This window comes from Dipodomys ordii, unplaced genomic scaffold, assembly GCF_000151885.1.
Source record: "Dipodomys ordii isolate 6190 unplaced genomic scaffold, Dord_2.0 Scaffold24, whole genome shotgun sequence".
NCBI lineage: Eukaryota > Metazoa > Chordata > Mammalia > Rodentia > Heteromyidae > Dipodomys > Dipodomys ordii.
Genome location: NW_012267240.1, coordinates 15,856,174 through 15,907,932, shown reverse-complemented (window position 1 = coordinate 15,907,932; position 51,759 = coordinate 15,856,174). Strand labels below are relative to the sequence as shown.

Genomic DNA, 51,759 nt, shown 5'->3' with positions numbered 1-51,759 from the left:
AGGCTGCAATGCTTGGTAAGAAATGTACGCATTATCCTGCCCATGTAATTGTAACCCCTCTGTACAGTATGTTCACAAATAAAATTAAATTAAATTAAAAAAAATAAACTCATGGCCTTAAATCCTCACTCAGCTTGCCTGCTCAAGGTTGGTGTTCTACTACTAGAGCCATGCCCAGCTTTTTGCTGGTTAGAGATGACATCTCCAGGACTTTTCTGATCAAAGCTGCTTCAAAGCATGGCTCTCTGGATCTCAGCCTCCTGAGTAGTTAGGATTACAGGTGTGAGCCAGCAGCAGGTAAATTTATCTGCTCAGATTACTGCTGTCAGGAAGAAACAATGAAAGCAATATATATTTTCAGTTAGAAAATCAAAGCGGATAAGAAACAATACCATACAAACATCTAAAACAAACAAACAAACAACAACTCATAGATTCTGAAATCTTCCATGAAGCTGTTTAAAGCTCACATTTTAGTGCTAGTGTAGACTCTTTCATCTTTCAGCAGCAAGCTTGCAGAAAAATACAGAGCTAACAGCTTTAGATTAAAAATATATACATTGATATGCACCTATATATTTAGATAAGCTAGAATTACCTCATAGTATAAGAGGTTCAAGATGAGAGAGAAAGAGAGAGAGAAAAAACCTCTGTAAAGATAATTTGCTCCGAAGATGGGTTGAGATAGGGCACCACAGTTGGTGATTTAGGATGGTTTAGGTGTTTGTTCTAGTAAAAAGCAGTTCAGCATAGGTAGGCTAGAAAAATCTCTCTCTCACACACACACACACACACAAAAGAAGGAAACCCAGGATATCAAGGATGCAGGAATGAAGTCCTGAAGAAGGTGAAGAGAAATTTGCCACGAGAGAGAAGACAAAGGGCATGAGTCAAGAACAACCAAGTTAGTAGATTGCTGTCCATCGGTTGATTCTAGCTCAGTGGTAATGCCAGGATGGACGGGAGGATAAGAGGGTCCTACCAAGGGGGAGTGGGAATGTGACTCAAGAAGGACTAAAATCAAGTACCACTGAGAGTCAAGGTGGTCCTCTTGCTGTCACTGCCATTTCCTCCACTGGAGTCAAGGTCAATGGCTGTTAATGCTGACCCAAGAGGAGGTTCTAGAGGTTCCAAGGAGAGGCAGAGCACATGAACTGGTCCTCCCTGAGCACAAAAGCGCTAAGCGACTGGGAAAATGAGGTAGGACTTCCAGGGGTACTCCTCAGGTTGACAGTCATGCTGTTGATGAGGTCAGTCCTTGTGGCTGTGAGCATTCCTTTGGCCAGGTTCACCTGCTCAGGTGCAGGACAGAGCAGGGGAGAGGTGGATTCCACCAGTGTGCCAGGAGATTCCAGGGATGACATGTAAGAGGTTGAGAATACATACAGAGCAGTGCTGATTGTCATGCATAGTGAGCAGAGAAGTAAGTATGTGCTGGGGTGGGGTGGGAATTTTAAATAAAACAAAAAAGTCATCTTCATCTAAAAACTTGAATATGACTAGACTACTAATCATCACAAAGGTACTTAGTGGTATTTGTTTTTAGTCCTTCTTGAATCACACACCCCCTCCCCCTTGGTAGGACCCTCTTACCCTCCCATCCATCCAGGCATTACCACTGAGCTAGAATCAACCGATGGACAGCAACACGTTCACAGGCAAAGCTTAAGAGCTATGTTTTAATCAGGTATTTCTTTCCCATGAATGAAGATTTTCAGACTCAAAACTCTGAGGGGAAAAATGTTGAACCCTCAGCAGGTAGTAAACAACAAAACTGGAGTGAAATGCATAACACATATTAATGCGCTTTTGGAATGAATGAAAATACAAAGGTGACAGTGCCAAAAAGGAAAAAAAAAAAAAGAGACGCACCTTGATGAATTCTGATGGAATATACGTGGCGGGAATATCCACGTGTCCTTAGAGATGCAAAGTAAACTTGAACTTGAACTAGTATTCTCTCATTAGCTGTGCAATGAAAATTCTGAGACAAGGAAGCTAACTTGCACATTCTTCTCTTCCTGCATCAGCTGGCTAGGGGATCCAACATTAGAGGAAAGGTAGAAGAAAGAGGAAGCCCATGAGTTGGTGTATATATGGAAGTACACACATCCAACCCCCTCCCCCGCCCCCCCCCCACATACACACATCCTCTGAGTCAATTCTAAAACTGCATTTGACAGAGAAGGCTCCATGAATGGTGCAATTGAATGAAAAAAAAAAAGGTTTGTGCTTCTGTTTCCTCTGGGACATGGACTCCAGCCATTTTCCACAGGAAATAACTCCTTATGATCAAAGAGTGAGGAAACCTATTCTCTGGACTTCTCCATGCAGAAGACAAGGGCCTCATGGGAAGGAGGTGCCACATACCAATGTGAACACAAGGAAGAGTGTGTGCACCAGAAGACCCTGACCCATGTCAGAGTATTTGGTAGGGATACTGTACACGACTGGATCCAGCCAGCCAAAGGCTCAAGCGAATCAGGGAAGGGGACTTAAAGGAATCTGGTCTTCTCGAAAGAATAGAAAAAAATGGAACATGGGTTATATATATGGTGGTGGTGGTGGTACAGGTTTGAGTGTGTGTGTGTGTGTGTGCTTTTTGTTCTTGTTCTGCTTTTCATGGGAGCAAAGGGGAGACACAGAAAAGGAAGGAAGACGGATGAACAAATGCAATCATGATACTCAGCATACACTATGTGAAAATGAACTATGCAACTTATGAACAGGGATAGAAGGGGGAAACAAGGAAAGCAAAGCAAGGAGTTGCATTGTCCTAAAGAGAAATGTACACATTACCTGAATTGTGAAATGGTAACCCTTCTGTACAACACCATAATAATAATAATAAAATTATATTAAAAATGAATAGAATCGGAAGTGGCACTGTGGCCCAAGTGGTAGAGTACTAGCATTGGGCACAAAGAGGCTCAGGGACAGTACCCCAATCCTGAGTTCAACCCCATGGCTGGCAAAAAATATATAGAAGAAATGGAAATTATTACATGAATGCAAGAATCCATCATGTCAATGTATTATGCCAGAGGAGAATAAAATAAGGCTAAAATGAGCTATACAACAATGTAAGTATTGTTATCCTTGCTTAATGAAACCACCAGTAATAGTTGCTGTCTTCATTTTACTTACCTGGGCTTTCTGGGGGGGGGTCCAGTTGTGGGGCCTGAACTCTGGGCCTGGGCGCTGTCCCTCAGCTCTTCAGCTCAAGGCTAGCGCTCTACCACTTGAGCTATAGCGCCACTTCTGGCTTTTTTCTTTTTGCTTATGTGGTGCTGAGGAATCGAACCCAGGGCCTCAGGCATGCAAGGCAAGCGCTCTACCACTGAGCCACCTTCCCAGCCCCTTACCTGGGCTTTCTAACCATAACAACTATGATTTCTTTTTGAAAATGGAGGATGAGGAACACACACCAGGAAGTGGAACCTGGTCTTTCAATGTCTCCATGCTCTGCGGAGCACTAGCTCATTGAGTCCTCTCTCACTTCTCTGAGATTACCAGCAGTTTGCAAATAAAGAAACTGAGGCCCCAGATCGACGTGATTGTGCAGTGGGCTGTAATTGTGACAAGTGAATTAATGTGTTAAGAGAGTTCCCTCTTGCATGCTTCCCTCCCTGAAGTTATGTCTCAATCTCTAGCTGAAGGTTTCTGTTTGACTATAACGGCTACATGACTGGAAAATAGCAGGATCCTTTATTCTGATACCAGGATATATAACCAACCTAGCAAGGAACAGCAGAGTGACCTGCACTTTCCCTGCTGTGGCCTTTCTTAGAAGAGAGGATGCTAGAAGACATTATTAACTCATGTGCCCAAGATTGCACAGCTAGCAAATGGCATGGCTGTTGCATAAATCTGACATTCTGACTCTATACTTAACTGGGAGTTAACACCCCCCGCCCCAGTATAACAGTCGAAGATTCATTCAAAACTATGTGAGTGCGGAACTCTCAGTGGAACAGAAATGGAGTGAATCTCTTACCTCCTGACCTACACTGGCTCAGGTGAGTCAGAGGCACAGAGCAGAAAATAACACCACCAGTGGGTCAGAGATTACATCTGAAAGAATTGATCAAATACATTGAGGATGGTAAGGGCCAGCTTTCTCATTGTGGAAGAAAAGAGATAAAATTGTGAAGAAGGGCAGGCTACAAAAATGTATGCTGATGATGGAGTATAATTAGCAGCTTTACTATGAATGCAGTTTTCAAAATATGTAGATAAGACACATCAATAAGATGTGCATGTATGCATATGTGGGTATATAACTCTGCCCACTGAGAGAACCTGGAATCAATGATACAGGTGTGACATGGGGCACTGTGAATGCCTAGATCTTGTTCTGTAAGTACCATTTCCAGCTAAAACCTGGGAGATATGGTTAAGTCCAGTGCTGGTGCAAGAGGCATCTCTAATTAGGAGTTTTTCTACGAATGACAGCCATAGTCAAAAGTCATTCCACTTCAAAAGGCTCTCACTGACCAAATAGGGCTCATTTGAGCACCAAAGCAAATAATACACACACTAGATTATAGTTTATAATATCACAACCTAGGAATCCATACTCATTTCAATAAATGAGAAAGGAAAGCTGTATTTTAGGCAGAATGCCTACTGATCATTGTAGAAGGAATTATAGCATTATATAATTATTCATAAATCATCTTAATAGTTGGTTCAGGTAAAAAAAAAAAGCATCTGTAGATGCCCAAACTAATACATGAAAGTTTAACAGGAAAACAGATATTTATTGTCTCAAAGTCCTCCCCACAAAATGCTTATTAACATACACAAAATACTTATTAACATTTTAATAGCTAGTTTGTGATAGTTACCAATGCTTATTAAAAGCTCTTCACAAAGTACTACTAGTGCAACTAATAAATGGAAAAGCCTGACCGTAACCACAGTAACCAAATGATAAAAGTCATCATCACCAGAAGAAGCTTAAGTCAACACGATGTGCCTTTGATAATGTCATTTCTGTAGTATTCCTGTAACACACTTGCCTCTAACCATGGAAAAATTGAAGTTCTTCCAAGTAACCGGCTTGTCCTTCAAAAAAATACCAAGCTTCTAAAAATGCAAGGCAACTAAATAACCATTCCAGATTGAAAAATGCTAACTACATGCAATGCCTGATCCTCAACTGGACCTTATACCTACAGAGGGCATTTGTGCTCATTGGCTTTGTGTTGATATAGCAAAATACCTGAAACAATTAACTTATACAGAGGAAAGATATGTTGGGGGTTTGGCTTGGACCTGCTGCGTTGAGTTCGCATGGGGTGACACATCAGCAAGCACATGGTGAAGTAAACTGCTCACTTCATTGCCAGGTAGCAAGAGTGGGCAGGAAGACAGGTGTTTCAAATCCACCTCCACTCCCCATGGCACATTCTCAATAACCTAAAAACCTCCCCTGACCTAAGAACCTCCTACCTAGGCCTACCTCCGAAGGCTCTACCACTTCTATATATCAGGCCCTTCAAACATGAACCTTTCGGACAGCCACAGTCTACATCATAGCATCTTGACTGAGCTACTTGGTGAGATCTACATGGGGACTGAAAATACAATATCAATACCAATTTCCGATGTTGAAAGGTGTCTGAAAGATGTGTAGGAAACATATACACGAAGGAATTTAGGAGCTAATCATCATGCCTGTATTAGTTACTCTTGCATTGCTGAGACAAACTACCTGACTCAACAATTTAAGAGAGGAAAGATTTCTTTTTGGCTCCTAGTTTCAGAGGGTTGAGTCCATGATCACTTGGTTCAATGTTTCTGGGCCTGCAGTGAAGCAAAACGTCATGGTAGCAGGAGAGTGTGGCAGAAGTTATTCACCTAGTGTTGAATGTACAGCTGAGAAAATAAGTACTTGCATGGTAAGTTTGGTGCCAATAAGCAAATCCATAAAGCCCTGTCAACATGGCCTAAAATTTCCCATTCACCCATGTTGCACCACTGCAGCTATTAAAGGTGGCTTCTTGCCTTATTTCTTTCTAGCAATAAACTTGAGATTCTGTTTGATTCCTTTATTGTCAGTAAGTGATTTGGACTCCGGGCTTTGTACTTACTCAGCTTGCTTGTTTAGCTGATGCTCTACCACTCAAGCTATCTCTCTGGTCCCGCTTTTGGTGGTTATTTTAGAGTCGGAATCTAGAGGACTTGTCTGCTGAGGTTCTATTCGAACCAACATCCTCCACTGACACCTGACTTTATTTGATTTTGATTTCTGAAGTCCGTTGGGATTTACTAAGGAGTAAGTGTTGGAACTTTTTTTTCCTTTTTCTGGGGTTCTGCATCTTGGGCTTTATGGCTGCATTAGTTCCTTTTGCATTGCTGAGACAATTTAAATGAGAAGAGATCAATAGTTTGCATGCACAGGTAAAATTATTCAAACTTATTCAGAATCAGCAAAGACAGATTGTGGATTGTGGATTGCTAACGAGCAGTTCTTCTTGGCATCCCTACAGGGTGTGATATGTATGTGGCATATAGTTGACATATTGGAAATGACATCATTATGCATGGATGTCATATTTTGCACTAGAAGTTAGGGGTAGAAGGGACTATCCATGAGAGAACTTAAGCATTTCAAGCCAGGTTCAGCTGTAGCAAAGGTACAAAGAGGTATCGTCACCCTGTCCATGTCGAAGGTAGCTCTGAATGACAACAGGAGCAGAAGTCCACAAGGACAAGCATGTAAAGTCTCAGCTGTTTATCCTGCAAAACTGACAATCATGGAGAATGACTGGCAAGTCAAGTCACCCTTTACAGGCACAAACAGAAAGAAAGGGCGTGTGTGTGTGTGTGTGTGTGTGTGTGTGTGTGTGTGTGTGTGTGCATGTTTATAAAGGCTTTTGATTTTGTGTGCTGAACTCATTGATGCTAAGATGTCCTGGAGTCCTTTCTGAATGTTCTCATTTCCAACAAGAATGATCTTGTTCCACTGAAGCCACAGATCTTGTTCCACTGAAGCCAAACATAAGGATCATGTGAGAAATATAAAATCATTCATTCATTCATCATTTTTGTAACTGGGGAACCGATACCATGGGAGTGACCTGCAGTGATTAGTGAAACCACTCAAGTAGCCATGTATCTTCTCATATAATATTTACTCAGGAAGGCTTCGGTGCAAATGAATGTGGTAGAAGGCATTCATCCAAGTTCATCCATAAGTGTCACATTGGCTTTCGAAGTCCTGTAACACCCAGTAGAGGTTAGATGGAAACACTGATTAGAATAAGGAAAACAGGAAAAGAAAGCCAAACCTCACATTTTCAAACAATTTAAACCAATGAAAAGGAACACTTTAGTGTAGAAGATACAATAATGTTCTAATATATTACTTTTTTGCTTTATAGGAAAAGCAAGAGAAATAGGATAAACTAGTTCCAATCAAGTGCAATGTTTCCATTTTAGACTACTGACCAAGATTTTTAATAGACATTCCCAACACAAGTGCTAATGGTGACTCCCTTTCCCAGGTTTTTCCAGAAAAGTGGCCTGTGGGTCTGCAATAAAAAGAACCATAAACATATTTATTGCTCTCCACAGTGTTGTACAGTCGGCCTACATTCTCCTGCACGATCCCTGATGCAATAACTTCAAGGAGCAGTGCAGAACTAAAGGATGCTCAAGGAACACTGAGTCACCCCAAAATAAAACGAGACATTCCACCATCATTATAGCCACCACATTCCAATCCCCATGTGCCACTTTTATTTGACTCTTTCTTCCAATAGCCTTAAGAACTTAAAGGGAAGAAATGCAAATGAATCTGTTTCCCAAAGATCATCATCCTGTCAACCTAAATTTCTCAATCTAAAAGTTACATCCAATCTATCTTATATCTGAGGATCGTGGTTCAAATCCAGCCCCAGTAGGAAAGTCCATGAGACTCTTATCTCCAATTAACTACCAAAAAACAGGAGTGGTGCTGTGGCTCAAGTGGTAGAGTGCTAGCCTTGAGCTGAAGAGCTCAGAAATAGTGTCCAGGCCAAGAGTTCAAGCCTCATAACTGACAAAAAATTAAAAATTAAAAAAATAGGCCAGTGCTTGTTATGTTTTCATGTAGAATTGTGTAAGGGTAAATTGAAAAAGAAAAGCACCATTCCAATTCAATGAACATAGGAGTCTGTTGTATTTGAAGTACCTTATGTATTCAACTTCTATTTTTTCAATAATCAGCTACATTCAGAAGCTCAAACATCCATGGCCCAAAAGGTGAATTTCTTTTTCTCTGATAGCAGAGGCAAATCTGGCATTCTAATATCAATACAGCCCTCTTTGCTTCTGAACATTCTTTTTTTTTATTGTGAAAATACTGTACAGAGGGGTTACAATTACATGGGCAAGATAATGAGTACATTTCTTATCAAGCATTGTAGCCTCCTCCTTTGTTTCCCCTTCCCATCCCTTCCCAGCCTCCCCCCACAACCCTCCCCCCCAAAGTTGTAAAGTTCATTTTCGACATGACAACTGTACTTCTCATTGTTGCAACGGGTCCACCTGTATCCTTATTTAGACGACTTGTTTTTTCCCTTCCCCTCCACAAATTATACCGACATCAAATACAGTGAAAGCAGGGGTTATACTGTAGGGGAGGGAGCTTCTGAACATTCTTACCAATATCTTTGTGTATCCAGGAGTATCCTATAGTAGTATTTTTTTTTCAATTGGATAAAACTTTTGGGAATTTCTAGCAAAACTGAATCAGAGAAAAAAGATCACAAAAGTGCTGTTCGAAGTCTAAGTTTGCAACAGGTTTTGGAATCATTCCTACCCCCAGGTCATGGTGTGTTGTGACCCTTCCAACTTACTGCAGAAGGCAAAGTACACACAGAGAAATATAACCTGGAAATGAGAAACCTCTAGATCCTCTTCTGAAACAAACAAGGAACTCACCCTTAATTTAATCTTTGAAGAAGGCAAGCACTATATAAGGAAATATCAAGCTGGCCAGGAAGACTTGCAGAAGTGAGGAGACATTTGAATGCCTGAGGTGTACACTCACACAGTTGCAGATAATATCTATCAGCTAGGCACGTTTACTACCTGCTAGAAATTGCACAGCTGAGATCCTTCAGAATGTATTTATAGCTGCTCCGTCACTAAGAAGCCAACATTTGATCTGTTCTTTCCAAAATAGGGGTTTTAAAAATGCAAAAGGAAAGAAAGGGCAAGAGCCCTGTAAACAGCAGCTTCCACAGATGACGTAAACACTGCTACCAGAAAGAATATATCAGGTCGGTTGTAAAGTCTTAACAGAGTAGACCTGTGGTTTAGTAAAAGAGACATCTGGTGGGAGTGGGGGGGATGGGAAGGGGGGTCCCAGGGGAGGGACAGCGGCTCCCTGGCTCTCACAACCTGCAAATATAAACCTCAGCTGACCTACCTGCTGGAGGAAGGAAGGCAACTCAGTGAGTGCATTTCCTCTGTGGCTACTTCATGCTTCCCAGGCTCCAACAAAAGCAATTGACTAAAAGGATAATGCTAGGATCCCTGAATTCTGGTTTTCTAAGGTCCCTAGGTGCTTTTCAACTTCTCTAAACCTATGGAAGATTCAAAGAAGAGACAATCCTAAGAATATCCAATGTCTTCATTAATGGTTGTTAATATTGAGACAAAAGTCACTACAACATTACAATCTCCCATCCAAGATCCTCAAATTCAAAGTGCTCTTGAAAATCATAAGTGTTTTGTTCAGGAAATTTGTTTGACAGCAAAACTTGATCTGACCTAGATTTCTTCTGGTGACAATAACCTAACCCAGATTTATAGGAGGGTGTTTTAGGCTACTTACTGGGATGGGGGAATTACACAATATCTGGTAGCAATGGGATGTGGCTCAGAGGTAGAGCACTTGCTTTTAATAAGAGGTTTAAGCCCACTGATAGGGCCTTTGGATCACAAAATGTTCTAGAGTGTTTTAGGAATCTGTCAATTAAATACTTTCTTGTCCTATAGGCCAACTGAATTTGATCTAAATTTAAAACTTTTTAGTGGGATATGGATTACAGATTATGCCTACTTAAATGAGAAACTACAACTTTGAAGTTGTGCTCAGTTTTATCTGATCTCTCAGGTTTATTTAAGGACCTTGTAAAAGGACCTTCTGGCTGGGCGCTGGTGGCTTACACCTGTAATCCCAGCTACTCAGGAAGCTGAAATCTGAAGACTGCAGTTCAAAGCCAGACTGGGCAAAAAAGTTCCCATGAGACTCAACCCCACTTAACCACTCAAAAACTGGAATTAGAGCTGTAACTCAAAGTGGTCAAGTGCTACCCTTGAGCAAAAAGTTCAGGACCTAAGTTCAAGCCCCACAACTGACAACAACAACAACAAAAAAGATCTTCCATTTGGAACTGTTGATACACACAAGAGATGAGAAATCGATGGCGATTCCACACTATTACTATTTATATGGTTTTTTTGTCAAAAGAACCTTTATTCCTTTTATTAACAGCCTCTAAAGCTTTCTTGACAATGCTTGAGGAACAGGTGCCTTCTGGGCTGGAGTTTTCAGACCCTTCTGAGCTTTTGGAAGCTGTGCTGCTTTCTGGCCAGCGGCTTTCTGGGAAGTATTCTTCTGGGCTGGAGGCTTCTTGCCCCCATCAGTGGCCTTTTTGGCTGGACCTTTACCTTTAGTAGATGCCACTGTAGCAGCCACAACTGCAGTGGCGGCCTTGTCAACAGGTGCTTTTTGAGGGGGAGAACTCTGTCACTTTTATCATAACATCTGAGTCCTAAAACTCCTGTGTCTGCGGACTTGGGGTAAGAACACAAGAAAAAATGCATACATAAACACGTGTACAATATGAGAAGAAGAGATTTTAAATAAAAATAAAATAGAAAAGCATCGCTACTTCTCATCAAAAAAACAAACAAAAAAGGACAACAAGGAGTGGGGAAAGGGAGAGGGAAGAAGAAGGAAAGGAAGAGGAAGAGAGAAGTAGAAGTAGGGAGGGGAGAAGACATTACGGCCTACTGCATAAAAGATACAAAGAACCAGGAGAAGGCAGGGGAAAGGGTTCTTTAGAGGCTGTTCTTAGGGGCTGGGAAGGTGGCTCAGAGGTAGAGCGCTTGCCTTGCATGCATGAGGCCCTGAGTTCCATTCCTCAGCACCACATAAGAAAAAAGAAAAAAGTTGGATGTGGCACTGTGGCTCAAGTGGTAGAGTGCTAGCCTTGAGCTGAAGAGCTGAAAGACAGCGCCCAGGCCCAGAGTTCAGGCCCCACAACCGGACCCCCCCAAAAATTTAGAGGCTGTTCCTACCTCTAAAGAAGAAAGGCAGGGATTTGAGCCTGAGATTCTTAGACAAGGAAAACTGCACTGTATGGCAGGGTTTGTTTGTGGCCTCAAAACTAGTTCCCCTTCTTCAATTAAAAAAAATCCAGTTTTAGTTGGACAGCAAATGTTTTCGACCATAAGTTGTTATTTCCTTGCAGGGAAGTTGGCCTGTGGTTAAGTGGTGGTGGGTCAGGTGGGCTGGTGGAGAGCCTAGGACTGGGAGGGAGTGGACGGAGCACAGAGGACACAATGGCAGACCTGCGGTGTTTTCTCCCTTCTGGAAGAAGGACTTTCAGTCGCCACCTTGATTTATGGGATCAGAATGAAACCTGCCACTAAGATGTGAAGGGAGGGCTGGGAAGGTGGCTCAGTGGCATGAGGCCCTGGGTTCGATTCCTCAGCACCACATAAGTAGAAAAAACCGGAAGTGGCACCGTGGTTCAAGTAGTAGAGCGCTAGCCTTGAGCTAGCGCTGAGAGACAACACCCAGGCCTAAAGTTCAGGCCTCACAACCGACAAAAAACAAAAACAGAAACCAAAACAAAACAAAACAAAAGATGTGAAGGGAAAGGTTGGAGCTGGGTCCGTGATCACTTCATGGCACTGCCAGATTTACTCTGGACTGCTTATTTATGAACTTCTCCTATATGAAAGAACAAAATTGTTCGTAGCAGGGCTTAGACTCAGGACCTCGAGCTCCCTCAACTTGCTCTTTTGCTGTCACTCTATCACTTGAGTCACACCTTCAGCCTGGCACTTTGCTGTTTATTTTGGAGACGGTCTCAATGACTTTTCTGCCCATACTTTCAGAACATGATCTTCCAGCTCTCAGCCTTTGGAGTAGCTAGTAGTATAGGAAAAAAAAACTGGCTAAGAACACACTCTTGTGTTTCTTCATTTTGTTGTTATATTCATCTCTGCCAAATCTTAACTGCCTAAGACTGGCACAGGGAAAAAATTATACATATGACCATATAAGATGACACTAAGCGAAATGAACTCCAAGGTGTGAGCACAAGAAGTTTTTCTTTGTTGTTGTTGTGTTTAATGTACTATGTGATTTGTTTTGTTTCTGTTATGTGCTCTTCCCCCTATGGTATATCATCTCTTGTCACTGTATTTGATTTTGGTATCCTGGTATTGTATATATGTTTATTTGAATTAGGGAAGGGAAAGGGAACAACAGAATAGAGAGACAAAGGACAAGGGGGAAACCAAATCAATAGCAATATACACAAGACAATATGTTGGAGATGATATGTACAACTTGTGGGGGGTAAAGGGTCGGGGTGGAAGGGAGGGAAAGTAGGAGAAAAATGAGGGAAGGGGTAACAAGGTTGACAAGTTACCTTACTTATGTAACTGTAACCCCTTTGTACATCACCTTGACAATAATAATAATAATAATCAACTATGTCAGTCACAGGATGCATGGCCTAGGCTTTTGTTAGAAATGCAGATGCTCAGAGCTGGGAATATAGTTCAGTGGTAGGACACTTATGTGTATAAGGCCCTGGGATTGGTCCTCAGCACTGCCAGAAAATAAATGGAAACACAAAACCCATCAACTTAGAAACATAGACACTGAGGTCCTGCCCCAGACTCCCGTAATCAGAACCTGTAATGTAATACTCCTTCCTCATTCATCCCCTGGATTTGTGTGCCCAGCTTGTGAAGCTGCAGAAGACTGATAGAAACTCTTTTATGAAAGATCAGAATAAACATCATTGATTTGGACAACTGCTGAGGCATACTCCTATTACCTAGATTGACAACCTGAAAAAAAATGACATAGAAATAGGATCCAATTTTGAGATCTGTCAGCAAACATTGTTTCAAATGGTAAATTTCATGATGGTAAGTTCAAAGTACCAATGTAAAAACAAGTAGAGGGTTTATTTTTTAATTTAAACTGAGCTTTTTAAAAATATGATTCAATCTGAGCACCAGTAGTTCACACTTGTAATTCTAAGCTATTCAAGGAACTGAGATCAGAAAATCAAAGTTTGAAGCCAATCTGGGCAAAAAAAAAATATTTTTTGGGGGGGAGGAGGGGTCTGGTCGTGAGGCCTGAACTCTGGGCCTGGGCGCTGTCCCTCAGCTCTTCAGCTCAAGGCTAGTGCTCTACCACTTGAGCCACAGCGCCACTTCTGGCTTTTTTCTTTTTGCTTATGTGGTACTGAGGAATCGAACCCAGGGCCTCATGCATGCAAGGCAAGCGCTCTACCACTGAGCCACCTTCCCAGCCCACCTTTGAGACTCTTATATCCAATAACCAGCAAAAAAACATAAATAGTGCTGGTGGCTCTCAACTGTAATCCTAGCTACTCAAGAGGCTGAGATCTGAGAATCAAAGTTTGAAGCCAATCTGGGCAAAAAAAAAATATATATATATATATATGGTTATTTCTCAGATAGATAGGGTCTTACTTTTTGTCTGAGCCAGCCAGGACTGTCATCCTCCTATTAATATCTTCCCCATGTAGCTGAGGTGTCAGGTACCTATCACCACATCAGCTTTTTCTGTTGAGATAGGGTAATACAAACTTTTTGGTCAGGCTAGCTTTGAACAAGTATCCTATCTCCCCACGTTCCTAAAATTACAGGCTCAAGCTACTATGCTTGGGTTAAATATGAATCTTTAAACAAAGAAGATATTTTGACTCAACTAATTTTCGGTAATTTCCAGTCGTTTTCACAGCAGTTTTCAGATATAACTTATATACAATCAGAGGTCCAGGTCTTACTAGATGAGTGTGCTTGTCACATTCATTAGCACCCCAATCTAGATATAAGCCACACTATCATCCGGAAAGTTCCAAGAAAATATAGCTCTTGAGTGCCTCCATCCACGAGGCTTCCTACTTCTCTGTGGCCAGAAAATGGAGAAGCATATGCAATGTCCTGAGTTCCATCCCACCACCACACACCCACATAAAAGATAAAAAGTGTAAAGCAGGAGGAGTCTACAATGCTTGATAAGAAATGTACTCATTATCTTGCCCATGTAATTGTAACCCCTCTGTATAGTATTTTCACAATAAAAAAAAGTGTAAAGCAATGATAACACTGAAAAACCACAAATCTCCATGTTGTCTGCATGTTTTTGAGACATTTTAATCCTCTAACACTTGCCAATGCAAGTATGGTTACAAACACTGGCTAGCCTTGAACGGGTGCTTGATCTGGTTTCTCTAAGTAGATTCAAGCAGGTTTTCTTGAGGAGGAAAACAGTAACTTCCATTGACCCTGCCCTACTATTCTGAGAGCAAAGAAACCCAGAATAGATCTTTTTACAGTCAAAAATGAAAAAGGAAAGAATAAGTTGATTATGTTAGGTCATTATTAGGGTTAAAGTTGTATGTCAGACAAGCTGTTGTTTCTTTTCTCCTAGTTCAATGTATTTGATTTTAAACTCGTATACCAAAACACCCCATGTGGGCACACTCTTTGCTCTTAAAATCAGCTTATCTCATCAGTATTCAACAGTTCTGTTTTCCCAGTTTTAGAAGATCAGCAAGGAGCATCAGGTGAAAGGCACTTGCAGGCTTTGGCTCACTACAAATGTGAGATGCCAGTAAAATTCCCAAGTTTAGTCATAAGCCAGAGACAAAATTCTGAGATAATACTTATAGAGACAAAAAGGTCTGACACCCAACACAATGCAGTTTCAGGATACCCTGGAACTGGTCCACAGGCTTGAGCATCATTTTCTCCCCAATTTAAGCCACAGTGTGCTGGTGTCCATGGTTAGAGCTCTGTTTGGGGATACGCCACTTGGTATTTGGAGGCCAGTTCTTTGATGAGATTCACGTAGTCGGCTTTTTCTGCACAGGCCCTGCACTCTTCACCCCAGCCATGCAGAATCCGCTTCAGCTCTGCTACTCTCATCTTCCACAGATCCACAGACGCCAAGTCCAAAGTCTTTTCTAAGTGCCAAAAAAAAAAAATAAAAGCACTGTTACAATAACAACACAAAACCAAACCAAGAAACCTTGTGAAACACTTAGAAAGGCACATGGTGCTGACTCCCATAAAAATCCAATATGGAAACAGTGCCAGCTTTCATAGGATCCGAGGCAAGGAAAACATACCCCCTATCTGTGGGTTCTATATTCTCAAAGGCAACCAGCCATGGACCAAATCATGGAGTCTGAATTGAACCGGATTCGTCTTGTTCTTGTCATTATTGCCTAGACAACACAGTATAATAACTGCTTGCATTCCATGTTGGATGAGGTATTTTAAGTAGTCTGGAGATGACTTAAACGATCTGGTAGGATGTGTGTAAGTTCTATGCAAATAAAATGCCATTTTGCCTAGCAAGTTGGTTGAGTATCTGGAACTTTGGGATCTGCAGGAGGTCCTGGAACCAAATTCTCTCCCTTCCAGTATGCCAAGGAAAACTGTATAGAGTTATGATGATGATTTGGGTTTCTCTCTTAAGAGAATACCTTGCTTCAAAACAAGGGTCTTCAGGGCTCTCATATTAGCACCCCTAAACAAATAGCACTGTATCCTAACTACTGCTCCTAAGGTTGAAAAGACAGTAATTCATTAGAAGCAGTATTTTTAGGATGACCTCCCTAGTGACTAACTGAAAGCCATAGGTCATAATTAGCCAGCAGGTAATATTTTATTTTTTTATATATAAATTTTATCTTATGTGTGGTTTGGGAGAGACAGGGGAGAATATTGGAAGGGATGATGCTGATCAAGATGCATTGTACTCATAAACTAACATATTAAATGGAAATTTTTGTAAAACCACTCAAAACTAATAATAATAATATTGATCCTCATTAAGACAGATGAGCTCAGTAGTCTTCTGTAAAAATGGGAGGAAAAGCTAGTAGCTCACGCCTGTAATTCTAGCTGCTTAGGAGACTGAGATCTGAAGATCACAGTTCCAAGCCAGTCCAGGCAGGAAAGTGCCTGAGACTTTTATCTCAAAGTAAGCACCAGAAAAAGCTGGAAATCGAGCTGTGGACTCAAGTGGTAGAGGATCAGACTTGAGCAAAAAAAAGCTGAAGGATAGCACTCAGGCCCTGAGTTCAAGCCCAAAACCAGTACACAAAAAAAAAAAGAAGAGGAAAGCCAAGCCTATGAATAAAATCAGGAACATGGTCACCGATCCTCAATTGTGTGGGATTGCTGGGTGAACTCTCCTAATGTCCCATCTGACAGACTCCTGAGTTATCCCAGCTTTGATGTTGCTTCTTAATGCCAGTGATTCAGTTCCAGCCAACCTGACCCCAAATCCCTGCCTTAATACTTGTCACCAACATCCACCTGCCTAGCAAGAACACTCTTTCTCTGCTTACACATTATCTGCAGAGAATATCAAGAATCAGCTATTTCTCTATTGCTACATCCTAAAACAGGAAATCAAAAAGTAAGCTTATCTACAATATGATCATTACTTCTCTAGCAGAAAGATGTGATTTTCCTCCTTTGAAGCATTCTCCTTTGCCCCGCTTTCATTACCAAGTCTACCTGTAACCATGTATCCCATACAATGTTCAAGTTCACTTCTTAAGCCATTAGTGCCAGCCAGGACTTTTCTGGCTGGACCTCCATTTAAAAGTGCTTGCCTTTTTTTTTTCCTTTGCAAAGCAGAACACAACATTTTAAAACATTAAAAATTGAATCGTTAAGTGAGTTGTCAAAAATAAATTCCAGTACGTGTGCTCTAATTTAAAAGCTAAATTTGGAAGATTTTTTTTTAACTTGGAGGGCCAATGAAATGAAACTCTGTGTTCCAGAGAATTCTTACATTTTTATAATGATCTTGAGAACCGAGTGAGAAAACTAATCTTTGGGGTCAATGCCTTCCTCCTCATTGGAATATTAACCAATGCCACTCTTACCTTGCATGTGAATTTGGGGGTTAATTTTACAGACTATCTTTCAAAACAGGAAATTTTATACTAAAAAATCAACATCCCCAGCATACAGGCCTCGTTCAATCTTCTGCCAACAGTAAGCCGAGATGCATTTAAAACTATTGATCTAGTCAAGAAAAGTAGTTGAAGAGGAAAAAATACTCTCTTGCAAATACCAGCAGTTTCTTTGATTTTTTTTCTAGCAAATGTAGTTTCACAATTAAACTTTAAAAAGACAGCATCCCTATGATATCCTAAAACTACAAGAAAATGGTCACAAAAAAAAATATATATATATATGTTCATGGCTCCCCAAGGGCCTCTAGTGGCCAGTGTTGTCACAAAAAATATGAGTAAGCATTCATTTTTCTCAATAATATCTGCTTCCTTTGACCCTTCTTTCAGGAGCCTGGTAAGATCCTTTTTATACATTGATTTTCGAATAAACTTATCAAATAAAAGAACCAGCACAGGTGTGTCACTTTTGTAAATATTGTTTCTATAAATGTGGGGTCGGTGATTCCTGCTTCTACTTCATTTCTTTGACGCCAATAAAAAGAGACTCTTACCCATAATAACCACCCTGGGTGTTAGGGCCTGGCGTGGCATATGTGGAGAAATAGGTTGTCTTTAGTAACTTAAACCTATTTCAAGTTTGCCACGTGTAATAGGATGTATACATATATTACACAGCCACGTTGGAAAATATGACTAACTAAGGAAGTCAGGATTGGCTGGATGTTCATTACTTGGGTAGTTTATAGTAGTATGCTGGGTATGTAACATAAAGCAATGACTTAAGCAAAAGAAGCAAGTCTCTGTTGATGGAAGTTCCATTGTTGGGACACTGAGGGGAAAAAAAAAACCTGGCCTTTTATCATATCTGTTCTATCTACTCAGAGGACTGGCCCAGATACAAATTCTCAGTGTAAGAATAGATCAATTTGGACTTTATAAGGCCAAGGATGATGTTTTAAATAGGGCATCTCTTGCCTTGCCATTTATTTTAGGTACCTTTGACAAGCTGGTTTATCAGACAAAACCTTATTTGATATGACTAACCTATTTCCTAAAATTTATAGCAGGCAGAATGTCAACCAGACCTAGGAAGAAAAAAAGCAGTCATATTTATAACCTCCAAGTCCTACTAACCTCTTTGAATAGATGCCACTTTTTTTCATAGGTTACCAGGAGCTAAGTCATCATTTGTGGATGCTGTCTTTATATTCTGGAAATTTCCTGGGCATATATAGCTGATATTGCCGTGGTGAATTAGCTTAAACTTTGCTGTCTAAGTTGGCAGTTTAAGCTACTGTTGATTATGCATTAGGTTGTTTATTATTAGGCTGTTTATTTCCCTTCCTTAAAAAAAACTCAAGTGGCACTAGGTACAGAAGCCATTCCCAGAGTGGAAGAGAATTCCTTTCCTTCTAACCCTGACCTTCTAGAGAACAATGCGGCATGTTTTGAAGTGTGACAATATATTAGATGTATTGGAAAAAAAGATCCTTGGCTCTGTTATACCATATTTCAGCTCACAGATCTGGCTGTCCATCTTCTTCAGCTTCTCACAAATTTTCCCTGCTGGCATGTGCACACTCATGGGACGTGTGACTTCGCTTAGGATCTTGGTGGCTGCATCCTTTGTGGCCCCTAGATAATAACACTGAGGGAGAATGAAGAGAATTTAGTGTTCTGGACAATTAAAAAAAAAGCATGAAATGAACTGGCTGCTGGTGGCTCAGGCCTGTAATTCCAGCTACTCAGGAGGCTGAGATCTGAGGACTGAAGTTCAAAGCCAGCCTGGGCAGGAAAGTCTGTGAGAGTCCAAGTAACTAGCAAAAGTCAAAAGGTGTAAACTCAAGTGGTAAAGTGCCAGTCTTGAGTGAAAAAAACAAACAAAAGTGAGAGAGGGAGAGAAGAAAATAAAGAAAGAAGGAAGGGCGGGAGGGAGGAAGGAAGGAAGAGAAATATAGATAAATAATTGGAGAAAAGGGAGAAGAGAGGTTAGCCTAGTTTTCATGGTCCAGTTACTTAATTTTAAACCCTACTGATTAAGAAACCAGAAGGCAATGAGTCTATCCTCATATCTATTCTAATTAGAAGTTCCCTACATGTAGTTCACAGAAGGGTGAGAAGAGCTCACACTTAGGAAGCGTTTTCTCTGTGGCCAGGTTGCTCCTATTGCTTGGAAAGCCTTAGCTGATGTATTTATCACAGCAGTTCTGTGAAGCAAATGATCTACAAGTTGTACTCAAGATGACTAAAGGTCACCCAGCCAGGAAGAAGAGGCAGAATGATAAAAATCCTAAAGTTTTTGCTCTCTGATGGACCTTTTCCATCATGCAATATTGCCTTTCAAGCTGCCTGACTTCTGCATTTTACATATGAAAATATCAAACACCTTAACTCAAGATAAATTACAAGTGTTTTGCCACGTGTCAGTGGGAAACAGTCAATAATGCAAATTTAACTGCCAAATTCAACATGACCTTTTTGGTCCTGTTACATTGCACATAGCAAACTTTCAGCTTGGGGAAGAAGAGGAGGAATGGGAGAGGAAGTCTGAAATGTCTTTAGCAATATAAAACACTTTGTTAAAGCAAAGCATCTTTTTTTTCTGGTCCTGGGGCTTGAACTCTGGGCCTGGGCTCTGTCCCTGAGTTGCTTTTGCTCAAGGCTATTTCTCTATCACTTGAGCCATAGCACCACTTCCTGCTTTTTCTGGGTAGTTTATTGGAGATAAGAGTCTCACAGACTTCCCTGCCTGGGCTAGCTTTAAACTGATCCTCAGATCTCAACCTCCTGAGTAGCTAGGATTACTGGCATGAACCACCAATGATGCCTGGCTCCAGACCATCTTTTAAGCTAAGGAAACACCATCTAAATGTCATTACAAGAAAATACAAGCAAATCACTGTGGCTCATGGCTGTAATATTACTCAGGAATCTGAGATGAGGGATATTAAGATTCTGGTCCAGCTCAGGCACAAAAGTTCAGACGACTTTGTCTTAATGGAAGAAACTAGGTGTGATTCTGTGTGCTGTCATGGCAGCTACAGCAGGAAGCATAAAATAGGAAGATCACAGTCCATACACATACCTGGGCAAAACATGAGACCCTATCTCAAAATAATAACCTGTGCAAAACAAACTAGAAGAGGGGCTCAAGTAAAAGAGCACCTGCCTAGCAAGCATGAGATGCTAAATTCAAACTGCAGTACCACACACACACGCGCGCACACACACACACACACACACACACTATATATATATATATGAAACTTAACATGTAATATAATTTATATATACTTCATATATCTATAGTATATGAACTATATATTATAAGTGATAATACCGTGTTTTGATAACTAATTGTCTTGGTAAGAAATGAAACATCTACCCACTTTTAATTCAAGACAGTAAATCCTTATTACCAATTCAGTATTACAGTCTCACATTTAATTGGTTGTTTACTCAGGAAGCAAAATGAAAATGAATTATGAAAGTATAACAACTACATTTCCCTGGATGACTGACTTCTTATTGTCTTCCAGAAACGTGCTTGAGCCAGTGACACATGCCTGTAATCCTAGGTATTACTTGGGAGGCTGAGAATAAGAAGACTATGGTTCCAAGATGACAGAAAAGTCCATGGGACTCCACGTTGAAGAAGTGACAGTGAATGTGATGATACCTGTCTCTCATCCCAGAAGCAATGAGGAACATAAAATAAACAACTCAGGTTACTAGCCTGTTCAGGCCGAAAGCAAGACCCTATTGCAAAACTAACAGGGCCACACATGTGGCTGAAGTGGTAGAGTGCCTGCCCAACAAGCATAAGTCACTGAGTTCAAAACCCCATACTGCAACACAGAAAAGAAAAAGATAAGAAACACACATAAGGGCTGGGAAGGTGGCTCAGTGGTAGAGCACTTGCCTTGCATGCATGAGGCCCTGGGTTTGATTCCTCAGCACCACATAAGCAAAAAGAAAAACGCTGGAAGTGGTGCTATGGCTTAAGTGGTAGAGCCTTGAGCTGAAGAGCTGAGGGACAGCGCCCAGGCCTAGAGTTCAGGCCCCACAACCAGACCCTCCCCCCCAAACACACACACACACACACACACACACATATAAAGCAAGCACATAAGTAGAAGGGTGTCAAGTACACCATAAGACATTAAATTATTAGTGGTTTTCTTTAAACACAGAGGAAAAATAAATGATAGAATTGGACCATACCAGACGATTTTCTTTTCCTTTGGCATCCAAGCAAAAGCTGATCAATTCTTTTTCTATGGTGTCTGGTGTAAAGTTAACTTCACTGATAATTAAGGAGTTGTAGAACCGGTTTAAGAATTCTTTACATACTAGAAGGAATAAAGAAATACATTTGGGAGGCTGAGAAGTGATGTGAAGGGTAAACAAAGGAGGAGGCTGCAATGCTTGGTAAGAAATGTTCGCATTATCCTGCCCATGCAATTGTAACCCCTCTGTACAGTATGTTCACAAATAAAATAAAATTAAATTAAAAAAAAGAAATACATTTGCAGGTATAACCCTCTATCCACCTCTGTATATAACCCAAAGAGCAAGTTTAAAAAAAAATAGGTAGGTTTTAATCATTGAGACAATAGACTCAAATGCTATGATCTGGAGCCTGTTACTAAAGCCATGGACACTTTGCATGAGCTTATTGAGTCAATCAATCTTTGGGACCAAGCTCCACCTAAAAGGAGAGCTTTTCTACAAACTCTACACATCATCCCAGCTATTGGATATCATAAATAGGAGGATCATAGTCCAGTTGGCCCAGGAAAAAACACTAAATTCTATTGGAAAAATAAGTAAAAAGGATGGGACCAGGAGGAATTAGGTCAAATAGTAGAATACCAGCTTAGCAAGTGTGAAATCTGGAGCCCAAAACCTGGTACCACAAAAAGAAGTTGCAAATGAATATGAACAGTGTAAAATTTATATAGATTCAAGGTCACAAAACAGATCCTTTAATTTATGTTTTTATGTACACAATAATAGTACAAGTTCTTTAAAAAAATGTAAAAGGGCCAGGTGCCAGTGGCTCATGCCTATAATCCTAGCTACTCAGAAGGCTAAGATCTGAGCATCAACGTTCAAAGCCAGCCTGGACAGGAAAGTCCATGAGACTCTTATCTCGAATTCATCACCAAAAAGCTAAAAGTGAAGCTGTTGCTAAAGTAGTAGAATTCTACTCTTGTGTACAAATGCTCAGGCCCTGAGTCGAAACCCCAGGACCTCCCCACCCCCCGGCCCCCTACACACACACACACAATTCATGAGAAGTACACATTTAACTTTTGGTTTGTTACTTCCTCTGAAAATAATAGTTGGGTCAAGGAAAAAGAATTACCTACATCTAATATTTTATTTTTTGAAGACAGAGGGACTGATAACAGATATAGAACCATATTAACATTCAATCTAGATGAGAGGTATATATTACTTAATTTTTTCTGTGTTTGGAATATTTCCTAATTTATTGTTTAAAAAGAACTCATCATATCTTTATTATAAAAACTCCCAATATGCTTCAAAAATATTTGCTAATATTAATAAATGGAATTGAAAGTTTTTAAGTGAAATCATAGATTCATTAGAAAATATTTTAAAATATAATAATGTCACCTTCAGGAGGAAAGTTCCAGTTTTGTCAGGTGAATTATGACACAATGATTAAGCTCAGGTTCATGGAATTATTAAAATTGCCAGTTGGCTATGAACATTATTTTCAACAGTTCTATCCACACCTCCTAGAACAAAGGCTCACCTCTGTAATCTCAGCTACTCAAGAGGTTGAGATCTGAGGATCATGTTTCAAAAGCCAGCCTGGGCAGGAAAGTCTGTGGACTCTTATCTCCAATAAACCACCCAGAAAACCAGAAGTGCTTCTGTGGCTCAAGTGGTAGAGCTCTAGCCTTGAGCTGAAGGGCTGAGGGACAGCTCCCAGGCCCAGAGTTCAAACTCTATGACTGACCAAAAAAAAAAAAAAGCTATCCCCATCATCTTCTCCAGTTTAATTTTCAGAGAAGGAAGGAAAAACAAAAAGAAGCCTCACTAAACCAATCTTGGAGGTAGTGGGTGGGACTCGATTAGAATGAGGTAGGACTTTAAGAAGACTTAGAACCTCTTGAATCATTTGGACAACTCTTTGATCCAATTTTATTTGTAATGTTTCCCTAAACCACACTATTCATAATTACTGCTCTCTGATTCACTGTTCAACCCCTCAACATTCAGAGTCTAAAGCTTAGCTTTACTTTTTGTTGTTGCCTTGTGGTGCTAAGAAATGAACTCAAGGCCCTGTACAAGATTTACTAGGCAAGCACTCCACCAAGAGTGGCATTTATACTCTGGGACTTTGAGCCTTCCCTTGTTGCTGTTAAAATTCATGTGTAGCTCAATCTAATAACTCTTTTGAAGGAATTTTCTCTTTTTTCCCCTCTGCTTTTAAGATGACCTTTCTCTTTTGATGTGTGATTTTCTTATGATGTGATAGTGGAATATTTTTAATACTCTTTGAAAGACACTGAATTTGTATAACTTCTCTTCTATCCTGAAAAGTCGATAAACAAGTTAGAACTTCTCTCTATTCTATTGTACCTTTTACCCTTCTTTCCTGTTTTTATCTTTTTATCTCTCAGTGATTCCTTCTTGATAATTACTTTATTCTTAATTCATTTTCTCATCTGTAGCTAAATGCTATTAATCCTATCAATTTCATCCGTAGAGCTTTACTTGGTTCTTTTCCACACGAGTAGACATTTTTTGTATCCTCTTGACATTTTTTCCCATATTTTCAGCTCCTTTCTATCTTGTTTTATTTGTGATCCTGGGAATTGAACCAAGAACTTCACTCATACTAGAACAAACACTCTGCCTGCTGAGCTATCCACTGGTCCCCATTCTTTATTTTTTTAGCAGAAAAAAAATCTTATATCCAATGCCTAATAAGCATTTTGATACCTGAAACCTTTTTACATATGCTTCTTCTGTTTCTGGTCTCACCTCGCCATCACTTACAGTGTTCTTTCCCATAGATCTGTGACGTTTCTCAGGGAAAGCTCCATGCAGGAAAGTCAGCTACTACTAGCTGCCATTCACATGATCGTGAGTGTACCCCGTGTGTTTACACCCACAGTGTGCTGTTAATAAACTATGACGCTTCCTAGGTTTGGTAGAATAAATGCAGTTTTGATTTGGGGGTCATTTCAATTTATAATGGAGTTAACGGGAAATAATTCCATTTTAAGGTGAAGACCGACTACCCCCCCACATCCTACTGGTTCTGAATCTCTGGAGAATCTTAATATTTTATCCAGTTGGAAACAATGAGAGCAAACAAACATACAGTCAAGCATCACTTAATAATAGGATACATCCCAGGACAGTATCATTAGGTATTCTCCTATGGAAACAACATAGAGGGCACATATGCTAACTTAGATGGCTGAGCCTGCCTTTACCTAGGCTAGATAAAGCTTACAGAGCCTAGGATCCTGTACAGTACATGACTGTTTTGAATGCTGTAGGCAAGGGTAACATAACAGTATTTGTGTAAATGTATCTAACCATAGAAAAGGCACTGTAAAGATACAGTGTAAGAGACAAAAAATAAAATGGTTCACCTATGTATAATCCTGACCATGAATAGAGCTGGCAGGACTAGAAGGTGCTCTGGGTGACTGAGTGAGTGGATGGTAATCTGGGTTTCCAAAAACAGTCAGAAATCCAAATTTCAAAATGTAGCTAATTAAACTTTTTATTTTTATTTTTTTGGTCCGGTTGTGGGCTACTTCCAGCTTTTTTTTTCCTTTTTGCTTATGTGGTGCTGAGGAATCGAACCCAGGACCTCATGCATGCAAGACAAGCGCTCTACCACTGAGCCACCTTCCCAGCCCCGCTAATTAAATTTTTAAAAAAATGTTTTCAAAAGACTGTGAACTTAACAAAATGCATCAGCAGGTACAAGGTAGCTTGTAAATGGCTTCCTTTGCTTAAAGTATGCATACAGGGTATTTTATTTTATTTTTTATTTTTTTATTGTGAGAATACCATACAGAGGAGTTACAATTACATGGGCAAGATAATGAGTGCATTTCTTATCAAGCATTGTTGCCTCCTCGTTGTTTCCCCTTCCCATCCCTTCCCATACTCCTCCCCTCACCCCACCCGATCCTCCTCCCACCCCCCCACCAAAGTTGTTAAGTTCATTTTTTCGACATAACGACTTGTACATCTCATTGTTGCAATGGGTCCACCTGTATCCCTAGTTAAACAATTTGGTTTTTTTCCCTTCCTCTCCACAAATTATACCAACATCAAATACAGTGAAAGTACGGGTTATACTATGGGGGAGGGACACACAAAGCAACAAAGAAATCATAAATACGATAGAAACAATTGCATGAAAGGAAAAAAAACAAAAAAACATTTGAATACTTATCTTGGGGTTCATTCCCCTAACATCAACTTATCTGACCTTTTCTGCTTGACTCAGACATATACTAGTTATTGCAAATAAGGGAAACCATGGGACCTATGTTTCTTTGGGCCTAGCTTACTTCACTTAATAGAATTTTTTCCAAGTCTTTCCATTTCCTAACAAATGAGGCAATGTCATTCTTTCTGATGGAGGCATAGAATTCCATTGTGTATATATACCACATTTTCTTGATCCATTCATCTACTGAGGGGTATCTGGGTTGGTTCCATATCTTAGCTATGGTAAATAAGGCTGCAATTAACATAGTTGTGCTGGTAGCTTTAGTGTGGTCTTGTTTGTGATCATTTGGGTAAATGCCCAAAAGTGGGATTGCTGTGTCATAGGGGAGCTCTTTTGAGGAACCTCCATACTGCTTTCTAAAGTGGTTGAATACGTTTACACTCCCACCAACAATGCAGTAGGGTTCCCTTTTCACCACATCCCCTTCCATCTGTTGTTATTAGAGTTCTTGATTATAGCCATTCTAACTGGGGTGAGGTGGTATCTCAATGTTGTTTTGATTTACATTTCTTTTATGGCTAGAGAAGTTGAGCATTTCTTCATGTGTCTATTGGTATTTTAATCTTATAACATTAAGGTAAAATTAAGCAACTTATTTAAAAATCTCACAAGCAGTAATACAGCTGTATCTCAGACCTAATTCTTGTTCCACATACCTCCTTCCACTGCCTCTTTGCCTAACAATGAAATTTATACACAGGTTAGTAATTAATCCCAACAGCTGTAGTAAATTTTTGAAAGATACATATGCTTAGAACACAAGTGATATTGTGAAGCAAAGTGATAGCTGAGAAAACAAATATCTTTCATCTCCAGCAAAGTTTGAAAAAAATATAAGGCAGATATTTTAGATTTCTGGAGAAAAATTGAATGATTGCTTATAGAAGAAAGCTGGACTCCATGTATTAAGATTTTATTTAGTTAGAATACATCCTATTCCGTCGCTGTATTGAGACAGCTTACAGTTCAAGCTCAGAGGAATCCAGGAGGGCTAGCCAAAGCCAATTCCCTTCTTTCTGCTCTAATCTGTAAAGAATGCTGATTTGGGGGCGGGGGTAAACTAAGGGTGAAGCCAGGTACAGCAGTCTCAAAGCTGGAGGGTTAGATGGGACTAGATTCAGAGGCTCTAACTACAAGTCCACTACAACTTAAAAACCGAACAATATATAAGCCATTCTTTTCTATCTTGCTCTTCTCAAGTAGTTACAGCGCTTTGTAACGCAATTCTAACTAAGCAATAGTAGCTATGTCCTCTGATCACACATCCCCACTCATTGTCGAGTTTTTATTTCCCTGTGGGGACTCACAAACTAGTTTGAACTTGAAAAACGTCTTCTATGCCAAGAGAGCCAACAGAATTGGTTTGGTGCCAAGTGCACCCGAATCTAGCAGCGTTGGCACAAAATCAGATCTAAATTCCAATACGATGGCAATGTAATACTCAACAGGCCAATCAGGTTTGCCTCAAGGCGTCAAGGTTTGCCTAGGCTTAGGAGAGGCGATCTGAAATGAGGGCCAAGGCCCAGCATTTCTTGGATGAGATGCTATTTACAGCCGGGAGAAACCAAAGCCCCACGACAGCTGCGGTGCCACCGCCAAGCAAGCAGGTCACACACCGCTCACCTTCACAGTCGGACCCCGGGCTTCCCCCGGTCTCCTGGCCCGGCACCAGCGCCAGGTTAAAGACCCAAAGCCCGGTGCAAAAGGCCACGATGGCAGCTGAGCTTGCACACCGCATGTTGAGCCAGAAGGTGCAAAACACCACCGCTCCCGGGGACGTCCACCACCACCAAGAGGTTGGGCTGAAAAAAAAAAAATCTGACACTGCGTTGCTAGGACAAATGAGGCAACTCAAGGGAGAGTTCCCATTGGCTGAGACAAAAACAGGCGGAGCGAGGAGGAGGAGGAGCAAGGAGCCTCTTCCGGTCCCCTTTCCGGACGGAGTGTGCGCACTACCGCTTGCGCGGGGCGGCGCACCACAGCTATTCGCTGACTGCTCGTGAGAAAAGGCGGGACCTTCGCTCTGATTGGCCGCCATTCGGAAAAGCCGGCGCGGCGGACCGGATGCAGTGGGCGGGCGGGAACGTGAAGTCTCCGCGGTGCCTGCTGGGGCTGCTCTGTGGCGTGTAGCTGTTGCTGCCGGGGACCCCTCGCTCACAGCCGCCGCGGTCCCGCCGCCTCATGGCGGCCATCGGAGTGCACCTGGGCTGCACGTCAGCCTGTGTGGCCGTGTACAAGGTAAGGGACCCGGAGAACCGCGCTGCAGCTCTCATGGCGGCCGAGGGCCGTCGCGCAAGAGTGGCGTTGCCGCTGGACGCTTCGAGGCGAAGGGCCGGGGCCAGCTCGGCTTCGGCTCTCGGAGTTCTTCCGGGAAAGCCCGCCGCGCCCTCGCCGTGGCACGTGGTGACGCGGGCGCGCGGGGTCCCGGGGAGACAGGGCGCCTCGAGGGACCCCTGCGGCTGGGCGCCCCGAGGAGTCCCAGGATATCCAGGCCGCTCCATAGAGTCCGAGGGCGTCCAGGCCACCCCGAAGAGGCCCCGAGCGTCCGGGTCCCCCCCCCCAGGACTCTCATCATCACGTTCTGGCCACCGTGAAGAGCCCCAGAATGTCCGGGCCACCCCAGGAGTCCCAGGACACCTGGTCCGCAGGATGACCAGAGGGGTCGCTGGGGTGCCCACAGGGGCCCCAGGAATATCGTGGCTGCAGGGATTGCTGGAGAAGTCCGAAGAGAAGGACCAGAGGATGTCCGGATGAGTCTCCAGATCTCCCAAGACCCCTGGGCTGGGGGTCAGGGAGGGACACCATTCTCGTAAGGACGCCTAGGGGCGTCCCGGGAACTCCTGGACCGCAGGATTCCTTGAGGGGTTCCTGGATGTTGGGGCCAAGTCTGTGCAGCAGATACCGGGAGGCTTCTCCATTGAGGCCACTTCCTGAGGTGGGCGGGCCCCAACTTCTTGGATCCTAGAACCTGGACCTGTCTTGAATGACTGGGATCCACTGGATTTGGGGGAGGGATGGAGGGGGGAGAAGGAGGCTGGCTCTGATCTGGAGCTTGAGCCATCTCTGAGTGCTGTGAATGACAGGCTTTCTCTAACCTCAAGGTTGAGGAAGGAGAAACTTCCCCTGCTCCTAGGTCCTATGTTTTAAATGTCAATTGATTTGTATGAAACATGCAAAGAGATTTGCTACTTAGTTTATTGAAGGTTTTTTTTTTAAGGTATATTTCTGGGAAGAAGGATCAGAGGTAGAATGATGCTTGTTATTGTTAAAGTTGTTTATGTTTGGTCCAGCTCACTGATCGGAGCAGACTGAAAAATGTGAGTGAGTTCTATAAAATCCAGAAAAATAATAGTAACAAAACCCACAAGTTTAAAATATCAGTAGAATAATCCAAATCTGTCTAATGAGACTGTGTATTTCATTTTAAAAGGACTAACTCAAAGTTGTATGCTTTTCTCTAGGATGGCCGTGCAGATGTGGTTGCAAATGATGCAGGAGATAGAGTTACCCCTGCTGTTGTAGCTTACTCCGAGAATGAAGAGGTACTACTACTGTTCTCTCTTTTTTTTCAGTCCATGGAAATAAGTACAAGTTACATGCATTGTGATATGTTACTCTTTTCTTTTTTCAGGTGGTTGGACTGGCTGCAAAACAAAGTAGAATAAGAAATATTTCAAATACAGTAGTGAAAGTAAAGCAGATCCTGGGAAGAAGGTATGGAGTAAAATACTTCAAAGTGCTGTAACAGAAATGTGTTTTTTTAAGTTCTGAGCATAGTGTAAAGTGATACTACAAACACCATTATTTTGTTGTCTTTCTTGACTGCATTGTTTCCAAGAGGGTACCCCAGTAGAGTGCTTTTTTTGTTATTCTTGTTAGGTATTCTGGAGAGTAGGATTTACAGATAATTGATTCTTGTTCACAAGTCTGTTAGCATTCATAAATGTCAACATTTGTTTACTTTTGATGATTTATCATTCAGAGGTGCTAGTTTGGACTTTTCACACTTTTCTATTTTTTTATCTGAAGGAATTTGAGTGATTTGTGAGAATTTGAAGACTTTTTTGTGTATAGATTGGATTTTGCAAAATATTAAAATTAATCATACTTGATATAGCTGCTATTGATTTTCTTTCTTAAGGCCTTTTGTGACACTTGGCTGGGAACTGACTTTTCTAGTTGGCTTACAAATTTAATCATTCGAGAAACAACTTAATGTCTTGTTGTAGGAATCAGGTTAATCATCTGCTGTAACTTTGATTAGAAGATTAAAGAGGCTTGCCTGTCAAGACTTCTGTCTCCTCAAATTATAGATTACCATCATAATTAGGATGTTTTATTTATACTAGTACTTGATGGTGTATCTAAATTTGCACAGTGCTTTCATGTCTATTATATTACTTAATCCTCTCAACATCCTTTAAAAACAGAGGGCAGGTACTATCCTTCCTTGTTTATAAATGAGACAACCAAGGCACAGAGAACCTTCAGTATTTCTAAGTCAGTTAAAAGACCGAACTAGATAACCTGCCCTCCATGTCTCCTAACCTCACTCCAGTCTGTCCTTTCTGTTCCATTTAATGAGAATTTAAGTAGATATTTCCTTAAGTTGATTACATTTAATATTAATTAGTTGTGTATAGCCTCTTCAGTTAAATTAAACTTGATACAGAATTTTTGGAAAAAATTTAAATCTTTGTGATGAATGTATTCCAATAATCCTGTTTCCTATTGGAAAATTTTAGTACTAAGCCTATTAATAAATTGGTATCAAATATTTTCAAATAATAAAATCTAAACAAAAGCAGGAAATTGTAATGGATCTTGAAGCCTGAATCATGGAGGGGGTCAGCAATTTGTTTTAAGTAACCCTTTTGTTTTGAGGTAATTGTAGTTTCACATACAGTTATAAAAAAACAAAACAGGCATCCAGTATATTTATTTATTAGATTTAGTACTTCTTCCCAGTGCCAGCATCATGCAAAGCTGTGGTTTAATATCACAGTCCAGAAACACAGTTATAGAATCAAGAAACAACATTCCCATAGATACATTCCCTTTCAGCCAACTTCATTTGTTTCCTTTATACTGCTATTTGATAGATGGTTAGAAAAAAAGAAATGGCTGTCTTCTGCCTTATTCATAGAGCTTCATATTAGCCAAACAACTTTCCTGTCCCTTCTAGCAAGGAGTGCAATAGTAATAGATGGCTAAAAGCCACAACATAGTATCTAGGCTAAGGTTAGTAAAGGTTAAGTACTCCTCAGACATACTGCTGTATGACCATCCTCCTCATACTAGTTCTCTAGAGTTAGTTGCCTCATGAGCGAGGTTCTTTTCCTCTTCCGCTTGACTACTTACCAGACAATGGTGATTTTTACAGATACATGGTTGTACCAGGTCTCAGCCTTGGAAGCATTCCGCCCTTTGTGGAGGAGCCAATTCTTTTGTTATGAAGCCATTAAGCCCTGGTCCAGTACCTACTCTGGGTGAACTCCCAAAGTTGTGCTTTCTGAATCTGGGCCTCATGCCTATTTATGACCTACGCACAGGCAGCACTACTTGCTGCCTAAAAATCCTTACACCCTCCCTGTGTTACTCCATTCCCCTGTGGCCTTCCATCCAGAAGTGTGGTCCTTGGACCTGACTTCTCAGCAAATACCCTGAGAGGGAAGAATGGACTGGCTCCTGGAAATACACTGAGAGCACACAGAGCTTCCCCACATCTTCAGATTTGTGCACCTGTGGCCCAGGAGCTTGCTGCAGTACCCCTCCTTTCCAGCTCACTATGGCCACCACCAGTAGCAGTGCGGGCATCCGGTGGTCCAGACAGGAGACACGAACTCTTCTCTCCATACTAGGCGAGGCAGAGTATATTCAACGCCTCCAGACTGTACATCATAATGCAGATGTCTATCAGGCTGTGTCCAAGCGAATGCAGCAGGAAGGCTTCCGCCGCACCGAACGCCAGTGCCGCTCCAAGTTTAAAGTTCTGAAGGCATTATACTTAAAGGCCTATGTTGCCCACGCCACCAGCATGGGGGATCCACCGCACTGTCCATTTTATGATACGCTGGATCAGCTTCTTCGAAATCAGGTAGTGACTGACCCAGACAACCTAATGGAGGCTGCTTCTTGGGCCAAGCACTGTGATCAGAACTTGGTGGCCTCTGACACCCCAAGGGAAAAGAGAACTTCCATTGTGAAAGCAGAAAGGACTCAGGTGACTGATCATCAGCCTTTCTTGAAAAGAGTTAAGGAATCAGATGAAGATTGTCAGCTGAGAATCAGTGACCGGATTCGAGAAGCCAGTGACCTTGAGGACTCCTGGGATGAATCCTCGGGTGCAGGTAACTCCCAAGCATGTGAAGGATGGGGTCTCAGAGGCACTTGCTTCTAAGAGCGGTGGATATTTGGACCATGCCCTCTCCAGAACAGCCCCTTATTTTTTTCAAACCTAATAAATACACAAAGGGCACCAGGGTTTAAAAAGCTACCACCCTAAGTAAATATGATACTAGAACTTGAAACCTGCAAGACATGCTCTTTAGAGCCAAACTAGTCTTAGCCTTGTATGTAATGGGTAGTTAGGAACTTATAGGAAAAGAGTGGGCTAGATCGCTCTATGGAAAGGATAAATTTAGCAAGGCAAGGGTTTGTGTTATGGGCCCAAATGGCCAGATTAAAGAATGATTATTCCAGTCCCTTGTGGAAAGAGGCCTTCCTCAGAATTACCCTAGTTTACTGTATCTCAGCTGTGCTGCTGGCTCCAACATTCCCTTAGCAAGAGTGTCCTCTTTGCAACATTGTTGCTTTGTTTTTCAGGGTGCTCTCAAGGGACCCCCAACTACAGCAGCTCCCACAACCTTTTCAGAGGTGCAGCTGTTCCCTGTCAGAGCAGTCCCATGACCAGACTGGGTGTGTCAGGTGAGCCCATTCCCAGCACCAGCCGAAACCCTCCTGGGGCAGCCTCCACTTCACAGCCTCCAGGTTCCTCTTCCACAGTTGGTTTGGTCTCTGGAGGAGATAGACCTTTGGCCAGTGAGCCCCCTCCAAGGTGGGCAAGGCGAAGAAGGAGGTCAGTGGCCAGGACTATTGCAGCTGAGTTGGCAGAAAACAGGAGGTTGGCACGAGAACTTTCAAAGCGAGAGGAAGAAAAACTGGATAGGTTGATTGCTATTGGTGAAGAGGCCAGTGCCCAACAAGATGCTGCCAATGAGCTGCGCAGGGATGCTGTCATCGCGGTCAGACGCTTGGCAACAGCAGTGGAAGAAGCTACTGGTGCTTTTCAGCTAGGACTCGAAAAATTGCTTCAAAAGTTGATTTCAAATGCCAAAAGCTAGGAACTGACTGTGAAAGAATAACTTCATAAACAGAAGTCTCCTCACACCTGCCTTCTGATACCATAGCACCTTTTTTTGTCCTCAGAAAAGTGTAGTGAATCGTTGATATGCAGAGGAACAGGAGTATACTTGTGAGTTCTTTTTATCAAGATTCTCCACTAAGTGAAAGACCATTTAGAAATGAGAGGTGCCTAGTAGAAACCATGGAATCAAGTCCAAGAGAGCTAGTTTGTCTTGGCTTTCTCTGTGATTGGAGGCAATTTCCTTTACCTCTCTACAATAGCTTCCTCATCTGTGAAATGAGGGATAGCTACAAATTCCTGCCCTGCCTACCTCACAGGGCTGTTGTGAGGATCAGGTAGCTAATAGATGTGAAAGGGTTTAAAAGTTTATAAGCACTATATAAATGTATGTTATTAATGTGTATGGCCTTGGCTGGAGCAAGGCTAGGGAGAGCATATTACTTTACAGGATATAAAAGTGTGGTTGTATACCTTGACCTGTTGCTTAAATCTGGTAGTTTAATTTGACTGCTTCATGGAGTTTGAGGTCTTAGATTTTAAAATCCTATGGTTCATTAGACTAAAGTAGGCACAATGTGTATTTTTCCCTTTGTTTCATTCTTCATTGCTGTGTCTCTGACTTTTCTACTAGTCAGCACAGTTGGTAATAATCCAACCTGTCAAACCTTCCTTTTACTACTTCTTGGTCTCCTATCAAGGATATAACAGAACTAATGAGAGTCACAGTAGTGTTAATGCTTCTTATCGACCATCTGTGATAGGTGGATATTGGCTGTTTTATAGAACAGTAAGTGTAAGTAAATTCTTTATATTTCATATTATTTGGGTCCCTTTCTATGCATAAGTTACATCTTTAAATTTTAGTTGCCCTTTGAACCTTAGAGAAGCAATTTGAATTGTAGCAGTTTGAGATCTGCTTTTAGTTAATTTCATTTTTTTCTATTAGCTTGTTGTTGTTAGGGGTTTTTGTTTGTTTGTTTGTTGTTTTTGCCTACTATGTTTTAAAGGCCCTAGAAAGCTTTCCCTCTGGGGAACTTGCCAAAGTTACTTTTTGCCTGATGACCTAGGTAAAAGTTGATCTGGTCAATGGCAGATGGTGAAATAGACCAGTTTCATTTTCCCTTTAGTTTTGAGAACACTGGAGGTGGTGTAGATAGACTCCTTTTAAACACAGTCCTCATCCAACACATATCACCTTTGGGAGAGGTGATGGTGGTGGTAGGCAACATTCCCAGTTTTTCCTCACTCAATCCTTTTAGTAGTTCACATAATACTTTCAGAGAACACACATCATCTAGGATTTAAAAAGCTTTCCTGTAGTCTAGCTGGGAAAGAAATAAGAGGGCGTGTTGGAAAAGGCTTTGTTTTATATATAAACCGGTGCTTATCTAACTACTGACAATGCAAATGGGACCCACCTGGCGCCATGTGTATGTGGCAAGTAAAGTGGTGGGTATGTGAAGGAGCCAGTGTAGTAGAATACACTGGTATATAGTTAAAACTCCTGGACCCCAGTCCTGTCGCAGTGGTTTCATTGGGCAAAATCACTTGCCCCTATCGTGCCTCAAGCTCTTTATCTCTAAATCAATATATTTGTTGTAGGTTGGTTTTTTCCTAGTACCTTTGAGTTCTAAAAAATAGTATAAGGCAAAATACAGGCTCAAGGAGTGGCTCAAGGTGTAGAGTATATGCCTGCCTGCCATGTACAAAACCTGGGTTTATACCCCAGTACTACCAAAAAAATGAGTGTGATGCTCCCATTTTCAGTTACAGTGGCATACTAATGCATGTTTGAAGTACTGGTAACAATTGTATTTTAACAATTACATTCTGGGTGTTGATGTTTGTTGATAGCCCTGGAACATCTAAGCACCACACTAGTACAGAGTGCTTACTTTCAGAAAGCATGTATTAAGGCATTGAGATAGATACATAAATTTATGTTGTGTTACTCGTTTTAGCCGTTCTATGGAAGGATATGTGTCCCTTACACCATTGTAACACTAGTACAGATGAGTACATAAGTAGATTTTCTGGGAAAACAGGAAAGTATACTCTACTAACGGTAGCAAAATACTTAGGCAGGAATTTCTTTTGAGTAAGAGAAGTACAAAAGAGTAGCAGTGGAGTTAAGCTTACAGATAGTATTGTAAAAATCTGATGGGCGTAGTAACCATAATGTAGATATGATAGGAAAAGGTCCTGAAGAAGTAAACAAAACACAGAAGCTGCAGACTGTCAATGCAGGGAAGTTGCTGTAAAGAGAGCCCAAGTTCCAGAAAGCAAGCTAGGAATCCTGCCTAAGCTCTAATCATTATACTGCCTAGACATACTCAGACAAGGCTTTCACCATTCCATAACTCAGGTTCCTCATCTAAAGTGGAAACTGTTGTCCTCCCTACCTCACAGGGATGTTGTGAGGATCCAGTGGACAGATGAATGAATGTAAAGTGCTGTTAAACTCATAGGCACAATGATACAACAGGAGTTGGGAAGGTACTCCAGTGCTGGTATTGCCAAGCCAGGGAGCTTGATGGCTAAGAGATAGTGAAGGAGGAAGAGGAAATGGCCTCCCTTTTAAAGTTTGTGCCTACTGGTAGAGTTGACACTGCATCCTGATGACCATGATGTGAACAAGGTGCTTACTGTATACCAGCCTCCCACCAGCTTTGTTTTTCTGTTAAACAATTTATTCCTAGTGTGGACAAATAAAGTTTTTACTTGTGTGTAGTTGTTGGTCAAGTCTGCTATTTTCTGTGATCCTTGTGATCTTTTGTTACTTCATTCTCTGCTTCCTTACATACCTGCTTTGCAGTCTCCAGTGTTCTGCTTGTGTCATGTGCGGCCCTCAGAACTACTGTACTTTCTGTACTTAGATGAAAGAGTCTGTCTTTACATGGCAGTTGAGAAATTCTCTTCATTTCTAAAAGTTAATAGACATGCCATAAAATATTCTTCCTTGAAAATTACCCTGAGTAAATAGCCTGCACATAATGGGGTTAAATTATAAGAAAACAGCCTGTAAATGTCTTGTTGAAATTCTAGTACTGATCTAGAGTCCCACTATGGACATAATTGTTTCATCCCTACTTGTCTGGTGTACAATCCAGGTAGTGGGTTAGTGAAAGGGAGGAGTGGGAGAGTTATGGAAAAAAAATGTTAAACTTTATATTGAAGGTCTGGTTGCTGGACAATTAAGCCATTAAGGAACTTTGTCACTTTGGGCAAGCACCTGTCCTCCCATTAATTTTGTCAGTGGTAGGGGAAGTAAGGAACCTGCCAAGTATTTAAGAATTCTAAGCCAGGTTAGTCCAGGTTAAGGGCCTCCAAGTTCTGTAACCCTTCTGCAGTTAGTTAGCCACTATTAATCATCAGCTCTTAATAAACATTTAAGGCGGGTTTCTGAACAGAATAGCCACAGCTCCTTCAAAGACTATTAAGAAGGATACTAGTCTGATTCTTAAGTTCTACATGAAGTTAAACAAAGGGTGAGAGATCCTGTCCCTCCTGAAGGGGTCATTTGATAGTATTAATGGAGCCTGTCTACTGAAGTGTAAACATGAGTAGCTGGTGGTCACATCTTGGCTCCCTGTCCATATTACTCTGTAGTAAGCTCACTGCCCCTCTGTAAAACATACCTAACAACCCACTTAGATGTTATAGACATTAAAAAAGTATTAAGTGGAAATCTGTACTTTGCATAAATTGGTATTACTATCCTGAGCAACATAAATGCACATTTAGCGCTTGCTTTGTATGGATCTGTCCATGCTGTGTTTACATGTATGAGTCTACACTTCGATATACACCATTCATACTTCTTACTCTTTTGGTTTTGGGTGTTTATGTTTAGGATCCAATAAAGATGGTGTTGGATTTTTGCTCTTAAGTATCCACTCCTTTTTGCCCTTTTCAGTGGCTGGATCATCAGGATCACAGATGTGAAAATGTTCAAATGAATAAAATCCATATCAGGAAATGTCACTCTGAAATGTATAGTGAGGTCAGAACAAGGGAGAATTATTTTCAGATGTGAAGATGAACATTTTAGCTGAATTACTATAATCACTGAGTATAAATACTCCACTTATTTATAACTCATTATTTGAAACTTGTTGAACAGTTTAACATTATTTATATTTTAATGCTTATGATATGGTCTTTAGGCCTTTTTTTATCTATAATACCAATTTTGATCCTGAGATATCTTTATATCTTTCTTTATGGACAGCTCCGACGATCCACAAGCTCAGAAATACATCTCGGAAAGTAAATGTTTAGTGAGTATGCTTCCATTATTGCTTCCCTGCTATACAAAGTAATTGCCAAATGTCATGCCATAATGTTGACTTGAAACTTAACATTTTTATTTGAATTACTCTGTATTGAGAATTATAATTTCTTTTGTAGGTTGTTGAAAAAAATGGGAAATTGCGATATGAAATAGATACAGGAGAAGAAACTAAATTTGTTAACCCAGAAGATGTTGCCAGACTCATATTTAGTAAAATGAAAGGTACTGAAAAATTTCAGTTAACTTTAAATGACATTTTAAAATAAATGATATTTTAAAAGCTAACCTTAAAAGGCTAGAGGTAACTGGGCACCAGTGGTTCACACTTATAATCCTAGCTACTCAAGAGGCTGAGATATGGGGATTGCAGTTCAAAACCAGCATGGACAGGAAAGTCTGTGAGACTTATCTCTAATTAGGCACCATAATGGAGCTATGTCAAGTGATAGAATGCTAGCTTTGAGCAAAAAATGCTCAAGCACAGTGTCTAGGCCCTGAGTTCAAGCTCCAGGACTGACACAGACCCTCCCCTTCCTCTCCCCCTCTTCCCCCCCACCGGCCACACAAACACAAAAAAGCTACAAGTAATTTGGGATTTAGGGAGAAGTGAAATGAATAGATCAGAAGTAAGAAGACCTAAACTGTAGGCCTGGTTTCACTACCAAATGTCTGTGTGACCTTAGTTAAATAAATGACGTACCTTCCACAACTTTTGATTTTTCTTTGTAAGGACAGACCAAGTATCCCTTACCTGATGTGCTTGGGACCAGAAGTATTTCAGATTTTGTGGTTTTCAGACTTGGGAATAGTTGCATAGATCATACCAGTTGACAGTAGCCCTAATCCAAAAATCTAAAACACTCTTCAAAATTCAAAGCCTTTATCAATTGATTTGGAGCATTTCAGATTTCAGGTTTTCAGATGAGGCATATTCAAATACAATATAAGTGGATCGGGCCATGTTAGCACTTTCAAAACTTACTAGTAACAGTGAGCCAAAAATCCAGTAGTGAATGTTTTATTTTTCTTCAAGATTGACAGAGTAGCCAGGCTCATACCAATAATCCTAGCTACTCAGGAGGTTGAGAAACAGGATTTCACTTCCAAGCCATCTGCAGCAGGAAAGTCCATGAGAGTCTTATCTGTAGCTAGCCAGCAAAAAGCTGGTAGTGGAACTGTGGCTCAAGTGGTGGAGTACCACCCTGACTAATAAAAATAATAATGATCAGAGATTGACAGTATATTTTCCACTTTTTGGCAGATTTGAGTAGATCTGTTTTTTTCACCACTCCAGGTTAAGTCTCAGTGTGTTTCAGCAGTGGAATAATTTGAGCAATTCTGGAGTAGATTGTGAGGCTCATATCCACCCTGGAATTATGTTATGACCTGGTGGGATGGAATGACCCTTATAATATGTTCAATTAAGATGATGTTGTAGCTTTACATTGGTGCATTTATAGTTCATCTCTCATGCATTTGTAGCTCTCTGTGAAACCAGTGTAATTTGGAAGATAGCTGAAATTCTGAGACCAAAGAGCCAGACTCTGGAAAGTGCTTTGGTTAATTGATTTAGTATGTCCCAAAGCCATTACTTTACCAAAACTAGAAGTACTGCCCGATTCAAGAGCAAAAGAAAAGACATCCAAGTAAAGGCATCCAAGTAAATTGGAATGTATTTAGTGAATTCTTTGACATGAATTTAGGAACCTCAAACAAGCATTATCTAGCTTTATTCTGTCATTAGAATTTATTTTTGTTTTTTAATGTACAGAGACGGCACATTCTGTCTTGGGCTCAGATGCAAATGATGTAGTTATTACTGTTCCATTTGATTTTGGAGAAAAGCAGAAAAATGCTCTTGGGTAAGTATACAATGGAAGTTATCTTATTTGCTCAGTTAAAAACATTTTATAGTTATCATTATATAATAAAAAGTAATTGTAAATACCTTCCTATGGTAAAAGTAATTCATATTTCCTTTTATAATATAAGGGTATATAAAATTAGATATGGTATATATCTTTTGGCTGTTTTGATTGGAAGTGTTCTTAATTTCCAGGTTAAAAAGATGTTTATGAACTAGTTTATACAATTTAGGTTTACATAAAAATATGCAAATGTAGGAAGCAGTAGTGATTCTTTCCTTGTCTTAGCGCTTAATATCTAAACCAAAATAAGTATGAACCTTTGTTTTTTGTTGTTCATTCAACCTGTATTTATTGATTACTTTTGCTGTTTAGGCTATACTATATTCAGGGTTAAGTACAGAGAGACAGGGGAGGCCTAGTTCTGACCTCACAGAATTAGCAGGGTGATATTGAAACCATGGTAAGAATGGGAGGTTCTGAATGGCATGGTAGCAGGATTTCTCCCAGTGTCTGAAAACCCCAAAAGATGCCACAGAAAAGGTGAACTTTTTAAAGCATAGACATTTTTGAGAGCTGTAGTTTGTTTTTTTTTTGGGGGGGGTGTCCAGTCGTGGGGCCTGAACTCTGGGCCTGGGCGCTGTCCCTCAGCTCTTCAGCTCAAGGCTAGTGCTCTACCACTTGAGCCATAGCGCCACTTCCAGCTTTTTTTTTTCTTATGTGGTGCTGAGGAATCGAACCCAGGGCCTCAGGCATGCAAGGCAAGCGCTCTACCACTGAGCCACCTTCCCAGCCCCTGAGAGCTGTAGTTTTATGTTTAGTATAGGCACATTATTTTCTCTGTTAAGAAAGTGGACTCTTGAAGTCCCTTCCATTTCATGTGCTCTACCTTCTTACTGTCATTGCACTCTGTGTCTCCTTGTGCAATTGTATTTGCTATCACATAGATTTTTTTAAGAGCATTTCTTAAAGTGTAGAATTGACATATTGTAACATTGAATTCACTGAAAGCAAATTGTTCACAGAGAAGCAGCAGGAGCTGCTGGATTTAATGTTTTACGACTAATCCATGAGCCATCTGCAGCTCTTCTTGCTTATGGAATTGGACAAGATTCTCCTGCCGGAAAAAGGTAAAAACCATCCTGACAGTTTTCTTTTTTCAATGCAGAAACATTTTAGACTATAACAGTTTTGTCCAAAAGGATTGTTATATAATGCTTTATGAATGAATAACATTGACTCACCTAGAGGTTTTCAAATAGTTAAAAAAGAAGCACTAGGAAAGTAGCGAAAGGTGTTTGTTTATGGCACTGGCATTTAATTCAGAGCTTTGTACTTGAGCCACACGCCTAGCCTTGTTTTGCTTTATTTTTCAAATAGTGCCTTTTTTTACTCTGGGGCCAGTCCTAGACTGTGAGCTTTCTTCTTACAGCCTCCTGAGTATTGAAGATGCCAAGCTAACTGTTGAGATGGGTTTCTCACTTTTTCCTGGACTAGGCTCAGACATCAGTCCTCCCAATCTCTGCCTCCAATGCCTAGCCTTAAGAATTTTTTTGGTGAGAACTAGTAAGATGTATTTACTTCTAATTGATGTTTCTCACAATTAAAGCAGCTATATGAACCACTGGGAAATTATTTTAAGTAAATAAATATAGGAATACTAGAAATGATGGGTTTTCATATTCTAGAAATAGGAAGTTAGCTTCTAGTTTTGCATATTGTTTCTGTCTCTAGAACATAGGAAAATAGTAACTTGCATGATATTGAGATTGAATTTTTCATATTCAATTCTCTTAAAACTTAGTATGATCTTTCTTTTATTTACTTTGGAAAAAGAGTATTTTGAACCATAGTGACTCCAAAGAATAGTTTTGCAAACATGACTAAATAGAGAGAGCTTAGATGTGAATTTAGAAGGTATAGGCTTGAGGCTGGATTCATCCTCAACTAATTATAGATGACTTCTTACTCATCTGAGATTTTCAGCTTCCTACTTTGTAGTATAAAGAGATTAAATGAAATGGATTCTGAAGTCCAGTCTGGCTTTATTTAACATGCTCTGATGCTTTAATAAGTTACTTGCTTTATCTTTCTCTTGAAGCAATGTTTTGGTATTTAAGCTTGGAGGCACATCCTTATCTCTCAGCATTATGGAAGTTAATAGTGGAATGTATCGGGTTCTGTCAACAAACACTGATGATAATATCGGAGGTGCACATTTCACAGAAACCCTAGCTCAGTATCTGGCTTCTGAGTTCCAGAGGTGAGTCTTAATGGCCTGGGTAATTTATGTATGCATCTGTGTGTGTTGCTGGGGTATGGAACCAGGGCCTCAGATGTGCTAGGTAGGGAATCTCACTATATACCAAGACTGACAAACTCAAACTCAGAATTTTCCTGCCTCAGCTTCCAAAGTGCTGGTATGATAGGCCTACACCAACGTATTCAGCCTTGCATAAGACATTTTAATTGAAGCTTTCAAGTTTAAATTACTCTGTTGCATAGAAAGGATGTGGTTTTCTCGTTGCATGGAAATTATATTTGCTTCCTTCCTTCCTTCCTTTCTTTTTCTTTCTTTCTTTCTTTCTTTCTTTCTTCTTTCTTTTTTTTGCTACTCATGGGGCTTGAACTCAGAACCTAGGCACTATCCCTGAGCTTCTTTTGCTCAAGGCTAGTGCTCTATCACTTGAGCCACAGCACCACGCCAACTTTTTCTGCTTAATGTGGTACTGAGGAATCTTCATGCATGCTAGGCAAGCAGTCTACCACTGGGCCACATTCCCAGCCCCAGAAATTATATTTTCATCTCTACAGTTATAGTGTCCTGGGAAGCAGAGGCTGAGCCTCATGCATGTACTATTCAAGTCTGAATTTTGAATTCACTTTGTGCTGCTCAGTGTCTAGGTAAGAGTGTACAGGCGGCAAGACCTTACTGCCATCTGAATGGTTTTCAAAAGCTAGGCTCTTGTGAGGGGTGTAGTATCAACATTTTTATTTAATTAACTCAGGACCATATTATTCTAAGCAAGTACTTGAACAATGCTACGAGCCCTTTTTGCTTTTTTGTTCAAATAAGGATCTCATGTCTGTGATTGAGCAGGCCTGAATCACAATCCTATTTATCCTTCTTTGCATAGCGGGATTGCAGATGCTTACCACTACACTCAGCTGCTTGCTTCCTTCTTTTACAAGTCCTTTATATGTTGCTTCCTTCCTTCCTTTTTTTTTGTGTTTGTGGTGGTGCTATTTGGGTTTGATCTCAGGCTATCAAACACTCTGCCCCTTACACCTCCAGCCCCTTATGTTTTTAGGGTATTTTTCAGATAGAGTTTTATTTTTTCCCTGGAGCTATCCTCAAACTATAATCCTCCTACTTATGCTTCCCACATGGCTAGGACGACAGATATGCACTACTATGCCCAGTTCATTTTGTTGAGATGAGATCTTGGTAATTTTTTTGCCCGGGTTGACCTCAGATTTCCTCCTCCTAATCCCATTTTCCCAAGTAGCTGAACTTTTACATTGGAACCATTTTGTTTGAGATGAGGGTCTCAAAAACGTTTGGGTCAGGTTGACCTCAAACCATGATCCCCCTTCCCTGGTAGCTGGGATTTCAGGTGTGAACCACCACTCCCAGCAGAACCCTTCTTTTAATTGCATAAGATATTACTAGAATTCAATTGGCCCTGGAGCTCAAGTGGTAGAGTGCTAGCCTTGAGCTGAAGAGCTGAGGGACAGTGCTCAGGCCCAGAGTTCAAACCCCATGACCAACAAAAAACAAAAACAAAATCAAATACTAACATGTGCCATATGGTATTGATTTATGAATTTTTTTTTTGCCTTTCTTTTTCTGGTACCGGGGATCAAACCTAGGACATTGCACTTGCTAGGCAAGCACTTTGCTACTGAGCTACATCTCAACCCTGATTTATGAATCTATCATTGCTCTAAAAGCAATTATCTAGATTTTAGTTACATTAGATTATTTTCTAGATTTTAGTTGAGATTCGAAATGACTCCATAATTTTAAACTTCAAAGGTTATGTTTTTAATTTAGATCCTTCAAACACGATGTGAGGAGAAATGCCAGAGCCATGATGAAGTTGATGAACAGCGCCGAGGTGGCAAAGCATTCCCTGTCGACCTTAGGAAGTGCCAATTGTTTCCTTGATTCGTTATATGAAGGTCAGGATTTTGACTGCAATGTGTCCAGGTAAAACACACTGAAACATGCTAAGAGCATGTTACATGAGAGGTATAACTCTCTCACCTTAAGTTGTATGTTTGTTTTGTAGCTTGGAATATATTCATGATCTATCACAGGGAAATGTGGCTTTTTATACTACTGGGGTCCAATTTTTATTAGATTTAAATAGCTCATTTCCTAAATATAATTACATCAGTTGAGATTGTTTGTTGTTACTTTAATCTACTGTTAGCTATGTGTGAAAAAGTCACCTAGATTCAAAGGTGAGATGGGATTTATTAGTCCAATATATTCAGATTTCTCCAACTTGCAGCCCCACCTGTCAGATCTTTGTTGCAGAAGTTGAAGGAGAGCTTGCTAATCTTTCCTTACTACTTAATGTTGGTGGCAGGATGGATTAAGTCCTTCCTTTCTTCTAACATGTCCTATCTTCATGACAGCTCGGTGGTAGGTACTAGTATATCATTATTTTACTCATGAAGAGCAGAATGAGCTAGTAAGTGATGGACATGGAACTCAATCCACAGTTTGACTGCAGCATTCATACTCTATTATGATGCAGCGAAGATTAACAACTGTCTTGTTTTTGTTTGCTCAGTCTTGTCAGTATTTTACATTTTTATAGCTGTGATGACATTTAATGGGCATAGATTTAATGTCTATAACCATTTTCTTAATATCCAAGTCTTTTACATATTGCTTACAAGTGATTTGCCCAGAAAATACAAAAGGCAAATATCTGGACCTTGCCTTAGCCTTTCCTAGTAGACCCTCACTACCAATAATAGCAGCTACCTTTAGTTAACCTAGTGACTAGTTAGCTTTACTTTCTATCTCTTCCTTTTCTGGCAGGACTAGGGTTTGAATTTGGCTTTGCTTTTGCTAGTTAGGTTCTCTACCACTTGAACCACACCTGCAGCCCTTTTTGAGCTGGTTATTTTTAAGATAGGGTCTCATTTTTCTTTCCCTGGACCAACCTGTACCATAATTTTATAAAATGACAGGTATACACCACCATACCCAGATTAACTTTTTTTTTCCCAGATTACAAATATGCCTCCCTGCTACCTCTTCCTCTTAATTGATCCTTCACTCTCCCAGAACCTCTTGAAGAGTATGTATCAGCTGCTAATTCAATAGCTTTCCATAGCCATGTAAAGGTAAAACCCAATTTCTTACTCAGCACTGGCTGCAGTTAAGTACTCGGTACTGTGTGGCCAGTGGCTACCAGAAAGTTCTGTTGTACAGTACTATTCTGCCTCTCCAAAGGAAGATTTTGTGCTATATCCCAAAATTTTGATAGAGAGTCCTATTGAACTCGTGAGAGGAATATTTTTTATATTCCCATATTAGTGCTGTTTGTCCAAATACTCAGAATATCCTTACTAATACTAGTAGTTACGAAAGAAATAGAAGCAGGGCATTGGTGGCTCACACGTATAATCCTAGCAACCCAGGAGGCTGAGATCTCAGCATCACAGTTTGAAGCCAACCAAGGCAGGAAAGACCATAAGACTGTCTTATCTACAATTAGCCACCCAAAATCTGGAAGCAGAACTGTGGATCAAAGTGGTAGAGCTCTAGCCTTGAGCAAAAAAGCTCAGAGACAGTGTCCAGGTCCTGAACTCAAAACCATATTTTTAAAAAAAGAAGAAGGAAAGGGAAATTTCATAAATTTTCCTTAAGGAAATTTTGCATTTATCTCAGTTTTCAGCCATAAAAGCATATTTTAGTATTACTCACCTACCTTTTGAGAACTTGAGCATGAAATTAAGAGACTACATTCATGCACAAATCTGTTTTAAAATTACTTGCCAGCATTCAGGTTTCTCAAGCAGTACAAAAGGACTATACTTAGGTACAGCACCATATCAGACTAAAGAAAAGTAATTAGGAGTTATGGTTACAACATTCAAAAACAGAAAAACATTCGAAATAACGATTCCATTTGGGTCAGTGGGCTTGTTGGGAATGCCATGTATTGGGCATATGGTCTGAAATATTTTTTGGAAAACTTATAAGTGGGCCATGGACAAGGCAGCTTTGCATTGACTTTATCTACATGTAAATACCCTACACTATTATAAATCTGCCTGAGAACCATCATACCCAGTTTTACCATTAATCTTCACAAGAGAAAGAATCCTTACTGAGCCTTTTCTCTGTGTGTTTGTGTTCCCATGTACGATATCCACATGTACAGAGCACGATTTGAACTCCTCTGTTCTCCGCTTTTCAATAAGTGTATAGAAGCAATCCAAGAGCTCTTAGATCAAAGTGGATTCACAGCACAGAATATCAACAAGGTATGCTTCTATATCCTCATTATTCTAGGAATAGTCTCAGATTTGGAATATTCAGTATTCTAAATCTCATTTAGTCAGTAGCAAATGAATGAGTCATTGAGGACGCTAAAGACACATTCCACGTGAGTCTCAGCAATGAGATTTAGTGAGATCACACCAAGATCTTAAAACCACAAGACATCTGTTTCCTCAGGACCCATAGTATGCTTCAATGAAGGCAAAAAGTTTGTGGCACATTTTTCACATAGAAAAGTTAGGAATTTATTTACACATTTATTTTTAAATGTTGGAATAAACCACGGCACTGGTGGCTCATGCCAGTAATTCTAGTTACTCAGGAGGCTGAGATCTTAGCAAAGTAGTTTGAAGCCAGCCTGGTCAGGAAAGTCTGTGGGACTCTTATCTCTAAGTAATGAAGAGAAAAGTTGAAAGTGGAGCCATGGTTCAAGTGGTAGAGTGCTAGCCTTGCAAAACAAGTTCAGGGACAGTGCCCACACCTTGAGTTCAAGCCCCAGGACTGGCACCAAAAATGAATGAATGAATAAACAAATGTTGGAATAACACAAAGTATCTTTTCATTAAGTTTATGGTTAAGCCTCATATATAGCGTTATAGTTATAGGCAAATATCGAGTAGTACACACTGTATTTATACAGTGCAGTTTCCTTATCTTAAGTTTTATTGTGACATAGCATGCTAAAACCCACTGTTAGGTTTGCTGAAGATGACTTAGCCTGTTAAATTCCCTTTTCCAGGTTGTACTTTGTGGAGGGTCTTCTCGAATCCCAAAGCTCCAGCAGCTGATTAAAGACCTTTTCCCAGCTGTGGAGCTTCTCAGTTCTATCCCTCCAGATGAGGTTATCCCTATTGGCGCAGCTCTGGAAGCAGGAATTCTCATTGGGAAAGAAAATATCTCAGTGGAAGACTCTCTTGTGATTGAGTGTTCAGCCAAAGACATCTTAGTGAAGGTAAAGTTAGCCTTTCTGTAAAAGGAGTACAAATAGTTGCTGTAACTTTTCATATAACCCTAATTTGTTATAAGCTATGTATACAGGTCAAGAATTTAAATTTAAATTTCTATAATTTTTGAAGAACCTGTATGTATATATATATATTTTTTTTTTTTTTGATCCGGTCATGGGGCCTGAACTCTGGGCCTGGCCACTGTCCCTCAGCTCAAGGCTAGCGCTCTACCACTTGAGCCACAGTGCCACTTCTGGCTTTTTTCTTTTTGCTTATGTGGTGCTGGGGAATTGAACCCAGGGCCTCATATTATGTTAATTTCTTAGGGAGATGAAAGTTAAGTACAATTTGCATTGTCAACCTCTGTCATAGGTAGAGAGAGATGTGTTTCAGGTTTCAGTACTTTTTTATATAAAGTGGGTTGGAATTGAGTATTATTTCTGTTCTCTTTACTTTGGCTAATTTCCAAATTAGCCACAAAGAATTTTTATTTGATTTGTAATAAGAGTTCATCACAAGTACTTTTTGTGCGTGTAAAGGTAAATGTCATAGGACATACATTTTTGATTTCCTGCTTACTAGGGTGTGGATGAGTCAGGACTCAACAGATTCACAGTACTGTTCCCATCTGGGACACCTTTGCCAGCTCGAAGACAGCACACCTTACAAGCCCCTGGTGCTCTGTCATCTGTTTGCCTTGAACTCTATGAGTCTGAGGGGGAGAACACTGCAACAGAAGAAAGCAAGTTTGCACAGGTGAATACACAACTGCACTGCTGTAGTCACTTGCAACTGTTTAGCCTTTCCTTCTGGATTCAGTTTAATATCTGAATATATAGAGCACCTGCTATTTTATGAGTGGAATGGTCCTACTTACTCATTTCTGAAACAGTGGGGGGAAAGAATTGATTTTTAATTTGAAAGAGTTATGGGAAACAAAGTACAGTTAATTGATTCTCTGTGCTTTTGACCCACTTTAACAATTAAATTACCTTTTTTTCTTTACTAAATGCCATGTATTATTCTTTATAAACATGATCTCTCTTTTATAATTGGTCATGTAGGAGATGAGTATAAATTTACTTTCATAGTCAAAATAAAACAAATGCAGGTAATGTAGAGTATGAGGATATTTCTTTTTGTTGTTTGGGTTTGGATTTTGGTCTTTTGAAATAGATCTGCCTTAGCCTGCTAAATGCTGGGCCTACAGGTGTTTGTTACCACCTCTAGTATCTACTTCATTTTTTCTTTGTTGTTGTTAGTGGTAGGGTATGTGTCGTTGTAGGGGTTTGACCCCAGGGCTTGTACTTGCTAGGCAGGTGCTCTATCACTTGAGTCACATGTCCCCAATCCTTCCATTTGTTTTTTAATATACACATTCAGAGAAAAGCCCAGAAACCAGACTAAAATGTGTCATTATGCTGGAAAAAAAGGAATGATTTTTAGTGGTGTGATGTGTAGTTATTATAGCTTACATTTTATTCTCCCAACAAAAGCATAGTCTCACACACACACACACACAGCATACCTGAGTGGAACCTTACACTTACCAACTCGGTATCTTGGTAAAAGATTTAAAACTCCTCCAACAGTGATGACTGACAGGAATTAAGCCTTAGGCTGGTTCCTCAAAGCCATGGAGTAGCTGTGGTCACCAAGGCACTGCATGCATATTTGGGGTAAGCATTACCTTTTCTGTACGTTGCACCAAACCATCTGAAGTTTACAATTTATATTATATCTTTAAATAAATTTGGTAACTAAAAATAAATAAGTAAGTTCCTCCTGATAATTCTGCCTTACAGGTATATTCAGTTTTCTTGTATACTAGGTCTCTAATTTCATGTAGCAGTTTTACTGTCTTGCCTCAGTGGCTTTCTTTTGTTCATTTATTACCTGGGCTCAGTGACACACACCTGTCATTCCGGCTATGCAGGAAGCATAAACAGGAGGGCAGGCCAACCTGGACATAAACTTTAGACCTTATTCCAAAAGTAAAGCAAAAAGGTCTGGAGATTTGGCTCAAGTGTTAGACCATTGCCTAACAAGTACAAGGTCCTGAGTTGAAACTTCACTCCTCTAAAAAAACAAGAAAGAAGTTTACTTTTTGCAGTAGTAACTGTGTCTGTTCATTAATATCTCAATGTACCGAACCATCTTTGTACTATTTTTGCATAAACAGGTTGTTCTTCAGGATTTAGATAAAAAAGAAAATGGATTACGTGATATATTAGCTGTTCTTACTATGAAAAGGTACAGAATTGAACTACTTACAATGTTAAGAAAATACACTTTGAAACTTGACCAATTTTGTGGGTTTGTTGAGTCCTCATTCTTAGCAAGTCGTTAATTAAAGATTTTCAGGGAATGTTATCAGTGAATCACGTTCTTCAAAGAAGAGTATATCTCAAGTAATTTGCATTGTGAATATTTTATGAGCTCTTCATTTTTTAGTATAGTCAACCTAAGAAACTCCCCATTTTACTTAGCAATGTAATTTTTGTCAGTTTTCACATAATTTTCTAAGGTAATGCCATTGATACCCTTTGTCTCATGGAAGGGTATGTTAGTACAGCTATAAGAAATAACCTAATTGCATCCAGTTCTAATATAGCACACCATTCTAACACTGCTAATACTAACCCTTCTAATACAACGGACCAGAATATTACTATGTGTTTAGTATATCCTTTCTACATTAACATTAGGAACAAGAATATTACTTAGAAAGAATATTGATTTCATTAAGGGTGGGTTTTCCTTAGTCTGAGCTTGAAACTGGCATGCTGTATCTTGAACTTCTATAAAGTCTAAAAATAGGATGTTTATCACCATGAATTTCCAAGGAAACAGCTGTTAAATCAGCAGTGGTCTGGGAGGAGCTCCAAGAACTTCCTCAGAACATCCACTAAATTTATAGACAATGAAATGATGTTCCTTCTTTGTCTTAATATGCTTAACTATTAACTTATGTTCACTCAAAAGCCCTTAGTAACATATTAATGACTTTCTGGTTTTGTAAAATAAGCTCATGAAATGTTCATTTTTATTTGTTTGCTTAGGGATGGATCTTTACATGTGACATGCACAGATCAAGAGACTGGGAAATGTGAAGCAATCACCGTTGAGGTTGCATCTTAATGTTTCAGATAACTTTTGAGCTATTCATATTATTTGGTTTTATGTATAAGTGCTGACTATATTAAAATACTTTTTCAATGACCTGTATAGCCATTTTTCTATTAAAATACAATATATTGGTAAGTGTTGCCGTCTTTTTTGTTATGTTTTGTCATGCATTTTGGCCATGAAGCTGTTAGAATTGAATTGGTTGAAATTTTACCCTATGTTTTAGCATTTTTATACTTTTCTAACTTTCCATTTTACAAATATTTTTCTTGATTCTTAGAAGGTACTTAAGAAAACAATTAAAAGTTTATATTAATAGAAAAAATGCAGAAGTATGTAGTATTGTTAGCTTTCTCATCAAGGCTGGCATAAACAACTAAGAGGTAAGAAAGGTCCATTTTGTTTCGTTTCAGAGATTTCACCCTACCATGGCAAGCCACAGTAATCAGGAGCATAGTTAGGGATTACAGGAAAGGCTCAGCACAAGATGTAGCCCCCAAGGACTCACCCTCATTTCTTTGCTACTCAGCTGTTTATTGCTATGTTCAAGCATTAAAAGAGAGGAGTTACTTATTTTGCTTGGGGGTTTGAATGTTGATCCCCAGTAGTGAGGCAGAACTTCATGGCTGGAGGCATGTTGCAAAGGCTACTTGAGTGTGAACAGTAGGAAATGAAGGAAAGGGAATGCTCTAGGGAAAGGCCCAGACAAGATACAGCCCAAGAGGACATGGCCCCCAGTGATGTTTCTCCACCAAGGAAACCTCTTGTCCTACTTTACACTGCCTTCCAATAATGCCATCAAGGGATGAGTCCATTGATGAGCTCAGAGATCTCAGGTTCCAATCACTTCCCCAAAATCTATCAGCTGCCAGCCAAGCCCACAGCTCATGAGCTCGTGGGAGCCATTTCATATTTAGACTCTTAACACATATGCAGTTAAGATACCAGGGCAAGAGTATAGCTCACTTATAGCTTATAAAGCCCTGGGTTCAATTTTCAAGTGGTGAAGATTGAACCCAGGGCCTCAACAATAACATTTTTGTTTAACTTTTTTGCAACTCAAGGACCTTGTACCCACTTGGCTTGTACTCTTACCATTTGAGCCATGTATCCAGCCTGGGTTTTTCCTAGTTATTTATCAAAACACAAAATCTAGAAGACCAAACATGTTTTTCTTGTGTTTATATTGAGACTAGCCATGTTCTCTTCAGAATATTCACTAGAGGGCTGGGAAGGTAGCTCAGTGGTAGAGCGCTTGCCTTGCATGCATGAGGCCCTGGGTTCGATTCCTCAACACCACATAAGCAAAAAAAGAAAAAAGCTGGAAGTGGCGCTGTGGCTCAAGTGGTAGAGTGCTAGCCTTAAGCTGAAGAGCTGAGGGACAGCGCCCAGGCCCAGAGTTCAAGACCCACGACCGACTAAAAAAAAAGAATGAACAGACACACATAGGTATCGCACTTTGTGTTCCTCTCCCAAGAATATCCTTTGGTCTCACTGTGTGTGGATGCCTAGAGTCATGTATAATCTCAATGTATTTTAGATCTAGCTTCCACATGTAACATTTGTTCTACATCCATCCATTTCCCTGAAAATGACATAATACTTTTTAATGGTTATGTAAATTCCATTGTAAATGAATACCACTTTTTTTTTTCATCCACTCATCTATTATAGGGCATCTGGGCTATCTGACTAGCAACGAACATGAATGTAGGGCATCCTGGCTTGTGACATCTTGGGTAGATTCCCAGGAGTGTTATGGCTGAGTCAGAGGGAAGATCTATGTTTACTTTTTTTTTGGGGGGGGGGTCCGGTTGTGGGGCCTGAACTCTGGGCCTGGGCGCTGTCCCTCAGCTCTTCAGCTCAAGGCTAGCGCTCTACCA

The 51,759-nt window shown here is 40.3% G+C and overlaps 2 protein-coding genes across 2 annotated transcripts; one reads left to right on the top strand and one right to left on the bottom strand.

Moving 5' to 3' along the window:
- Positions 1-14,439: 14,439 nt before the first annotated feature.
- Cdnf (cerebral dopamine neurotrophic factor) lies at positions 14,440-27,554 on the bottom strand. The gene is made up of 4 exons (XM_013014643.1): positions 27,370-27,554; positions 21,447-21,574; positions 18,729-18,870; positions 14,440-15,248 (listed from the first exon to the last, which is right to left on the bottom strand). The coding sequence occupies exons 1-4, from the start codon at positions 27,482-27,484 to the stop codon at positions 15,070-15,072; spliced, it is 564 nt and encodes a 187-aa protein (XP_012870097.1). The 5' UTR covers positions 27,485-27,554; the 3' UTR covers positions 14,440-15,069.
- Positions 27,555-27,691: 137 nt separating this feature from the next.
- Hspa14 (heat shock 70kDa protein 14) lies at positions 27,692-50,011 on the top strand. The gene is made up of 14 exons (XM_013014719.1): positions 27,692-27,984; positions 29,208-29,288; positions 29,378-29,460; positions 37,344-37,392; positions 37,523-37,628; positions 39,178-39,268; positions 40,297-40,401; positions 41,373-41,534; positions 43,329-43,484; positions 45,682-45,784; positions 46,540-46,752; positions 47,330-47,503; positions 48,930-49,000; positions 49,810-50,011. The coding sequence occupies exons 1-14, from the start codon at positions 27,928-27,930 to the stop codon at positions 49,886-49,888; spliced, it is 1,530 nt and encodes a 509-aa protein (XP_012870173.1). The 5' UTR covers positions 27,692-27,927; the 3' UTR covers positions 49,889-50,011.
- Positions 50,012-51,759: the final 1,748 nt, after the last annotated feature.

What these genes read in the sequence shown, in the direction of transcription:
- Cdnf (XM_013014643.1), bottom strand. Translation starts at nt 27,484, where the DNA reads ATGCGGTGTGCAAGCTCAGCTGCCATCGTGGCCTTTTGCACCGGGCTT. An exon ending in CCCGGGGTCCGACTGTGAAG is followed by an intron (nt 21,575 to 27,369) that starts GTGAGCGGTGTG and finishes TATTCCTTCTAG; the next exon opens with TATGTAAAGAATTCTTAAAC. An exon ending in GATCTGTGAGCTGAAATATG is followed by an intron (nt 15,249 to 18,728) that starts GTATAACAGAGC and finishes TTTGGCACTTAG; the next exon opens with AAAAGACTTTGGACTTGGCG.
- Hspa14 (XM_013014719.1), top strand. Translation starts at nt 27,928, where the DNA reads ATGGCGGCCATCGGAGTGCACCTGGGCTGCACGTCAGCCTGTGTGGCC. An exon ending in CTTACTCCGAGAATGAAGAG is followed by an intron (nt 29,289 to 29,377) that starts GTACTACTACTG and finishes TTCTTTTTTCAG; the next exon opens with GTGGTTGGACTGGCTGCAAA. An exon ending in CCAAAGACATCTTAGTGAAG is followed by an intron (nt 46,753 to 47,329) that starts GTAAAGTTAGCC and finishes CCTGCTTACTAG; the next exon opens with GGTGTGGATGAGTCAGGACT.